Consider the following 68,075-nt stretch of genomic DNA (forward strand, 5'->3'; position numbering starts at 1 on the left):
TACTGTGCCCTTAAAACTAAGTTTAATGTAAATTTACTACACCTTTACCAGTTTTGAAACATTTTAAAACAACCTAAGTCTATAAAAAATTATTACAATTGCACATTTTAATTATAAGTCTTAATTTCATTAATAGGGTTGATAAGGGTTTTTAAAAAAAATTCAGATTTTCTAAAATTTTTCTGTGTTTATCAAAGTACAAGTTGTTTAGCCCATTATTACTGTAAATTTAAATTTAAGGTTAAGGAATACTCTTATATGGTATATAAATATTGATGAGATACTATTATCAGGGTTGCCACTCTTTGAGTCAAAAAATCTTCCCTAAGTGACCAGAAACTTCCATGAGTTTCCCTAAGTTTTTATTCAAATCCTTGAAAACTCTATTATCTATCAAAAAATTACAATGTTAATTCTAAGAATATTGAAGAACTAGCCGCAAGGCTAAAAAACTTATAAATAAGCACATAAAAATTAATTGTATTAACTTTTTTGACCAAATTTTGAAGATTGTTAAACTAAATCTCATTCTAGATCTGAAAAATCATCCCTGAGATTTTCTAAAAAATCTTAAAATTTCTCTGAATTTTTTTTAACTAAATCTGTCCTGAGTTTCCCTGAGTTAAAAAAATAAATCAAAACTCCTTGAGTCTCCCTAAGATTTTCTATAACTTGAAAATTCCCTGAGTTTCCCTGAATTCCCTGAGTGTGTGGCAATCCTGTATTATGCTACTTTAAAAGTGTTTGATAATAATAAAAATGTTACAACTACTTTTTCTTTTTAAATGACAAATTTTCAGATATGATCTAAATTTCACTATTTAATTATTTAATTTTCAAATTAACAGGTTTTTAACAGATTTTTGCTCAAAACCAGGTTTTTTTTCAAAATTTCTCTAATTCTAGGTTTTTCCAGGTTTTTCTCTCTATTTGTCAAATTCCAGGTATTTTCAGGTCTCAAGGCTTTTAGGCATTTCAGTTAATTTCTAATTTTTCCACTACTATCAAACAATTAATGGTAAATTTTTATCATTTTAGTTTGATGTGTGAATACTATAAAACAGTACTTGAGTTATAACAATCTAAGTTTAAGAGTCTCATAACAGTTATTTATGAAAAACTTGATGGTGTAGGAAACCTGAAGTGTCTGAGACATAAACCAAGAAAAAGTTTATACAAAAAAGGCAGTAAAAACTATTCAACAGAATACTATTTACTATATTTTGTAAGAAATTGTATTCAAAAATTTTCAGAGTTTTAAGAAGATATAGAAAAATTTTGTGAAGGAACTGGCAAGTTTTTTTTTCAAAAATAAGCAAAAGTAGACAATTTTATTTATTGGTCACAAAAATTTTATTCCTTTGTATTTATCTAAAGCTAACAATTTATTTTAAATATTACATGGAATATTCCTAAAAATTTTGGTTCTCAAACTCAAAAGTAAAACAATTTTTTAATTTAACATAATCAAATTAATTGAGAAACTTGACAACTAAGACTTTGTGACCTTTATTTTAGGTTTATTTTGAAAAATCTTCAATACCTTGATTTTTTTAATTAAATTAGTAATTAAATGGTTAAAAGTAATTGTTATTTATTAAACTTGAAATCTGAAATACACTTAATTAATACTTTGATTTTTCATTTTAGAACCTATGGTATTTTTGAAAAAAAATATTAGACCTTTTCTATACCAGTAGATTAAAAAGCTACCACTAGATTTAAAATAATTTTCATTTGTAACCAAATATTGTCAATCTTAAATTTAGTAGGCTCACCATAACATTAAGCAAAAAAGACAGCCTGAGTGACCAAAAACCAGCTTGATGGGGTGGCTCTATGATGTAAGAATTTTCTACCAGTACTTCTTTATTTATCTTATGTATTTTAAATCCAAACTTTGTCCTTTTCAGTGGAAAATTTACTTAAAAGTATAAAAATGTTTTTAAATTTCAATTCATTATCAATGGACCACTGTAATGCTACTTAAAACTTGATGATATTTTAAACAATATAACTATGAACAAATCAATTTCATATTGATTTTTTAAGAAATTGTGAAAACAGATACAAGAAATTGTAGGTGCTAGTATATATTTCAAATAAAACACAATGTTTGTGTAATTCAAAATTTGGCCAGATCCTTTTTTTATTATTAATTTTTTTTTAAGTATAAAGTAAAGTCATTACAATAGAAAGTTTACAGTTTGAATTGAAATAATATTCAACAAATAGCTTGAAAAATTAGTTAACACCAGCTGTGCCAGAGTAAAAACACGCCATTTTTACTAAAATTTCAAACCATCAGTAAATCTATAAAATAAAATTTTAACTCAAGGGCCTTGAGTCAAGGCTGTACTAGCAAAAGTAACAAAGATATGTAAGCTTTTAGAAGATATGAATTAAATATTTAACTTCAGTTTTGAAAATTTAAGATGAATTGTTAGATAATACAACAAAATAAAATTAAAAGCAACAAATTGTTTAATAAAACTTTTTTTTTTGAACTAATGTCGTTTCTCCATGTTAAACTATTAGCATAGTTTTACCGTTTTTTCTTAGTATTCAGTAGAGGTTTCATACCAAATTTATATCTACAACTAGGCACACAATCACTTTAACATTAAACTATTAGTTAAAAGAAGCAAAAGTTTATTAACTGTTCAGAACTTTTTATTATTAAAACTCTGACATTTCTACTGTTCAGTAAAAAAACATTGATAAAAAATTCTTATAAAAATCAAACATTACAATTTAAAAAAAACTTATTATGAAAACATTTTTTTAAGTACCTGAATAATTTTTTTTTATCGTAAAAGTTTCTCGCATTTTGATTGCGAACTAAAAGATTTTATTTAAAACTAAAGTTTACTTGCTAACTCAGTAGTTAGAATAAATTTTTCACTTAAAATTGTTTATTTATAACTATAATTAAAAATAAAATTCGCTTTGAATTAAAGTACAGCTGGTCCATAGACCAAGTTTTTTGGCGCATATCTTGTCATTTAATTAATGTATATGTATCATATAAAGAGGACAGTAATAAAAGAAAGTAATAAGTTAAATAACAATACTAAATTGTAATACATTTAAAATAATGATAACTAGTTTTTAATTAAACTTCAATGGAATTTTATTTAAATGTGAACTTATTTTGCAATAAACATTTGTTTTAACAGTTTTTGTCAAAAAATCTTTAAATCCTCTTAAAACGCGTAAAATGTGTTTTTGTTATGATTGCTACATGTACAAAAATTTGCAGCTAAAAACCTGATTTTTTAAGGTCTCATACAATTTACATAAGGGTTGTTTTCAGTGTTGTTTATTTATGTGGTTCTCCACGCTGTAAAATATATCATTCGGGTTCTCAAGGGTCGGGGCAACAGATGCACCCTTATGCCCATCTATAAGAAATTACAACCAAATAGACAGTTTTCCAGAAGCATCGTTTATAAGACATAACACATTTGTACAAAATTAATAGAAGTAAATTAGTATTCTGTTAGGGGGGAGGCGTAGGGAAAATAATTATTATTAGAAATAGAAAAATAAGAGAATCAGTAGTTAATACTGTTTATTGAATGAAAAAAAAGCGCTCAAACATTTGGTCCAACGACCTGGTGTACGAAAAAAACCTTTCGGTTATCAAGTCATACACCAGGATACAGTTTGAAGTCATGTCCAGGACAAAATTAAGTAGTTAATTTAGATAAGATTTTTACTATAAAAAAATATTTATTTTCTACCTTTTATTTTGTTTAATGGAAAGTTATTGAGTTTACTGATATTTATAGCATTAAATTAAATCTAAGTTTTAAGCAAAAATGTTCAACCCTCCGACACAATACCACATGCTGTGGTAATTTGTTCCACATTGTCTTTGCTCTGTGAAAAAATTAACCATGACACTGACTGTTGTTAAAATAATGTATACATTTTCTTTTTCTTTTAATTCCTTTTAACTGATAATTATAATGGGAAAAAATAAAAAATGAATATAAAAAACCTTGTCCTGGGCATGATGTTAAACTGTTCTGGTGTATGACTTGATAACCGAAAGGTTTTTCGTACACCAGGTCCTTGGACTAAACCTTTTGAGCGTATTTTTTTGTCGTTCAATAAACAATATATTTGCCATTAATAATTTAAAAAGAGTTAAAAAATTAAACTCCCATCTTCAATATTATAGAGATTTCAATTCAATTTTAATTAATCTATCATTATATGATGTATTGGATATTGTAAAACGATTACATATAAAACGGGTAAAATTACTTCGCACAGACTCAATTTTATTAATGTCTTTTTTAATTGGGTGACCAAATTTGAGTATTGTATTCAAAGTAATGACAAACTTATATTTTAAATATTTTTGACAGAATAATAGCTTAATTAGTTTTAATAATTTTTGATATTTGACAAGATGAAATTTGTGCATTTTTATATAAATAATTTCTGTGTATATTCCATGTTAAGTTTTCAGAGATGTATATTCCTAAATCTTTAAAAACTTTAAATCGTGGTATCAAAATGTTATTGACTAATAGGTCAATCGGGTAAGGTTTATTTTTCTTTATAATTAGAATTTTACATTTGTTAGGATTTAAACTAGTTTTCTTGTTTTTAACCATTTGTAGATATTATTTAACTGTAAAAAAATATTTGACTCACTAAAGATTTTTGCATCACCTGCAAATAAACTCATATCACTTTGAATATCAGTGTTTTGATAATTATCGGTTATGTAAATTAAAAAAAGGGGACCAAATACTCCACCTTGTAGTACTCCACTGTATAATGTAAAAGGGTCTGATAGCGTATCATTAATGATTGATCTTTGTGGTATCTTAATTAAAAAATATTGAATCAATTTACTATGGATTTATCTAGTCAATACTGATTCAAAATTTTTAATAATCGTTTGTGTGATACTGAATCGAAGGCTTTTTTAATACCAGTTTATACCACTTTAATATATTCGTTTTTGAGACAATGAACTATCCATGAATGTAAGCATTGAAACAGTTGAATATTTGACGGGCGGTTAGGGAAAAAACCAAATTGCTTATTAGATAGTAAGTTATAGTCTAAAAGGTGATTAAGAATCTTTATAGATATAATGTGTTCAAAAGTTCGAGAGTTGCCACTAAATAAATATCTTTCTTGGTTGACTTTATTCACAAACTAATTAGAAGAATGCTAAAGTCTGTAAACAAAACATAATAAAAACTAGTTAAATACTTATACATCTCGCCCAAGATTTCATCTACAAAAGGGATAAAACGATAGATAAATTTACCTAGCAAAATAAGATTATTTAAAGTTGTAAAATTAAACACAGTTTTCAAGTCTAAAAATCAACGAAATTTAACTCAAAAGACAAAAACATTGAAATGTTACAATTAATTTAGTTTTTTATTAAATATAAACATTAATACAAACTGCAGTTTAAACAAGTTTATAGGTACCACTTTCGGCATCGTAGATCCTTCTCCGGCTTCTTACACGACCGGAATGATGCAGTTCATTCTTTGGCGACACTCCAGCGTCAACAGAATCTCTTTCAGATAAAGGATCCAAACGATACAATACACCATTTCTCTGCTTTATAGAGGATTGGCTTGCACCCATGCAATTTGAAGGTACCCTCAAGTGAAAGGAAGGTATCTGGATTTGCGTTGCAAATTTTGCTATACTTATCTCCAGCTTCGTCACTTATTACCTTCTGGGAGCGAAGAACATCAAAATTTTCCTTGAAATCTCTTTTCTCATCATTACCAGAAAAGACAAACTTATGTAGTGGTATGTTTGTTTTTTTCAGATAAGGGATACTGCTTAGAGATTTGCAACCAGGAGGGTTAAATTTTCTTAGAAACTTGCGATTTCGAACACCTAAGCGACCTGATCCATCAACCTTGACAACATATTGGTGATATTCTTTTAGTTCCACTACTACTCCGCTTTTACTCTACTTGTTAGGAAAGTTACCTGTTTGGTTTTGTATCATGACATGATCACCGCAATTCAGTGGTGGAAATGATTTTGTTTTCTCACTTAATCTATCGAGTTACTTAACATAACAAGACCTATGAGCTTCTTCCTTTTTACTCCATGCGTACCGCCACATATTTGAGATCTGCGGGTTATTGTAAGCCATAACACACTTTCTGATTTAAGGTAATAAGTCCAAATTTCTTCACAAAGGGATCTGTGCAGGGGATAGTTTGCATACCGGTTCAGGTGTAGTTCTCTGCGTAAGTAAAGCTTGTACCATTCTGCTATTTTATAGTTCACCTATTTGGACCAACGTTCTTCATTTATAATAGCTTAGTTGATTTAACTTCTAGTTTCGCTCTACCGTTTGAATAGGATGATATGCAGATGACATAAAATGGTGTAAACCCCATCGTTTTAGAAAATTCTTGGTAACTTTTGCAGAAAACTCTGGAACACCATCTGAAGATATTTCAACTTGAACACCAAAAGTAACAAAAATACGACGCAAAGCTTTACATAACCAGACTCATTTGCACCTAATTTTATTCTTTTTTGTTCTATCTTTAAAAGGAACTTTTGGAATCAACGGTTCGATAGGAGGTAGGTAAGGATTGCTTTGGGATTTGCACGGTTTCGTCGCCATCCAGTGTGTAGAAGTTCGTTTTTCTGTCCCTGTACCTCCTTTTTTTCTTCGCTATTTTTTGCTCAAACAGATTTCTTCTGCGACCTCGGCCACGAAGGTTATCAAAACTTTGTGTAAATAATCCACCGACTAGAAGTGCATTTAACTCATCAGCACATTTGTTATCACTTTGATACACTTTTTTACGGGACTTTATTAAGCATTGTTTACAGACAGAACATTTAATATACTTATTAATTTTATTGCTCCAAACAAACTTATCAGTTGTTTAATTAAACATGTTACAAGTCATTTTACAAATTGATTTTTGTGTGGTTTTTTTTAAGGATTTGTATGAGAAAACTGAGGCCGTAATATTATTATTGTTTATTGAACGATAAAAAAGCGCACAAAACTTTGGTCTAAGGACCTGGTGTTCAAAGAAACCATTCGGTTTACGAGTCGTACACCTAACTAGCGGATTGTGACATTGCATACCTTGCATGTCATCTCCTTTGTTTCAATAAAGCCAATAATGTCATTGACATTTTTCTCATCTAGACTTCCCAATTCTAGAACCTCTTTGCGGATATCCTTATCTGCTAGACCAGTCACCATAGCATCTTTTAAAATTATGTTTGTGAAGTCTATTACTTGATTACACCCATCTTTTGGGCAAGTGCAGGTGTAAGAGTATATACTGGCTTTTCCTTTTAAACGGGCAGCAAATAATCTTGTGTTTTAAGTTAAATGCTGTCTTGTACTAAGAAAGTCTGACCGTAGGACAAAAACTGAAACAGTAATGACTGCTAGCTGCTTGATCTTGCCTAAAAGCTCTTGCTCACTTAAATTTACTACGTCTGTATGTCTTTAAAATGACATCGCCTAGATCTTTATCATAGCACTGGTAGAGTTAACGACGTTTTTCTGACTCAGTCATCTCTGTACTGTCTTTAAAAATTGTCTATTTTTGCAGATACTAGCTCCATATCTCTTCATTACAATATCTCCCTATTTGAGGACTGTTATTATCGTTCGTAAATTTTTAGTGCAAAATTCTATAATTAAAAGTTTAAGAGTGGCTACATCCCTATTCTATTTAATAAAATAAATCACAAACTGTACATCTAAATTTATTTCCTCCACGTAGGGATAGCAAGGTCAGCCTGTAAGTAGAATTTTGCTTTCCAAACAGAAACGTCAGGCTCGAATCGTAGTTTCTAGCTTTAAAAAGTTAAAATTAAGCTTTCTTGTAAAGATAAATGTGTCCTTAATTCGACTTATAGTATACAGCATTTAATTTGCTATTAAGCATAAAAAAAGCTACAAACTTCCAAAAAAGAACTTTATTTTTGATATGTCCGGCCGGCAAAAGAGTTTTATGATTAATGTTGCCCTTAAATTAGAAAAGTTTCATCCTGCCAATCTTGGCTGTTAACAAAATATTAAGAAACTAGTTTATCAAAAATGTAGTTTCCTTCAGCTAAAATGTTAGTTACACAAAACTTAAAGATATTGTATAAGGGTATGTTTTTAAAAAGCTGTGATAGGTAGCAATAAAAAAACAATACCAAAACACTGTATGTTTTCAACTTTTTTACTTAACGAAGAACATTTGTATGGTGTAAAAAAAGAATTAGACTTTCTATGTTAGCATGCAGTGTAGACATAAGTTCTAACTAGAATGCTGCAATAAGTTATAATTAGAATTATGCAGTATTTATTCCTTTACAGTGAAATATGTTTAAATATTAATTGTTTGCATAAATAAGTACAGCTAACATTGTGATTTACATTTCAAAAGCAAGCTGTTGCTTTTTAGCATTCAAATATCAAAATGTTTTATAAATAAATAATATACAGTTTTTGCAAGAATTTTACATTATATGTTCAATTGAGTCTGACTACAATAATTACGATCAATTTAGAATAAATTACGAACCAACAAAAGTTTATTTTCACAGTGAATTATTCACAAAAAAGTTGCATATATGACAAAGCAATACGTATATGATTTACAATATGAAGTAGTTGAAGTAATCTCAATATGATGCGCTGTGTTGTTGGCCGGAGGACTTCCTGGGGAGTGGCTTCTTGTATGCGTTCCAAATTCGCACCGTTTGGTCGTACGAGCCCGACATGTACTGTTAAAGCAAGACTATCAATCACTTTAGTTTTATATTAATTTTAAACTTGTAACTTTAAAATGACGGGTAAAAATTGAAAAAAAAATGCAATTTGTAAAAGAATATTTATAGCTTAAAGTTTGTATCTGATGTACATGATTCAGTATACATGAATAAGTGTCTGTTAGTTGAGTTATAGTAGGGCTTTACACTGTATAAAACAAAAACTCAAAACTAATTTTCAAAACCTGATTTCTTTCTACAACATGCTCTATACATCTGATATTTTCAGTATGTCCGTTGTTTACTTGCACTAAATTTGTTGTATCCATGTCGTATACTCTGTCATAAAGTTGATGTATAACAGTTAAGTATTCAAAAGGAGTATGTATATATACATATTTAGGAATATATAAAATATCATCAATGAATAACTGTAACATAATCCAAAAAAGTTAATAATAAAAAATTAATTTTAAGATAAATCATAGAAAGGTAAAACTGTTGATAAAAGTTCTTAAACATTACTAAAATACTAATAAAAAATAGAACAATAAAGTTTTTTAGATAAATCAGTATAAATAAACTAGATAAACAAATTAAAAAAAAACACTTTTATGTTTAACATATATTTCTGGAAGAAATTTACAAAATAAATTGTAGCTAAATCAAATAAAAAATCACAACAAACTTGATTTTATGTCCTACGGCAGCCACGATGAACCCGTTGCTTTTATCGATGCAAATTGCCTGAACAATTCCCTGGGTGCCAAAGCATTCTTCACAAACTGAACCATCTTCAGACTTGAAAAGAAAAAGAAAACAAATTACAAAATATTAGAATTCTGAAAACAAATGTTTTAAAACAGCAACTTTTTTTTCGCTAAATAAAAGTTTCTTAATTTTTCCATTCAAAATAGCAAGGACGTAGCGTGAAAAAAAATAAACAAAGTAAAAAGTATTAAAGTTGATTAAATTAAAAGATACAAAAAATAATTAACCATAGAAGTTAAGCAAAAAAAAATTTTTGACTTTTATTTTGGAATAAAGTATATTAAAAAATTAACGGGTATAAAATAGATATTAGTTGAGGTCGGCAGCCTTTTATAAGTAATAAGCCAGATTTGCTAGTATAAGTCTTATATAAAACTAAAGATATCATTTACAGAAATTTGTAGCATAATGATAAATTAATAAGCAGTACTATATTCTGAAAAGAAAAGTTAAGAGCACATTTTTAATACATAAGTTCAGTTTAGTTTGATTTAAACATGGTGTTTTAAATCTAAAAAATACGTTAGGGCCAGATATTTTTTCTTGGCTGGCCGTAGTTTTTTGACCACTGGTTTATAACTCTATTTATACAGAATATGTACTATTTAAAAATACGTAGCCTCAAAAAAGTAAGGTAAAAATAAGTTGATATTAGAGTAAGTCAAAATATTTGGTGGTTTCATAAAATTTTCTTAAACGATAATGTTTTTTTAACCTTATCAATCTAACTAATTTTCATTAAAAGTTTTCAATTTCAATGTCAGTAAAATATTTTTTATATATAAACTGTAGGACCATATCTTGTTTTCATAAGCTAGTTATTTTATAAAAAACAAATATTACTAGTAAAAAATAACCCGAACTTATTAAGAACTACTTACTCAAGCACCTAAATGGTTATTCAAAAAACTAATTTCAATCAAACCCAAATTCTTATGGTTTGGTCTTCACTTCCTGAAATCCATTTCCCATACAAATCGTTCCACTTGAGTGCGTTCACGTCACGTTGATGACCTTCCATCGTTCCACATAAGTGCATTTCGCTTCCGTCCAATGAAAACTTGCGAATGTAAACTACGTGGTCCGATGACACGTACGCTATTTCGTTTCTGATTAAAAAAATTACAAAATAACAAAGTAGTTATAATTAACTTGTTATTAGTAATCATTCACAAACTCTGAATACAATTGTGATTGTTATGCAACCTTACAAACTTTATATAAAAACACAGTCTTATAGCTAAACATGAATATGGAAAAAAAAAGGTACATAATTGTAAAACTTTGTGACTGTTAGCAAAAAAAAAGGTTTTAAATAAAGCGAAAGTTAAAAGAAAAATAGTAAAAATAAAGTTAAACTGAAATAAACAATTTCTAACAACGTTCGACCTCTTAGCGCAATATTCAAGGCACATCACCACTCCATTGCAAGCTGCCATCGCATCTGTTTCGTTGTCATGGGAGCTTGTTGGAGTCTTTGCGACGTCATTGGAAGGGTTGTCGCTGGTGTCGTCACCAGGAGTTTTGGTACCGCTAGGTGGCTTCCTGAGCTGGTCGTGGTAATGACTGCTTCCGTCGCTAGATAAACTCCATACCATTAATTTTCTGTCCCAACCACCAGATACCTTTGTAAATTATTATTATTTCTAATGTTTTTTTTTGGAAAATAAGTGAGATATAACACATTTAACTTCTTTTAAAATAAATTTTTACTCTAATGTAAAATTATGAAAGCATGTTTTAGAACTCATTCAGCTTAGGTGAATATCTTTAATTCTAAAGATTACAAGTGTTTACCAAAAATGTTGAGTTGTATAGCGACGAGTTGTTAATGACACACATTGCGGAAACACAGCTGTTGTGACCAATCAAAACGTTCTTACATATCAATCCGGCAACCCTATTGGTCACGCTGTTGCCAACCTGTTCTGCTGTCAGGTTGAACTCAACTGACTGTTATAATGAGTAGAAGATATAGTAGTAAACAAAAGAAAATATATTACTAAAACTAATGCAAGGATTAATTGTTGCACATAACAAAATCACATTGAAAACTATTGAAAATAATCTAAAAACTGTTTTTGTTTTTTATTCTACTAATTTCGGATCATCGTTTTTTTTCCGTTCAATAAAGCTTACACAAAAAAATTATAAACAAACTCTAGCGTAAGTCAGAGGCACTTCGTTTTCCTTGGTAGAAGCAATGTTTAACTTGTTTAAAATTGTAGCATTATTTTTTACTGGTATTTTTCTTATTCCATGGTTTGGTGTTCTCAGAAATTCGTATCTTTCTCTGTATTCATGCAAAACGTATTTATAAAACTTAGGAAATAAACATTTCTTAACGATTTTCAAATCGCAGTTGATTTGAAAAAAGAATATTGATTGTATTTTTTTGCAACTTAATTTAACAGCACAACAAGAAACACGATTTGTTGGATACTAAACTTTACAAACCAATAATGAAATAAAACATTGTTTTATTTCTTTGTGAGAAAAATTAGTTAGAATCATTCTAAACATTTTTGATAGGCTTCAATTACAGCAACTAAAAACAAAAAAGTTATTATATTACTTACAAAAAATCTTTACTAAAATAATTATCCAGTGTGAAAATATTTGTTTTAGTTTTTTGGACACAGCGATACAAAAACAGATACTTTTTTTTGCCTGAACAAGTACTAATAAAAATAAAGCGTAGAGAAATAGAGTAACTGATTAAAGTCACGAGGAAAATAATTTTTATTTTCATAGTTACAATAGTGTTTCAATATTTGAACATTAACCCTAGCTACCAGTAATTTTAATTGCTTAGTAAAAACTCGAAGCAACTTGATAACTAATGAAACGGGAAAATAAAATAATAAAACTGTGGATAAACAGTTTTTTTATTACAAAATAAAAACGTTTAAAATAATTTTTTGATATGCAGTATAGATAAAATATTCTAGTAACAAGCTAAGAAAAAACAAGTTAGTCTTTTACAGCGTACTTTGTGCTTTATAATTAAAAAAGGTAAACTTTTTCGAGTTTTTTAAATCCATCAAACATTAAACATTAAAAAAATACACCAAAGTTTTTACAAAAAACTTGCTATACGTAAATAAAAGGTTGAAAAGTAAAAAAAAACTAATGGCGCTCATCTCAACCGTGTATAAAGATTTAAAACATCAAAATCAACACGTTACTTTAAATTCTAAACTCTTCAAAACACCATGATATAACTAACGCGTCAATCGATTCTCTCTTGTGCCTGTTTACTTCCAGGGCATGCAGAGCTCTCCTTGCTTCACCGTCAAACCCCCACACGTAAATGTTTCCATCCTCGGATGCCAGAAACAGCAAGTCCAAATGCTCCACATACTTCACTTCCATGATCGCTCGTTTCTTACTGTTTTCATTTATTATAAAGTTATAAGTGCGCAGTTTTGTTTTGAAGCTCGGGTTTTTTACAAAGGCTTGATTAGATTAGTTTTATGGAAATATTAAACATGCAGTTAGGAAAAGATAAACATTTACTCCTAACTAAAAACTATTCTTATACGCATAATTAATTTAAAAAAATACAATTTTTTAAACAGCTTTTTTCTTAAAAGAAGCTTAACTAATACATCTTAAATTTCCATCCAATGGTTTTAATATATGAGTTAATTCTTTTTCGTAAGAATTAATATAAACATTATTTTGATTTGAATTTCAAAATTTAGAAACAAATATATTAAAAAACTAACTTTTTATAGTGACCAGTAGGTAATGAAGGTCTTTTTCTATTTTTGCAATGACTAGAAAAATTAGTTAAACTTTTAGCGTTTGAAAGCTCCCCTCTCGATGTCAATATGCTTTCCTGCTTGGCAATTCCTTCTCTTCTCGACAAAATTTCTGTGCTGTTTGTATTTATAAATGAAAAACTCCATATAAGTATTTCAAATAACGTAAGTACCTGTACATGAAAGGGCTAGATTGCATTCTTTCCAGCTTGTAAGAATCCCCGTTTATTGCTCCACAGAAAAACAGCAAAGGCGCTTTTGTTGCTGTAAAATGTGTAAATTAATGTTCCCTTTATTTTCAACCTCATAAACAAAATTTCAAAAGATATAAACCGACATACTGTACGCAAGACTTTCGACAGTGCTGTTGGTTTTTATTGCAGTGATGCTGCCGCTCGTTTGAAACTTCCAGGCTATGACGTGCCTTTTGGTTGTCGACGCTGTCATTTCAATTTTCAATCAGTTAAGTATTGAAAAATAAGGTTTTGAGCGTTTATTGAAATGTGTGGTAATATTAAACTACCAAGAAATTTAATAACTAAAAGTCTTGTAGAAAAAAACTGTTCTAAAACTAAAACTATTGTTCTTTAACTTTATAAGTATTTTAGGTAAGATAATTTTTGGTTATGAAAAATTTTTGACTGTTACTAAATAAACAACTCAATTATTTTTATAAATTTGAAATATCGCTTTGTCATTTAAATACTGCGGTTTTTTTTCTAAAAATCATTTTGACACAAAAGGTAAAACAAACCGATAACCATGCCGTTTTCGTTGTTAATTCTTAATCTAATAATTTTATGTATAAAATCATCGCCGATATTTTCAATTTCAAGTTGAAAAGTTGGCAGAAATTCGGATACCTGTAAAAGTATTAAAAGTAAGCACTTATGAATAAAATATCTATGCCACATACTTTGACAAAATTTTATAATTAGAATTTTTGTACATATAATTAAGTTTACTAGTTAGGGTAAGTTTTTATGTACGTACTTAAAGATAAAAAATTATAGTTTGTATTTTTCATACTTACTTGATAAGTAATTTCTTAAAATTTTTCTTATTTCAGTTATAAAATAAAGCTTACTAAAAACGAAACTTAAACAACTTAAAAAATATACTTAAAAAAAATAATATAATTATTGATGTATGTGTATAAAAACTTTTAGGAATTGAAGTACCAAGAATACAAGTGAAATATCAGTTTAAACTGTGTAGCTGTTGTTTTTATTAATTGTTAAGTAAACACTATAAATTGAAAACATCAAAACTAAAAAACAAATTGAAAAGTTTTACACAATGCAAATAGAAACTTGTTTGTCATTCATTCCGATTAAATTAAGTAAATAATAAGAAGGTGTGAAATTAAGTTATTATAATAAATTGCTATTATTACATGTTTGAATTACAAAAAAAAAACATTGTTAAAAATTTCCGACTTGGATGATGCTATGATAAAATCTAGACTTCTATGCTTTATTTGAAATATTCTATAACTAACAAATGTTGTAAGTTTTAAAGTTTTTGAAATTAAACAAACTTTGTCTAAAAGTCATATACAATAAAAAATGCATTTCAGCGAATACATTAAAACACATAAACAAGCAATTTAGATATAATTTATCTTTTATTTAATGTAGATTTTTTTCATAAGCAACAAAGTTTCTAGCTAACTTAGCAAATATTTCATACCTATTTACGTATTACTGTAAGTTTGGTTCACTGGCTAAAACTTTCCAACCATTTTAACTTTCAGTTTCAATCGACGAATTAAACTTAAGACTTTAAAAAAACAAACCTGCTTTTTTAGATTAGTTTTAATCAATACATCAGATTTATAAGCAAGCAGGTTTATTAAATTACACAGCTCTTATTTACCAGAAATAAGACTTAGAATTTATCAACCTGATACATGTAGAAGAATAGCTTTTATTTTAAAAACATAGTTTAAAGTTAAAAAAAAACGTTAAATACTATTTTGTTATGGATTACCAACACTTTCACCAGATTTGGGGTCGTAAATCACGGGGGCTTGTCCGACGGCGGCAATCCACACGACCTTGAGTTTGGGGAGGTAAATCATGGACGTGATGGTGTCGCTGAAGCACTTTGAAATTTGACTTCTCAACTTGCCGTCTTGCGACCACACGTTCACCGTGCAGTCGAATGAACCAGTCAGTATCCTGGTTATCAGTGCTCATGTTACTTTCAATTTTGAAACATAGAAAATAATAATTAAAATTAATATAGCAATTATCATAAAAAAAATGTATAGTTTAAATTTACTTTGTAGTCAAATAGGTTAATTATAAACAACAACATTTGAAGTATAACATACAAATGTATGCTTGAAGAATAACTTCTTACTTGACTTGTTTTAGTTTATTTATTAACAAGCAACGATTTGTAAAGATAATATTAAATAATGAATAACAATACAACGAGCTACATAAATCTACCTGATTTACAATTTCATACATAAACTGTTGTAAAACTTTGAAAAGTATCTACTAAAAGAACTATTTCAAACTACAACGACTTACCACTTATTGTCGCTGTCTTGTAGGATTGTCATGCATGTAATACCTGCTTCGTGAGCCTGGTCATTTTTATGAATGAGGGTCAAGCCCACTTTTCCAGGTACCATAGTTGTGTCGTATATGCACATTTTGCAATCAAACCTAAAAACAAATTTGTCTTACAATACTCTTTTAAATGTACCAATGAATACTTTCCTTGGTGCAAGAACTTGGGTTTACATTTACACCAAATTAAAATAAGATATACTTTATACAAATACATACAATATACAATTACATATACAAAATTAAAATTTCATACGTACCTGTATTAAACCGTAATTATTTAAATAAGATAATAAACTAGTGGTGGGCAACGTAAATAATTGACGGGCCGGATCCAAAAAAAGTTAGTCCTCAGCGGGCCGGAGCATTTTGAGTAAGTGATCTACTAGATTCAGCTGGATCTTTTTTAGATCCGGCTCCTTATTTGAAAATATTATCTGGATCCGGCTAAATACTAATTTTAGACAAGGTTCCGTATCCGAATTGAAACTAATTTCAAAATATTTTGATCCGGCTGGATGCTAATTAATCGGGTAGTTTAAAATTTTGAATCAATTTATTAATTACCAAGGTTCTTTAGTATGAAATTTTAAGCTAATTTTTATTAAGTACTCATAATTCTATATTTATTATAACTCTGGACAGAGTTAATACTAATTAGTCTTATACAAACAATAATTTACTTACTAAAAGTTACTTGAGCCTAAGATTTCAAGTTAAAACATTAAAAAAGTTTAACTATTCGAAATTATCTAGTTTTGGTAGTCCTTGGATGGAGTTTACATTAATAATATTATTCAGAAGTTGAATAACATTACAATATTAAGCTACTATCTTTTAATTAAAAATAAAACTTATAAAGATTCATTACATATTTTTGCACGTATAAAAGAAACAAAACAACAAATAATTCTGATACAATATACAGCTTTACCATAAAAAGCGAAAAAAACTAAAAGTTTCCGATAAAACATTTAAAGTTGATAATATATTAGGGTTGTTTAAATCTAGTTGCATGACGGTTTGCAAAAAATCTGCAAGTGCACTGGAATACCGATTAGGTTTGAAATTACCTTATCCTTGTTGATGTTTACGGTCGGAAATGTTTGCTTATAAATGTATGAAGTCTCAAACAAAACAACTAGTTTCATGGTAATCTTTTGAATATGACAAACTTTGGCTTGTTTAATAATACATAAAATCTATTTATAAATCTACTGAAACCAACGCAAATTATACTTTTGATTTAAATTTTTATACCAACTTATTTACAAAAAGTTAAACCTAAATAACAAATTACTTTGGCTTAAAATTTTAATAGTTTTACTTTCAAAATATCAAACCGTTATAAACAACTTATGAAACTTAACTAAATTCTGTACTTTAAAAATAATGTTATCAAAAATTGCATCTAAAATACTTTTACAAAAGTACTGACATAAAATAACGAAATATTAAAAAAAAAAAAAAGGTTAATTAATATTTTAAACATGATAAACATATTAATTTAATAGACTTTTAGATTAAGATCAATTTCACTAATGAAAATATTTCTAAACGAAAAACTAACACATAAAACTGTCACATAATATTTCAAATTTAAAGAGTTTAGCAAGAATAATTACATGAAAAAGAGTCAATGAGACATTTGTGGATCATCAAAGTTTTTAACAAGTTGTTTATAATCTGGAAGTATGTTTGAAGTAGATATTCTCAGAAATGACTGCAGAATTGTATCAGTAAGATTTGAAGGCAGCTTACTTTTGTTCAAATTCATGGTTGAGAATGTTTGTTCACAAATATATGTAGACTCAAACAAAACAAGTAACTTCATTGCCATGTTTTTTTAAATAGAAAATTTTGACTTGTTAAGTAAGGCATAAAATCTGTCAATTCGTTCAGTTTTGAACTTTTCCTTTAGTGTACTGTAACATTGTAGTTCAATTAGTTTTAACTATATATTACCAGGTGCATTTTCGGTTTTAAACGTCAACAGTGATAAAACAATGTCAAGTTCTTCATTTAGTTGCTGAAAGTCTGCAAAACGACGGCCAAACTCATTATCAATAAAGACTATGATATTGTTATACTTTTTCATTGTCATCACTGATGGTTCTGTAGTCTCAAGTTTTGCGAAATGCGTAAAGTTATTCTCATTAAGATGGCGAGAAATTTTTTTATAACTTTAGTCTAAATGCTTTTACTAGCAAAAGTTATTTAGTAGTCTCAGTGTGAGTCAACCTTTATAAATATCAAAAATTATAACAAAAGTAAAGTTAATAAATAAAAAAATTCCTGTATTTTGCATTTAAAATTTAATAACTATTATTCAAAATTTTGTTAGATTGTAAACTGTTATTACAAACATACACAAATAAATTTCCTAAACAAAGCATACTTAAAGTTAATAAGATATTATTTTGAAATATTGTCATCAATTGGTCATCATTAAACTTAACCATTTAACTAATCAAAAACTCCTAAAAAATCAATAGCTGAAAAGAGTGCAAACTGTAGTCTCAACTTGGAATATTCTACTAAAATGTAAAGTTAAGCAGTTTTACTTTAAGTAGCTGTCAATGTTATTAGAAACTACTTTTCTTAACATTTATAAGAACAACTCACTACACATCTGGGAAAGACAGCAATTTTTTACACGTCATTTTTTATGAAAATCATTATGGTAAATAAGATCATCAAAGTTAGTTCAGCAAACAACTGTTTTCGGATAATTTGAGAAAAAAATATTTCAACTGACTTGAAACAGAACAAGATACTATAGTAAAAGAGTGTTTTTATTACCACAAAAATAAAAAGCCATTTTTAGAAACGTTTTCAGGGTCAAAGTCTTACAGTTTAGTTTTGTGAAAATAATTCAAAAAAGGTTTTGTTTGAATTTTGTAATATTTACATTGGCTGGTAGGGTTTCATATAAATTTTGAAAATGCCTAGCGGGCCGGATAAATTTTGTTCGCGGGCCGGATTCCATTTAAATTTAAAAAAGGTTTGGAGGCCGGTCATTTTCACTCCGTGGGCCGGATCCGGCCCGCGGGCCAAACGTTGCCCAACCCTATAATAGACCAATACTTTATGGCTGTTGTTTTAAATTGTATAACCATAATATTACTATTTTTTTTTATATTAACAAGTAAAATGTTATAAAAGTAACACTAAAAAATGAAAAAAAAAGTTTACAAATACAGAAAATATGTCTAAAGTTTTCATATAATCTGTATTTTATTATTATTAAAACACTGATAGTAACCTATAAGAAAAAACTGAAGTTTATAAGTTAAATTGTCAGAAAAATAGAAGGATCTTTTTTAAAATTCTTATTCTAAATAACTTTAGTCCGAAAATGATACCCTAAACTTAAATTTATAAAAGTTAATCATGATACAAAACGTCTGTTAAATAGTAGCTCAATTTTAGGTCTATTTGTTCAAATTAACGTTTAATAAACTTACCAAAAACAAAAGTAAGAATGAATTTTTTGTATATTCTTTGTAGAACAAGTAAAAAAGTTAAGTCCTTAACTCAAATCACGAGTGAATTATTATTTAGGAAGGTTATTTAAATAAATTATAATGAAGTATGCATCATAGTTATGTATGTACTTAATTAATTCAGAAATCAACTAAATACAAAAAGTTTCTAAAACGTATAAAATAAATTCTTAAATTATTTGCTTACAGGGTGGACACTGGTTTTTGAGAATTTTCTTCCAGGTTTTTAAAAGTACACGATTTCGGATCTAATTTTAGTTTAAAGTTAAGTTTAAGGTAAATTTTTTTCAAATAGTATCACAACATTGAAATAATATTGTAAAGCTACTTTAAACGTATTTAAAAAAAATTGATGATGACAAAAAAAAATTATCTATATGATAGATTTTTTTTTCAAATCAAAATTTCACCACTTAACAAGTAAAAATTGTATAAAATTCCAGGTTTTTCCAGTTTTTTTAGCCTAAATTGTCAAATTCCAGGTTTTTCAAGAATTCAAGGTACAGTGGCCACCCTTTTACTTAGTTAAATTAGCTCACATTTAAAAATAAAAATAGGAGGCACCTATTTGTAAGTAGTTATATTCTTGTTAAAACTCTTAAAAAAACTCTTTTAATAAAGATAAGTATTTTAAGTGAAAATTATAAAAACATACCCTGCAGAGTACACTCTGGAGTCGGAACAATTAACACAAGTTACAATATCTGAATGTTCGTAAGAAAAACTGGGCTTTTCTTTTGAAAAAATGCTTTTTGCTTTGTATTCAAAATCAAGCCAATATACTGCAACTTTATTTCTGATACCAAGAATAAGTTGTTCACGCAGGGCATTATACTCAAAAACATATATTGGCTCCCCTACCTGACAAATTTATTAAACTTGTTGAAAATTGTGTGCATAAGGGCTTAAGGGTATTTTTTTACAATAATCAAGTTGTTGATATGAAAGCTTAAAATATGAACTATGAATTTGTTTTAATAGAATATAAAACTTTAGTTAACTTTTGAGTTGTAGTAGTTTTTGTAGAAAGTTTTGTATAAAACGTATGAAAGCAATTTGTTTCTGTCAATATATTATTAATTTTAAAACTCTATTTTTTTTTTCTAAGAATTTAAATTTATTAAAAATTTAAAATAAATAACAGGCTGGATTTTTTAAAATTTAATATAAAATTTTTAGGTTAATGAAATCAATAAAATGGTCGTTTTTTATTATGCTACTTAAACTAGTTTTTTTTTTGTTAAATTATTCACATAGAGCAGTGATTCTTAACCTAGGGTAAATTTACCCCTGAGGGTAAAAGATAATATAATTTTACTTGATTTAACAACTTGCTTTTATTTTTAATTTGGATGTTCTTTAATTAAACAAAAAAATAAACTTATACTTAACTAAGATATGCTCATAAGGTTGTTATGTTGATAAGTATTTTGTTTTTCATATCATCAACTTTTTATTTTAGTTTTTAAATACTTATCTATCTTCAAAGATAGTGATAGATACTAGTTTTGTATTAACTAGGAAAAATGTATCTATAGGATAAATAAAAAACTATACTATCAATATTTTTACGATTTTATTATCAGTGAATTATCTTATACAGTTTAAGCTCAACGAACAAAAAAAATATGTCATAACTTTTGGTAAATTTATTTTCATAGACTTTTAAATATATGTTTCAATTGGTTGAAAAATTTAATTTTGCTTTATTACCTTAAAAAGTACTCGCATGACATAACAGTTATCAAACTAAACCTTGGACTTCAGATTCAAATATAAGAAAGTTTTAAGTATAATTAAATTTTGCAGTTTTTTAGTCTTAAAATATCATCAATGATAAATTTTTAAATTTTATTACAATACAATGTTTCACTCGTTTAAAAAACGAGATCTTCAGTTGTTTAAAATCTGTAAAAATTTATGTTATAACAAGTAGGAAGACATTAGGCTAAATTTGAAATAAAAGAAGTTAAAAAGAAAAAATATAACAAAAAACTGAGTGAAATCTAATTAAAACTTATAGCTTAAGGTTAGTAGCATATGATAAATAAAAAGATTTAAAATATCATCAACATTTTAACTTTTATTAAAAAATACTTTCAAATTGTTCAGTTCAGCATACTATTTAACGTATTTTTTTACACAGATTAGAATAAACAACACAAAACACATAAATAAACATTTTGTTTTTTAAATTCATGTGTACATTAGTTTATATTGGTAAAAACTGCTTAAACTATTAATAACTACCTTGCATTATAATTACCATACATAATTTTTTTTGTAACTAGCAGTTGTAAATACTATAGTTTTTAAAACGTGAATTATTATGTCTTTAGCCTTTATAAGAGCACAAGTTAAAAGATATAGAACCATCTGATTATAAATGGTTCTATATAATTTATTATATTAAAACCATTTGTAATAACTCTGAACTATAACAATTTGCTAAATAACAATGATATAGTTATAGAGTTGTGCAGAATTAATAAACAAATCAGTATGGTAGTTATAACACTTTTAATTTTAAGTATAAAAGTTAAACTACAACAAACATTATTCATAACATTAATTTTACATTTAAGCTTTTGAAATATTATTTATAGGTAGGTGAAAGATTTAAACAGAACTTAACTTTTGCAGGGTGATATTTTAAAACCCTTTGTCATTTTGAAAATTTTAAATTTTGTCATATATGTCATTTTTGCAAGTATAAATTTACAATACACTTGAAATAACAAAACCAAAGCAAACTTACGTCCAGCTTTTCAAGTATATTTCCACCTGATCCCCAAACAATAATACTACCATCCTGAGAACAAGAAAACAAAATTTTCTTGCGTTGAACAAATAGTAAGTCAGTAACCCATCCTTTATGTGGTCGCATACTTGCTACAAATTTCCCTTTGTCAGCCTCCCAAAACTTGATTGTTCCATCTAGTATTAAATAGTAATATTTAGTGCAATTAAACACAAACATATATTTATTTATCAATCAAAACCCTTAAAGGTACGATCTATATTGATCTTTTAATTATTTTATCGATAAAATTAATTTATCAAGCTATATAAGTTTTGCTTAGTCAAATTAATTTTTGGTATTTGAGCCCACATGGTAAAGGTTTAAAGTAGAGTCTATATACAAAATTAAGAAAAAAACTACTATTTTTACTTCACTTTGTAAATACAATTTTTATAAAAACTATAAGTTTTTTTGTTAAATTGGTTTAAATTGCTTACTTTATAGAGCACCATATATATTATATAAAACCGAAACTGTTTTACACATGTTTCAGGCTGGATGCTTTATGCATCAACCTTTCCTGAAAATAATAGTTTTTGGCGCAGAAGTAGTATAAATACAACATATTAAGTAATATGAAAAAATAATATAAACATTGATTCTGAGAATGCACTGCATTTAAAAAGTTTATGTTGCTTTTTTGATATAATATTTATTAACATTTAGTTTAACTTCTAGCTATTTAGTAAAGGCCAGTGAAAATTTGTGAAAACTTAATGGAACTTAAAAAAATTCACTACAAACTGAAGAAACTTAATGAAAAATTTATAACAATTGTTCCTATATGTGTCTTGGTTTTGTATTTTGCTCTAAGGCTGGCTGTGTTATAAAATTAAAACATTGTATCATTACATTTAAATACTAAAACTTACAATAAAATAACGATTTTAGTATAGTGCTTATTCACTTATCCGGACATGTTGGGCAAGATTTTTCTGTAAACTTGTCCAGATAAGCATTTTTTAAAATAAGTACAGAAATATTTTTTTTCTAAATAATATAACTGCTGTATATTATGGAATGCACAATAATTATAAAAACTCAGCTTCTCCTTTTCGGCTTTAAAATCTTAAAACGTTTCTTAACTTTTCAAAATGGCGTATAAAGTTGACCTGCCTATGCTAAATTCTTCCATTTTAAAATACTTTGGCTCATTGTTTTTTACTATTTTACAAACTTCTAGCTTATTTTAAATAGTTCGTCCGACTTTTTTTTTCAATATCCTGTCTATTTCCAAAACCTGGTATTTTGAGTATGTCAAACTTATTAACTTTAAAATGAAAAGATTGTCAGGTACCTCATATTTAACAAAAAGTGTTTGAGTTAACAACTTTTAGAAAATAATTTGAAATAAAAATCTGACATAAAAGACACGCTATACATTCATTTTCTCAAAAACTTAGAATTCAACTAACTACCAAAGAAACTTTAAAATTTGAAACTGACTTACTTTACATACAAAGGTTTTTGATAACTAAACTAGTTTTGTTCAAATTGAATGTAAGCTTTAGTAGTACTATTATGTCATAATGATGAACTAAATTGTAGAATATATGAAAGCTTAAATATTTGTATCAAATGTTTGTGTTTAATATTTAAATTTTTTTGAATTTTTTTCTTTACTAAAACTGTCCAGATAATTGAACATCTAGATAAGTGAAGTCCGGATAAGTGAATAAGCACTGTATTATAATATGTTATTAGCTTTAAATAATATAAAATAGCATAACAAGTATAAAACACTCTCTAAAGTTTTTTATGACAGCTTAATACGTATTAACAAAGTAATTAGCACAATAAATTATCAGTGTAAAGTAATCATTAATATTATTAATGGAAACAAAATGGATAACTTAAGTAAATAAAGACACTTTGTAATCAAACTCTTTTTGTTTGCACAACTCTGGTTTCATTAAAAATATAGGGATAGTCTTTAACTTAACGAGATCAAAACCAGGATAAAGGAACATTTACCTGCTTGGATGTTGAAACTTATTGAAGGTGAACCTAAAATTAAGACAACAGAAACCAAAAACGCAGCTAAAAGATCTTCTGTTGCAGAACATTTGATAAAGAACAGAGATTATGCTAGGATATATGAGATATCTAGACTTTAATTAATTTATCATTGTAATAGTTTTTTTGATCTTGTTAAGTTAGAGGCTATTTCTATATTTTTAAAGAAACCAGAGTTGTGCAAACAAAAAGAATTTGATTACAAAGTGTCTTTATTATCCATTTTGTTTCCGTTAATAGTATTTTGGTTTAATTAATGATTACTTTACACTGATTTATTATTGTGCTAATTACTTTGTTAAAACATATCAAACTGTCATAAAAAACTTTAGAGAGTACTTTATACTTGTAATGTATTATAATATGATTAAGAAGGTCTTTTTATTAACCAGATCCTTTGACTACAATTCTTGAGAGTTATTTTTTTTCAATATGACTTTTTGGTCCTACATATATTAAACAGATATTTGTGACATGATTCATTTAAAAACATTTTCATTTAAACAAATAAGTAAAATTGATTTCAGCTAACAACTAGCTAAGTTAGTTGCTAACAAAAGTAGTTGATAAGTGTTAGCTGAAATTGATCTTAATTGTTCGTTTAAATAAAAATGTTTTTGAACCAATCATGTCTCAAATTTCTGGTTAATTTTCTTATGGTGTTCAATATAAATTACAAAATAAATAGGATGTAATAAACAAAATTAGAGTAAAATCCAATTCCAAAAACAGATATAAATAATGCACACTTAAAAAAATAGAAATATAAAAAGTCAACAATTCCAAAATCCTTAGATAAAAGATCAGAAAGACTAAACATATGCTATGCATCCATTAAAAATCACAGCCGGCTCAAGATCTAAGCACAAAACTAAACAATGGTTTAAAAGACCAAGGTTTTAGAACAGAAGATTTAAATGAAGGCAATTTTAATAAAAAGTTTTAGCAATATCGAAAATAAAACCTTCTATATAAATATATATGCTTTTATATTAGGCTTCTTTTTTTTCAATCTATTGATAAAATTAAGATAACTGTTAAAACTTATTCTGATGTAATTAAGTAAAAATAACAATTTAGGTTTGAAATAATGTAAAAAACATTTATTTAAGTTAATTTGTTTGTTTAGACAAGACTATAAATTCTTAACTGTTTATTTTGTACCCTTTTTATGAACCTGTATTTACAAAATAGAAAAAAAAAAGTCAAGTTTTACCTGCTAGCTGAACTTGAAGAATTTTAGTAATTCAAAGTGCAAATTTAGATAGCTAGTTATTGTATAATGTATATACAAGATTAAACTACGTTTTTAAACAGATAAATATTATAAAAATTCATTAGATTATCAAAATTTAGGTCAGATTTTAATATAACACCAAAATAACTTAATATTTAACAATATTATATGAAAAAAATTACCTTCAAATCCAGCAACTACTTCTCTTCTTACAGGATTAAAACCAATAGCAGTGATGTTATTTTTCTTGTGAGTTTGGTCATCAGACAAACAAAAACTTCTTTCCATTGCCATAGTGTTGATGTTAAAAATTTGTCACATAAATAAAAACAGAAATCTTCAAGGCTTATTAGATAAAAACGAACATATAATACTAATTGTACAAACAATCTGTCAAATATACTAAAGCTTTAGTAAACTGATAACAACAATCAATTACAGTTGTATTTGATTAGTTGTACTGCAACAAACTTTATAAAAATTATAAATTTACTAAAATAATATATAAAATTTTAGTTAAGTAAATCAATAAATCTGTAGAGTTTAAGGGTGTTTAAATAGTTTCTCAAATTTGATATTTCTAAAGACATAAATTTATATTGTTTATGTATTTTATCATGAATTTATAGAAAAGGGTGAAATTATGCAAAGCTTTGTTTTGACAATTTTTTACTATAACTTGAACATTTGCAAAAAAATAAAATTTTAATTAGATGTTTAAGATTCTTATTTCAAATATTTAACTTGTAAACAAAATAGATTTTATTAATAGAAGATAAAATAAAACTTTGTTAAGTATCTTACTTAATGTTTTATTATAAAATACAACTATCTGAAATAATTTATTGATATTTTTCATTTTGAAATAGCAAACACTACATTTAGCTTTAGTCAATATAAAACTTTACAGTGGGCTGGCATTTGACATTTTTGGTGACTAAAAATTTAAAACAAGGTTATATGTCCTGGAAAAGGCGTTATAAGGTATCCAAGAGGTGTGCGACTTGATAACTGAAAGGTTCTTTGTGCACCAGGTCCTTAGACCAAATAGTTTGAGTGCCTTTATTTTGTTTATCAATAAACTATAACAATTATATACATTTTGAAGAGCTGAGTTTAATCTTTTCAAACTATTTGCTTGTATATTTTCTTTAAGGTTAAAAAAAAGTTATTTTAGTTTTAATTATTTTGCATAGTAAAATGGGTCGTTAGTCAGCTAAAATATGCAAATATAAATATAGTTATTTGGTTTTTTATAAAAAAATACAATTTTAAGTAGAACTTTTATAATTATATGATGTCACCTTTCTTTAGCATACCAGTATAAAAGATTTTGGATAGCTTTAGTAACAGCCTTTAGTTATATATAATTATTTGTTGGACAGACTAAAAGTTGTCTTTGAAATTCTACTCTGCCAACCAATCAACATCAAACTGTGAGATTAATCAAATTATATAATTTTCTAAATTTTGTTAGATAAACTACTTACTCTAAAGCAGTTATTGCTAAGTTTTTTATAGATAATTTTATACAACTTCTGTAATAAATTAATTTTAGTGCACATTTTTAATATTTTTTGTAAACAGTTTTTACTCTATTTAATTTTATTTTGATTTAAAACTTGTAATTTTTCTAAAAATTGAAATTTTATTGGTTTATTATATAGATGAACTATATTAATTAAGAAAATTTTTGTTACTTGTTAATTATTTGAAGGTGCATAGTATTTAAAAGAGTATTATGAGAAATTCACCTAAACACTCTTAACATTTTAATCTAAGGCCGCTTTTTATAATAAAATAGCTATTTAGATCAAACTAGCTTGGAAGGTAGTGGGGCAACCAACTTCTGCAGGCTGCAACATTATGGTTTTAACATGTAGAGTTAAAAGGTTCACCAAATTCTGGAACAAAATACTCTTTATAAAGATAAATTTTCTAGCTTTTTTGATTCAAAACAATTTTCAAAAACTAATATCTTAATAGTGTTAAAAACAACCTTCAGAATTAATTTTTTTATGTGCTATTTTACTGATTATATGAGAAGACCTACATATACGAGTGTGAAGCTAGCTTGGTAACGTTTTTCAAGAATTCAAAAAAAAATGTATGGCATTTTAAAAACGACCATAGAATTTCAGAATACCTCGAATTTCCTCTTTTTCCATTTTAGTCTCACTTTCTCATAGCATATCTTTCTTATTATTTATTTTAAAACCAAACTTTTTTTTATGTTTATTTGAACGTTTCTTTGACTTTCAAACAAAGTAAAAGAAAAATTTTATTGGGGCTTACTTTTGAAGCAGCGGCCCTTTGAAAAAATGGTCTTTTTAGCATTATTTTTCCGTTTGCAGTAGAAATACCAAAAAAAAAAAAAATTATAACAATTTTTTTTTTTTTAATTAAAGGTCTTTATATTATCTCAAAGTTATATATAATTTTTTTTTTAATTTCAAATTAAAATAATAGATCTGGGCAAAAATATGTTTTCGTGTTTTAGCAGCACTTAGGACAACACTATTGTTTTGCCATATTGTGACAAAAATATCGAAGATATTCTCTTTTTTTTTATTTATTCTTGCTAATTAAGGTTTAATTAATAGGTTATTGTTTTATTTTTTTTCTTAACCTGTTGTACTTTGTTTAGTACGACCCCTAAAAATTTACCTTTTTATAAAATATCACTGTTTTTCATCTGATGATTATTCCACAAATAAGTCACTGATTCGACAAAAGTTTGTGACGCTAAAGAGCAAAAAAGGTTTTCTAATTTTTTAAATTATAACGAAAGCAGGGACGAAAATATGCTATAACACTAAAAAATCAAAGAAATGTTAACTAAAAATCTTAAATAACTTTATTTAAAAATACACTTGCGAATTTCGAATGTTAGAAGGATTTTAAAAATATTTGTGCGCTTTTATGCTGATTAATGAACTGATTTAAGTTATAATTTTGTTAGTTCTTTTTTTTTGTTTTTTGAATAAAAACCGATAAGTGTTATTGATTTTTTTCATAAATACTAATAAAAAACAAATTTTTAAACAAGTAATTAAAAAGGAACGTACTCTTAGTTAAAAAATTATATAAAAATCAATAGTGAATGATCTTAAATAGTTAAACTCAGAAAAAAAATAAGAAAAAAAAAAATTAAAGATATAGAATAAGACATTATAACTTAATTATTTTCACCTAAAATAATTACATTAAATATAGTTTGTATTTAAAATGAACATAAAAACATCGTTAATACGTCAAACAAATATCAACTTTTTAAATGTAAATATCAAAATTTTTTTATCAGATATTATTCTCTAACAATTTTTTTTCATTTATAAGTTAAGCTGTTTTCATGGAAAAAACTTAGCGATAACAAAAAATTTTAGTATAAATTAGGACAACAACGTTTAAAAAAAAAATTGAATTGAGGTCTTTTTACATAAAAAACAAAAAAATAAAAATCAATCAGGTTTTTCATATAAACGTACATATAATATAATTTTTTGACGAAAAAAACGCATAAGTAAATTTGTATAACAAAATAGGTGAATAAAATAGCGTGAATTATACTTGAATAAACGTAATAACTAAATAAATTCATTTGTCGATTTAGACTTTTTATTATGTTTACAAAATAGGTTCATAATTGATTATACTAACATATTTTTATTGATTTAACAATTAAGAATATATTTCAATTTATGTTCTTCATTTTAGTTTTGTTATCCTTTGTTATTATATCCTAATAAATGTTAGTCATATAATAACAAGTATATATACGTTTTTAGTTTAACTTTGAATAAATTAAAATACATAAATTTAAAAAAGCTTTATAATATTAAAACTATAAAAATTGGTAAATTTTAGTTTATGTTCTTTATTTTATTTTTATTATCCTTAGTTACTATATCCTAATTAATGTTAGTCGTATATTAACAAATGAAATTAATATTTTAATACAAATTAATGCTTTGAAATAGTTATTGAAGCTAATAAAAATATAATAGAGGTCTTTATACTAAAACATTTATAGTATATTACATTTAGTGAGAAGAACAACAAAATTATTTAATAAACCAGCCTCTTCAAATTTTGTATCATAATTAATGTTTGTCCTATGATAACAAGTATATATACTTTTTTAGTTTAGTTATAAATAAAATTCAATACATAAATTTTAAAACATAAAAAACATAAAAAAATAAAAAATTGGTAAATTTCTAGTTTATGTTCTTGGTTTTATTTTTATTATCCATATTTATTATTTCCTAATTAATGTTAGTCCTATATTAACAAGTATATACACTTTTTTAATATCAATTAATGCTTTGAAATAGTTATTGAAGCTAATAAAACTGTTATATAGGTCTTTCTTCGAGAAGTACAACAAAATTATTTAACAAACCAGCCGCTTCAAGATTTGCAAAACACAAATTATTGATTAGGGAATTTCCCATCCAGTTTCTAATGACACTTTTTTCAAATTTAAAATGTCATAGTGGCTGTATTTAACTTATCAAAAGGCATTAAAATTATTATCATTTTTCATATTATTATTACAATTAATTCAATCACAGCTGCTTTAAAATTTATTCTTATTAGTTAATTTACTTTTACTTACATTAAATTATTTAAAACATGCCATTTCAAAAAATAAAGAGAGGAAGAAAAGGAGAAAGTCCAATTGAGTTAGAGAAAATATGCAAATCCCTTATTGAAACTAAATATTTTAATAATTTAAAAACCCTTCCTGTGGGTGAATGTTATAAGCTAGTAGCCTTTAATTATTATAATTTGGATTTAAATGTACAACCCTCAAAATTAAAAATACTAATTAATAGAGTAAAATCTTTTTTATACAATAAAAATAAAGAAGTCTTTGCTGAACTCAGCAAAGACTTTGATGGTCCGAACTTAGTTATTCCTAAAAGTTTTAATATTCAATTCAAATTTCACGAAATTTTTTTGGTTAATAATATTTTTGATAAAAACTTGTGTGTAAATGTAAATAGAACTTTTTCCAAAATTAATAATTTATGTAATCTTGTAGTTTATAGTAAATATACTAAAGAATCTTATCCCTTAGCTATTATTAATTTTCATTGTTGTTATAAAGGTTGCCCAGCAACCTATAAATTTAGTTTGATTAATTCTAACTTATTATCAGATACAGATTTAGTTTTTAAAGTAGATCAAACCGGTAACATATTACATAATAAAGTATTTCAAAAACAATTTAAGAAAAAGTTAGTTCTTAAAAATTTAACAATAGAAGCTAAAAACAATTTAAGACAACAGCTGTCAGAAGCTAAAAACCCTAGCCAGGTTTATTATAGTTTGCTTGAAAAGCGTCGACTAGAGGAACTTTCAGGCAAGCATACAGAGAAAGCTAAACAAAGCGATTTCATTTCTAAACAGCAACTTTGTAGCCTTAAGAGTGACCACCTTAAAAAATCTAAGTTAGATAAGGACCCTTTTTTAGAAATAATTAAATTCAAAAAGCTACAAGAATTAAATACAATTAAATTTATAAGAGAAATATGTCACACACCTCTAAGGTTGTGTCTGGTACATCAAGATGCATTTAAATGTATCAAACAAGAAATAAAGCATAAAAAGTTTTTATCTTTGCATCTTGATTGTACTGGAAGTCTATTAAATAAATTTCAAGAAAAACAACCATTTTATTACTCTGTATGCTTGCCTAGTGTTAATGTTTCTTCCCAGGTTTGTCCTCAAGTGAGTGTGGCAGATGCCATACTCACTGACCATTCAACGCATTCTATAAAAACTTGGCTAGGGAAATTCTTACAATTACTTGATTTAAATTTACGAAGTTCCCACCTCGTTCAAAAAATCGAGGTGGACTTCTCATGGGCCTTTGTACATGCCTCAACTGAGATTTTCAATAAATGTGACCTTAAGTCATATTTACAAAGATCATTTGAGGTATGTACAAAGGTCAAAGAAGTTTCTGATTTTTCGTTTTTTACTATAATACACTTATGTAGTAGCCATTTAATAAAATCCATATCAACTAATCTAAGTAAGGTAACCAAAAAAAAAATTATTAAAAATAAATTTTTATTTTGTTTTGCAAGGCTACAAAATTGCACTGATTTAGTAAATGCCAAAAAATTTTATTACCATGTAGCAGTTGTTTTTCTTTCAGAATTTGAATCTAAACATTTTTTAGAAAGTTTAAATGAAATAAATAAGCAAATTAATAATCCAACATTAAATTTAAATGACTTAAAAATTGATATTGATAGTACAACTGTTGAAAATAACAATTTTTATTCAAATTTTGAGGTAGGGTTGTGCAAAGGGTCACCTTTTTATTATTATTTCCAGTCAGTGCATTTTGTGGCTGAGCAGACAGCTAAAATACATAGCAATGGTAAACGTAATATTTTATACTGCCCATCAATTTTTAATTTTATGTTATACAAGTATATGCCAATTTTTTCACTATGGTCGGGTGTACACATGGTTAATATAAATAAAACCAGAGACACCAACGGCCATGTGGAAAATTGGTTTAGAGTAATTAAACATTCCATTTTTGAAAACAAACGGTACAACCTAAAAAATTTTATTGAAATTCTATATAATGCCTTAACTACACGTTTATATGAAAGGCTAGCCTTTTATAATGATTACATGCAGGAGTCAACGTCTGTAAGAAAAAGAAAAATAACAAAAGTTATTCGATCAAGACCGTTGGATGAACAAACTTGTTTATCCATTGTTCAGGAAAACTGGAGCAAAAAGCGATGTGTGACTCCTGCATTAAAGCCTATTAAAACTAAGTATTATATAGCTCCAAAAACTAAACCGGTTTATCAAAAACTAGAGTTGGACAAAAATTTCTTTGATTGCATTCACAATGACCATAATTATTGTGCTAACAGGAATTACAGCAAACAGTTTTACAATGTAATTAAAATTTATAATAATAGCCTGAAAAAATTAGATAGTGAAATAATTAGGACAATAGGTTCCTATTGTCCTAAAGGTAAAGATATAAAAACACTACAAGGGGAACAGTGGTTAAATGACGAAATTATAAACTCATATTTTCAATTAATTGTTAAGAATAATGTTAAATATACTGCTGTTATATTTATTATTATAATTATATGTTTATAAAATTGTTAACAAACTTTGTTGTATGCACATGACTAAGTTGTCTAAATGGTGATATAACACCATTAGAGTCTTATTCAGGAGTATGCTAACAAATAAATCAAGCTTGACAAGTATGATAACCAAATAATAAATACTTATGTCTATAATTTTATAAAGGCCATAGGCTGGAGGGGGGAATAAACATATTTTTTGATAAAAATTAATTTGGGCATATATCATAGCTTTGAGTATAAACGGCAAGTAAATTTCATGTAATTTTAGGTTTTGTAATAAAATTTATTTAAATTGTGGTTGTGATGTGACAAAACAAAATGTTTGTACTCTAACAATGTTTTACATAAAAAAACAAAGTTATGAACACAATGAATCCTGAATTATCTAGTAATCTAACCAAAAAAAAATATATCTCATTTTAAATCTTAAGGTCAAAGGGGGAGAGGTATTATTTAGTCTCGATATTGGTCATAAATCATTAGTCTTTTAGAAAGTATTACCAGTGTAACAAACTAATGTAAACTAATAGAATAATTTTTCATGGATTTAATTATTTTAACTTTTAACAATTACAACCAAAGTCCATTTTTAATTTAATAGGATGATGTCCACAATATCAAGCCTAAATTAAATTGTATTTGATTTATTTTTTTAATCTTGCACCAATATAGACCTGAAATTTTATTATATTTGATAATTTGTTTTATAACTTACAACTAGAATCTGTCATTAGCAAATAATTGGGAAATTACCTAATTAGCGACTTATTTGTGGAATAATCAGCAGAAAAACACTGAAATTTTATAAAAAGGTTAACTTTTAGGGGTCGTACTAAACAAAGTACAACAGGTTAAGAAAAAAAATAAAACAATAACCTATTAATTAAACCTTAATTAGCAAGAATAAATAAAAAAAAAGAGAATATCTTTGATATTTTTCTCTCAATAAGGCAAAACAATATTGTTGTCCTAAGTGCTGCTAAAACACAAAAACATATTTTTGCCCAGATCTTTCATTTTAAGTTGAAATTTAAAAAAAAATTATATATAACTTTGAGATAATATAAAGACCTTTAATTAAAAAAAAAAAAATTGTTATAATTTTTTTTTTTTTTGGTATTTCTACTGCAAACGGAAAAATAATGCTAAAAAGACCATTTTTTCAAAGGGCCGCTGCTTCAAAAGTAAGCCCCAATAAAATTTTTCTTTTACTTTGTTTGAAAGTCAAAGAAACGTTCAACTAAACATAAAAAAAAGTTTGGTTTTAAAATAAATAATAAGAAAGATATGCTATGAGAAAGTGAGACTAAAATGGAAAAAGAGAAAAATTGAGGTATTCTGAAAATCTATGGTCGTATTTTAAAAATAGTATATTATAGCATTTGTTAGCAACATGAGCACATGTTACTTTCTGTACGTTTTATAAATTTAACATTTGGTAATTTCAAAATGTATGCATATTCAGTAACAAACGTTTTTGTTCTAAAACAGGAGACTGCAAACTACCGTCAGCGGGCCACATACAACTGAACTGACTAAGCTTAAATATCGGATCCATGGAAATTTGTTTAGCTTAAATTTATTGAACAAAACTTTAAGTGACACATAAAAATTCGCTTATTTTAAAAGTTTTTAAAACAAACTTGAATAAACAATAGAGTTGAGCTTTTTAATGATCATTTTTCAAAAATTTACTATAATAAAGCGTTTAAATTTTCAGCAAAATTTTCCAAAAGCGACCTGTGAATATTTTTTTCTTACCCATCTGGCTCGCGTAAATTATTTTCTAACAAAACTGGTACATTAAAAATATAAACCTTCCGACCGATTTTATAAAACAAACTTAGTTTTAATTCTATTTTAATGTTTAATTCATATTATAAACTAAAATTACAAATGCGGTACACTACTTTAAATAAAAACAAATTAAGACATAAATGTAGACATGCACAATGATGATTTTTAGTATAAAAAGAATTACCGTAAGTAATTGTCATCTAAATACTTTAATAGAAATAATTTTAATATTAAAAAAAAAAGAAAACAACTTAAAGATAAAAATAACAGTTTTAGTTTTTACAATTAATGCATAACTTTAATCGTTAAAAAAAGAATAGTATAATGTACAACCTGATGTTTTTTTACTTTAAAAAATCAGTATGCCTTAAAGGCTGACTTTTGTCTTTGCATAATGCTTAAAGCAAAAACTGCAAAACCATTCTAAACCTCAAATTTACTTTAAAATCAGTAGTTTTCTTAAGCTTTTTAACAATTAAAACTAGTATCATTATACGTTTTTGGTTTTTGTAGAATATGTTGATAAAAATTCTATAAAATTGTTAGTGCAAGAGCAAATTTTTGTAAATGACATTTATTAAAAATGTTTTGATAAACAATCAAAATACTATTATTTTGTTAATTATTACTATTATATTTCTTTGGACGAAAAAAATGAAGCTCAAAATATTGGTCCCAGGTCCTGGTGTACAATAAATCTTTTCGGTTATCGAGTTGCACACCACGGATACCTTTTATACCTTTTCCAGACTCCAGGACAGTAAATTAAGACTTTTTCTTAACTTTTTCAGCATGTGTTTCAAAAAAAATAAAACTTATAAAATATTTTACCCCTTCTTAATAACTTCTGAATTTTGTACCGAATTTTAACTTTTAAGCTCGAAAAGTATATAATTAAAGTTTACTTAAACCAAAATTCCAAAAGCTGTGTCATAAAACTAAAACATTCTACGATAATAATATTTAAAAGTGTATATCTCCAGCAGTAGAATATTAGTACATAGGTGTTTATGTTTTATGCTTATCGCAATCTAAATTTAAAAAAGAAACAATAAATAGGTTTTATTTTATTCTGTTTACAGAGTTTACGGTCATTAATTATTAAATGCTGAAATATTTTAGATTCAAGTTTGATTTCATTCTAACAGCCTTATTTTTGGTATATAACTTTAGAATCTATAAAAGTGTAAGACTTAAATCTTGAATTTTTTAATTTTTAGACTAGTAATATCTACTTGAAAATACTTTTTATCAATAACTTATAATTTCAATACTTTTTTCTATATAAAAATAAAAAAAACTAAGGTATTCGTTTACTTTATTTTTAATTTAACCAATATGTATTTCGACCATCATCAACAAAACTGAGATGTTTTGCGCCATCAATAATAAATGATAAACTTCACCACACGACCAACGACAACAGCATTCGAGACAACCTCAAAAAAAACTTTGTTTTTGTACTCAGGAATCCCTTGAATTGATCATTTTAGTATATTTTTTTTCATTAAGAGATCTTAATAGTGTAATTTACTAAAACTAAGTCGCAGCCACTAGCCAGCAATGGTATTTTGTATAGAGTTCGGCTCGCCAACGAAAAACTTTGCCCGACCATATATTGTATATAAAGACAAAAAAGTACATAACATATTTGTGTTGTACGCTAGGTATAATCTAAATATTTATCGTGAAAAAATTTAAACGGGCAGAAGAATTTTACTACTTAATGATAAAACATATTTTATATTATTTGAATAATAAGTCTTAAAATTAAAACAGTTTTTTAAACACGAAAAAAGAAATGCTCAAAAATGTGATCTAAGGAAATGGTGTAAAAAAGACTTTTCAGTCATAAAGTCATACACCACAAACTAATATCAACTTTTTAGAGTTAAAAATAATAACTTTAAAACTTCAAGGAAAGAAAATCATACAATAAAAAAATTTAATTAGTTACAACTTTACATAAAAAGGCATTTAAATAGTGAACAAAAAATTTCCAAAAAATATGAACGCAGCTATTTTAACTTACTAGAATTTTCAAACAACATATAAGAAAAATAAGTAAGTAATCATCAAAGTGACTTTATATCAGAGATTTTTATTTTTAATGCATATTATCTTCAAAAAAATTTTATTCAACTGATAAAATTCTTTTTTATAACGAGTTCTTAAGGTTTTAATAATAGAACTGTTTGTTTTAATTTTATTTGAGGTTTTACAAATATTATGACTAAATTAAAATTATGCATATAAAATTAAAAGGTTTTAGATCTAAATTAATTTGGGACTTTACTTTGAACTTCGACAGACAAAAACTATGATAGTAAATATTAAAATTTTTTAGTTTCAATCTTGTTATATACCAATAAAGTAATTCGAATATCCGACAAAATTCATTATAATTGCTTAATTCATCAATAATAAGTGCATTAAACTAAATAAAATTACTATAAATATATTGCAGGTCTTTCACAAAAAGAAAAAAAAAATTGTAAATATAATTTAATTGTTCCAAAACATTTTCAAAATCTAGCTAATAAATATTTAAAGCTTGAAAATCGAAAGTTAATGTTATATAAAAACTTTAAGCAATAGTTCTAACTAAAAAAATCAAAAATAAGTTATTGGTCATGAGAAGTTTTAAAAAACTTTTAACACATACTTTCTAAATTAAACGCTGTAAAAGTTTTACTCGTTTTATTAACATTTTTTAAGCCTTTTACAAATTGAAATTATCTATCTGTTTATTTATTGCCTTATAATCTTGACAAGTATAGTTTTAAGTTTATTTTATTCTTAAAGTGAGCAAACTAATATTAGTTGATTTTTCTAATCTAAAAGTTATATAAAAGTTGTTTTTTATATACATTCGTCCTAAGTTAGAATACAATAACACAATCTGGTCTATATACTTTTAAAAATATATTTACCATACAAAATTTCTTCAGAGAAAAGTTACTAGAGTAGTTTTAACCGCTGCAATATCTCTTATACATCTTACCTTGATAGACTAACAAAACTTAATATTAAATCATTTAAATTTAGAAGACTTTTTTTTAAATTAATTAACGGCTAAACTACAACTAATTTACAATCCATACTTGAAGCTTAGACAAAAACAAGTATTTTCTGAGAGGAAGTAACAAAAGACTTACATGCAGACATCATTTTAATAATGATATTTGGCATATTTTTTTTTGTCTTTTAGTTGAAATTTTAAACAAGCATCTAAATAAATTAGTTTCTTGCAATTTCAATAATTTTGATTAAAGTTATTAGAAAAATTTAAATATTTATCAGTAAAACTTATAAATAAGTTGTTTTATTTTTCATCATTTAATTTTTAAATTTGGTTTAGTCTATAGCTTGATATAATTTGTCCGCAGCGCCTTTCCCTTATAAATAATTCATTTTTCAATTTTACCCACAAATGGTCGCTTTAGTACTTTGTGCTTAAGCACGCTTGTTTGATATCACAATGGCGGTTTTTCGCAACTATCCCTGCCTGATAAGACTCAATTAGGACGAAACCGGTCGTAGAATTGTCTCGGATGCTGTTGTAATTGATCTTGCGGTAAAGTTCATTGTTCATTATCGATGGCATAAAAAATCTCAACTTTGTTGATGATGGCCGAAATAAATACTGGCTAAAACCGATCAAACGAGCGCAGACTATAATCTCACAATAAGCTGACAATGTCTGACACGTTGGGCTGTGAATGATTTAGCTGTGTGATTTTTTGAACTTTACCCACAAACGGTCGCTTCAGAACTTTGTACTTAAGCCCGCTTGTTTGAGATCACAATGGCGGTTTTTCGCAACTATTCCTGCCTGATGAGTCTCAATTAGGACGAAACCGGTCGTAGGATTGTCTCGGATGCTGTTGTTGTTGATCTTACGGTAAAGTTCATCGTTTATTACTTTATAATATAACAAGTCCTTTTTCAATATAATCGGTAAATATTTTTTGGTATGTTTATTGTTAATGTGCTTCGGGTTTTGACAAAGTTTGTGGTTAGTCAATACATTCAAATTTTTGACATTTGATGCTTTGTAAAATTTTTATGTGTTAATTTTTTTTAAATGTTAATCTATATATTTCTAATTTATTTAAGCTTCCTTTCTTCTGACAATAAAATTTTTATATGTTATATTTTCTTTTTGTGTTTACCTTATCTGTCTTTCAGTTGAAGTGTTTGATGCCTGGGTCCATCGTAGGATAGAAAACTTACAACAACAAAAAATCTTACCTTCATAAAACAAGCATGATCAAAAAATATATTAGTAGATATGATTGATATGTTTAAAAAGTTAAGTTTTAGCATTATTAGATATAATAATAAATTAAAACTGTTGTATTAAGTACAATTTAAGGAAAAAATAAAAGTTAAATAAAATATTTTTTTATCTAGATATTATGCATAGTTTTGTGTGGTCAATTTAAACTAGTAAATGCAGTAATTTTTTAGTATTGCTAACATGTATAAAGTATTGTACTGTTTTCTCAACTTTGTATATTTATTTAGTTAATTATTGATGAAAGATTTGAGGAACAATCTTAAGGTGCACATTATTTAATTTTATTAGTAGCCTTTTTAAATATTTTGAGTGAATAACAAAATCTTTAATGGGTAACTCATGATAAAAACTATTGGCTAAAAATAAAACTTCAGCTTTTTAGTAATAAAACTTCAAAATATATATACAGCTAAAAACTCATTACACTAGTCTAATCAGTACATACAATTTAGTTGTACTGTACTTGGCTTACAATCTGCTCTTTTATCGTAAACCTTTTATCCGGATTTCAATTAGTTTTTACTTTACCTTGTTTACAACGTATTTCAAAGCAGAAACATTTATATCAATGAATCATAAACAAAAGTGAAACATTTTTGATAATTTTTTTTTTAATTATAAGTATATTAAAAAGATGTTTACAATTACTTGATTTACTTTAATAACTATAAAAAACGACTATTTTATATCAGACTTTAATTTTATTACGATAAAATAAAAATTATTCTATAAAAAGTGTACTATAGGTAAAAAGATGTAAGTTTAATAATAAAAAAAGTAATGTTACAAAAAGCAATAATAATAACAGGTTGCAAAGAAAATTTCAGCTACAAAAATGAACAACTACAATTGTACGTCTGTGCAAATTAGTAGGAATGCAATTTTAGCTCAATGTAGTATAAAAACGCAAATTAATAAAGCTTCATATGTATAGTAGATAATGATAAACAAATTTCATATGGCTTCTATAGAATTTAAGTTAATAAAACATTATGTAAACTGCAGTTAAATGGCTGTAAAAAACCTTTTTTGAGTCCAAGTGTAAAACTTTCGCATAAAATGCAACATTTAAGGTTTTTTAGTTATTAAATAATTAAGCAGCAAAAAAAAAAACATAATTGGCTGTATAACGGTTATTTAAGCTTTTTGTTCGTTTTAAATGGGTTACAGAAAATAATACATAGAAACATATACAATGTTTTAAAGATAAAATAAGTGAAGTACCAAAAAAGCTCAATAAAATAAAAATATTTATAATTGCTAAAAAAAGTTAACTTCTATAGATTTAGCATTTCATTACAAACTTACTTTTAAGGATAACAAATAAAATATAGTATAAGGACATTGATAATAATATTGCTAAATAAGTTATTGAACTAAATATTAGTAATAAAAGAAACGCATAAAACATATGTATACATTAAAGATTTTATTTATGCTAAGTAAAAAGACTACAAACATAATCAAATAACAATAAGAATGACCACTGATTTAAAATCCAAACTAAAGTAACTTTAAAGTTATTTATAAGTATTTGAAAATCATTAAAATTTTTACTGCTATGTTTTTTATAACAAAAAATTTCAATTATTAAAACAATGCTTATAGATAGTCTATAGATTTATAACAACATAAACTTAGGTTTACAGAGTTGCTAAGTGTTTTTGGAAAATTTTATCCAAATTCCAAAATTTCCTCTAGGTTTTCAAAAGTACACGTTTTCAGGTCTATTTTTAGTTTAAATTAAAGTTTAAGGTAAAAAACTGAGTTAAATAGTATAAAAACATTGAAAAGATACTGTAAAACTACTTTAAATGTGTTTTTTAATTAAAAAAAATGATGACGACAATTTTTTTTATCAATACGATACATTTTTTGTGTCAAATCGAAATTTTATTAATTAACAATGTAAACATTGTTTAAAATTCCAGGTTTTTTTTTTAATTTTCTAATTCCAGGTTTTTTAGCCTAAATTGTCAAATTCCAGGTTCTAAGGCTTTTTGACAAGCCTGGGTTTAATTAAATATAAGTATAAACTACAACTTGTATAGTTATTGTTAATAATGTTATGAATAAATAAGATTACACCTACACTTAAAATATGAGTTGTCTTTTTAGTTAGAAAACTTATCAAATATTGCATAGAAAAATATTTTGTTTATATGCTTCAAAACTGTAAATAAATTTGTACCACTAGATCATTCACAAAAAAGTTTGGGTTCAAAAACAATCAAGTTATTTAGGCAGCATTTGTTTAGTTTGCAGTTTGTATTTTCCGTAGGCATATGCACAGCTTCCCAGAAAATTCAGCGTTTGTCCGAAAACAAAGGGGGCAGTGAAAACGACTCCACCGAATGTGAACATTCCTATGTACAAATGAACTATTAGTACTTGTTAATTAATTTTTAAGATTTTAAACACAGGTGTATTATAACCTATAAAAAGCTTATGATATTTTAAGAAAATAAAATTTTAATAAAATAAACAATATTTAAGTTAATAACTGTTAAAATTTTATATATTAAAATTTTTACAATTTCTAGACGAAAATTATTTATAAAAAAAATATATTTAAAAACTCTCAATTTTTATTTTATTCATAGTCTTGTTTAAAACTAATTTATGAGCAAAAAAAAAACTCATTTAATAAGAAGCGCTTAACTATAAACCTAAAATTTATAAAGATTTCAGTCATACATGTTCGTAGAATATTTTTATAAATATTTACTTAAGCACTTAAAATTACCTAGAAAATGTAGTTTCTCCTCATAAATTTACAAGATAGTTTAAAAAGCATAAAAGTACCGAAAAAATATAAACGGAACGACAATATATATGAACTTTACTAGTAAAAAATAATTTTTCAATAGATGAAAAAAAAGCAGGAATTTAGTGGACATAAAAAAAAAAAAATAAACTAGATTTACCACACCATATCGAACTATATAGAAGTTGTTAAATAAATATATAAGATAAAATATGTAACCATGAGTGATAGTAAATTGTAGAGATAAGAAAACGAAAATTTTTAATTGTTTATACCTTCTAACGACTAACTCTAACTTTTTTTACTACAATGAAAACGTTACATTTCACACTGCTACAATAAACAAACACAAGTAAGTAGATAACACATATTTATTGTTTACTTTTGAAAACATTATCAAAAACTTTTATATTTTTTTTTTATGTAAAACTATTTAGAACAAGTTAAAACTTGTATTAAAGTTAAATTGAACAAATTAATCAAAAATCAAAATTTAATTAGAAGTTATAACAAAAAAAACTTATTTGTTTGCTTTTTAAACAAAATAAAACACTGGATAAAAAATTATATCAGATAAAATTATCAAATAATGCATACTTAAGTAATTCAAATATATTTAATAAAGTAAACTAACTAAAGAGTACAATCAAATTGCTCTTTTACTTCGTTCAACTATAATCAAATATATTTTAACTGTATTTAATTTTTTTGATATTATGAGTATAATTATTAACGATAGAAACAATTTATAGTAGCAAATACTTGAAACACCATCAAAATAAATTTTCAAATGAAATACAAACCAATGAAAAACTTTTTCAAAGCGTTTCTGATTGGTTTGAAAGTATGTATAAGTAAACCAATATAAACCAGATAACATTTATTTCAAAGCTTTCGTTTTATTCTAACAAATGATTCATTTTTGAAGCCAAATTTAATCGAAAAATTTGTAATAAAACGAAAGCTTTAAAATAAATATCATTTGGTTTATATTTCATTTGACAGTCTGTCCTCAAGCTTTTATAAGTATTTGCTACAATAAATTAATAAAGTAAAATATGTCTGAACCTGGTTTTGCGAAACTTGATCTTATAGAAATCTTTATAGCGTAAGTATTTGTGATTATTTTTGTGTAATCAAAGATAAATAAATATCATACAAATTTAAAACTCGTTGATAAAATATAAGTCAATATAATTACATTTACTATAATATAACTATATAAAATATAAATTTACTTGAGATTGTTTAAAATTTATAAATCAATAATAAAAAAAGTATAGTTAAAGAACTCATAATTTTGGTCTAACTCTTTTATAGTGCAAATACGCAAATCAAAACAGACTAATAAGTTTTGACAGCAAAAACTTAGTCAGCTTAACCCATTTGATTTGATTTTAATTAAACATAGTTTCGAATAAAATTTTACCTTTATAATAACTTTTTAGTAAACTAAGTCATACCAATAATGGTTGTGGCAACGCTTTTTATGACGCCAACGCATGTAGTAGTCAATGCAGAGTTGACAGTTGTGCAGAGGAACATTGAGTAGTTGAGGAAGCAGCCCGACACTACGACAAGTATGAGCGCTGGTATCAGCCGGCTGTCACTCAAGTAATTCACTTGCAGTATCTCATCAGATTGCACTTTAAAAGTTTTCTTATTATTTATCACAAATCTAGCAAGCTTAGTGTCAAATCACTGAAATTAATATTTAGGCAACTGAACGTTAGAAAATATCTCATGCGTTACAATAAATAATTTTTTTTATGTTGTTTGTGAAGTAGATAATATTTATTAAACATACTATTAAAACGTTTTTCTTAAAATTAAATTAGTAAATACGTAACAGATACTAGTTTCAATTTAGTTTTGAAGCTACAAGTTAAAAAAAGGTTTTATATAAGAAATTCTAAAAAAATATATAATCAAAAAAATTTTTAAAAATTAAAAAACAATTTGAGGCAATAAAAATAATGACACTTTATTTTCAAGTCAACATTTTATTAACTTTATAAGTTTAATTTTTCATAGTGATGCCCACAATAGAATTAAAAATTAAAGAATTTAAAGAATGTATATAGTTTTAGTAAAGTTGTCTTTTTTATTTAACACAGTTTTGTACAACTTACCAATGAATAAGTAAAATTCAGAATAAATTTTAAGTGTTGTATTTTTAGCTATCCATGATAAAAATATTCAGTTTACTAATCTTATAAAAATTTATGAAAACTAAATTAAATCATTGTTTAAACATTTAAAGCAAAAACTATAAAAAAACAGCACTTTTAATTATAAAAACTTTAGCTTAATTTGATTACATTTCAAATAAAAACTAATTATAACTATTAATTATTTTTTAATGGATTTGGTTTAAGCTCATCAGTAAGCAAATTAATTGAAACAAACACTAACTCCAGCAAACGAGCGCCATGATAGGGATACAGTTTATGGAGTTTATGTACAGTAAATCATTTGTAGAGAACAAACGCTCAGTGCCATTGTACTGCACCATTGTGAGATTGCACGCCATTAGAAACACACTAATGCTACCAAACACATAAGCTGTCATGTCAAAAGCGAGGTCACCATAAGCTGTTGTAACATTATTGAGATTTTTGATCATCTAATTAAAGGATTTTTAGCTTAGTTAAGTATTTAAAATTATTTTTCAAATAAAGCTAAACTTTGTTCAGTTCAAAGGCTAATAATGAAGCTTTGAAACAAGTTGAATTTTTATAAGCGTTCTCTGCATTTTGCTTGCCAAGAGAAACAGACAACTTTTTATGCAATTTGTTAATACTTAAATTTTAAATAACTGTTCAGATAGTACAAACTTATGATCTATAACTTACTAAAATATAAATAAATCTATTTGTAACAAGGTATATTATGATAATAAATATTCTAATATTTGATAATTTTAGGCAGATTTTTGTTCTAATTTTTAATGTGACCTCAAAATGAAATTATTCCTTAATTAAAAATCACTTTTATAAGTTTAATAAAAAAAGAAATAACAATTTCAAAGTTTAGCAAACAAGTTTTCAAGCTCCTTTCAAGTTGTCAATACACTTGTACAATAAGTTTTAAAATTTCAAGCAAATTACAGTTATTGGATCAAATAAAACAAAAAGGTGTTTGGTTTGGTAGGTTAAAAATGGCTTATCTGTTTAAACAATTTTTAGATGTTAATCATATATTTACATCAATAAAAATAAACAGCTTTAATTAAAAAAATGCTCTTACATTTAAGAAAATATACTCTAAATTTTATTTTAACTACCAATCTACCTGCAATAAAAGCACCACAAGTAACAACTAATATAGATGTGAGAACTAGCGTAGTTGGTTTTTTTCCAAAAACAAAGTAACCAAGTATCATAGTTGCAAATGGACTACATCTTCTTAATGCATTGTACATTGGTACATTCATTCCATTTAAAGCAAATAAAGCTAGAAAATAAAGTAATCAATCTAATTACCTGTTTTTTAAACTACAATTTGAAAACAAAATTACTTCATGTTTAATGATATGTACTTATTTATACTCATATTTATTTATACTTTAGTCATCAAAAAAAATATCAGAATTTTAACAATATTTACTTAAAATACTTCTTTTTAGTTTTTTATTTAGAACAATGAAAAGTAGTATTTTTTAAAGTTAAACAAAAAAGACATAAAAATAAAAAAATCTTTAAACTTAATAAAAAAAATTTGTGTTCAATAATATTTTTTTGTCAATAACACTTTTTAATATATGATTCTTTTTGATTGTTATCTTAAAAAACAAAATACCCTCAAAATATCTGGCTTCTATTTTTTTCTTAATTGATCTATAAGAACTATATGAAAAGTAATTCTTAATTTTTTTTACTGTTTTGCTTAGTCTAGGGGTGGGCAAAATTTTGAAAAGATTGAAAAGTAAAGTGAAATCTGATTATTTTTTCAAAAAATCACTTGAAAAGTATTTTGTTGGACATATTGGTATAACATGGTTTCACTGAAGAATTAAAAACTAATACTTTAAATCACAAATTTCTTAAACATGTTTTTGTATTTGGCCAACAGAAATATATATATTTTTTAACACTTACATTTTTAAACATTTATTTCAACGATTACTATAAAACACTAAAAAAATACACTAATAGTTCAAATTATAAACTTGAACATCAGAGCAAAAGTTATTTTTTTGTAAATACCTTGACCCTCTTTTATTTTAAACTTAATTTTCCTTTAAAATTAAACAAAGTAACTATAGTATATAAAAAATACGTCAATTAAAAAAAACTACACTAAACCAATAGTTTTTGAAGACTCACCTATAGCTGTGTTTGCTGAATACAAAACACTTTGTAATGCAACGGTTTTTGCATTTTTGTAATCATAACTATTGAGATTGATATAACCCATCATCTTGAGAAGTCGCAGTCCACAAGCCAACATAACTAGTTGCAGGAGCATCATGACTGATGGAAAAGGGTAATCTAGAGAAGTCATGACATATTTATTGATAAAATTCATTGAGCCTGAACAAAATCCATAAAAAACAGCAGAGAAAATCATAAGTCGAAGTGAAGAGGCATTTTTTTCATACATTTTCAATTGGTTTAAACAAAAATCTGAAATATTAGTTAATACAAACAAAAATAAATTTTATCTATATTAAAAAATATAAGACATTACCACGGATTAATTTTATAGCTTGTATAAAACATATTTTTATCATATACTCTCATTTCCTTTTTAAAATAGTTTTAAAAAAAATAACATCATAGGTATAAAATTATAAGAAGTAAAAGTGTGAAAAACTTTAAATTTGGTAAAAATTAATTGTATTAGAAAAACTTTTTTGGTCATAAAGCTAGGCTCAACTTATTTTACATAACTTTTATTTAAATTTAAATACTTTAAACAAAAAAAAAATATATAAGGGCTGCTTTATATATATATATATATATAAAGTTTATTTCAAGATGTAAAACTCAAAGGACTTGAGTTTCGTGCCTATGCACATCTTGAAATAAACTTTTTTTATTAATAAAGCCCTTAAGGTGGGCTCAGTGTGAAAAATTTAATTTATCAAGTTAAATAACTTAATTATATATATATATATAATTTTGAAAAAGCTCCTCTTAAAATACAAAAAAAATTCAAGTATTTTATAGTCATTTAACTGTGGTTTTTGTGAACTTAATTTGTTTGTTTAGTTAGATGGAAGATCAATTTTTGCACTGAATATTTGTAATGTACAATATTCAATTCATACAATATATATACTTTTTTCTATAACTTTTGCATCTCTGTTTACTAAAGTGTTTTGTATTTTAAATTGAACCAGCTGAAGATTAAATAAAATATTTTTTTGTCTTTATGAAACATATGTTCTGGAATTTCAAAAATCACATTTTCCTAATAAATTATTTAAAAGCCCTTCAAGTGGGCTCTGTAGAAAGTGATTTAGTTTAAATAATCACCTTATTTTCTATATATGAAGCTTAAGCTTTTTTTCTAGCAATTTCAAGTTTTACATTACACTTTAGCAAATTATAGTTGAATACTTTTTATATCGTTTTCTAGTACTAGTTTAAACTTGATTAAAATTTGTAATTGTGCCCTAATTTATAATTCATGCACTCCAAAGTTAACAAATTGCTTTCTTTCAGTTAAATATGATTTTATTAACTTGTGCATTTTTCCATTTGTTCCAATATATTCTAATTTGTCTAACAAAATCTTTCTATCCATACAGTCAAAAGCCTTGTTCAGATCTAATAAAACAGCACAAACTGCATCAAAGTAGGACAATGTACTTTCAACAAACTCTGACAGAGCTAAGGTAGAAGAGTGTCTCTGCCTAAATCCAAACTGAAAAGAATTCAAGATATTGAACTTGGTAAAAAACTTGTATATACGACTATATATGGCTTTTTCTATAATTTTGTTAATATTTGATAAAAGATAGGGTTATGCTTACGAATCGGGGCACACGCTTTTCAACATTATTTGAAGGAACTTTTTCCTAATTTTAAAGATATTCAAAAAAAGTCCAAATTTCAAAAAGTAAAGACGTCGTAAGGTAAGAACTTTGAGAGGTACGCACCCGCGTAAGGTACGCACCCGCGTAAGGTACGCACCCGCGTAAGGTACGCAAATTAGAAATTATCTTTTTATAGTTGGTTTGAGATACTTATTTAAAACTAAACATTTAAAAATTTTTACTATATCAAAACTTTATCGTCAAATAAATGAAAATTTTAATTTTGTGAAACATTTATTTTATTAAAACCAAATAAGTTCAAAAAAAAATTAATAATTAGTTCATATTAGTTTAAGATAAGATATTTATTATATTTATCAGTAGATAAAAATTAAATTAGAAATAATTAAAAATTAAATTATTATTAAGTTTATTGTCCAACGAAGGACCTAGGCATTAAAACTTAAGCCACTTAAAATTCTTCAGAACCTGTCTTCATCTTGCAGAACATTGATCTCAGCTACTATTTGCCACTCGTTATGTTTTAAAGTTTCACCACGTCAAATTCAGTCAAAAATCACTTCAAAAATGTGGCAGCAACAGTTCACAAATTTAGCTTAGGAATCAACTGAGTATCCAATAATTTTAAAATCTAAAGCCTAAAGCACACTAACAATAGCACCACAATAACAATAGTTTGAAGAAGATTGCTTAAAAATGTAGAAGAAGATAGATTTTAAATAAAATAGTATTTTTTCGCTGTTTTAATACTCTATAAATTAAGATTAACCTGTAAAAAACACGACCACCCCCCTATAACCTTAATGTTTTATGAATCATGGCTTTAAGAAGTTTAAAAATAAAGTATAGTTTAAGTAATTTTTAACACTATCTTGCAATAGAAATTTATTTCAATATTTTTTTATAATAATGTTGTTAATTAGACGTACAAGCGTTTTTCATTAAATTTTTTAGTTATATATTACTTATGGAGTGGCCCTTTAATTTTTGTTTAGAATTTTGTTTAGTTCAAATTTGAACTTTCAAGTAATAATGAAAAATATAGTTTGTACTTTTTTTTTTGCTCAAGGTTATCAACCAACATTTTACTTGATCAATTTTTGAACATGTTTATGTTTTCTAGAAAATAATTAAACATAGTTAAGAAACATAGATGTTTTTATCACATTTAATTAACTATACATACAAACCTGCAAGGGTTGTTGCATTTTTTGCATCTTCTGCCTTTTGGAAGGATGTTGTGCCTAATTAACAAGTCGCGATAGTAGCTTTCTCGTCCAATTTGAGCGCTCTGTATTAAATTTTTATAAAAATTATTGAAATGATTAAATACTTTTACTTTATTATATACAAAACGTTTATTAACTTTAAACATGATAAATATTAACTAAAATTAACTAAAAGTGATAAATTAATAAAGGACATATTAAGTTTTTATAAAAGTCAGTACCTCTAGAATTAGCGAAATTTTTATCAAGTCCTTTTCCAAGGGACAGACTCCACATTCTTTAAATTCTACATCAGCTCCGTAGATGATAGACATTTTGGTAATTTTATGACAATATGATTTGCAATGTTTGTTTATTACTAGTTTTTATGTTACCATTGTCACAACTTTAACGTGTTTCAAACAAGTTATTAAAAATAGATTTAAAACAGCTTGTTGAGGCGAGTTTTATAAAGTACTAATTGTAATTATTTTTTAATAAGTAGTAGTTTTATGATTTTTAACAAAATTAATAAGTATTGGCATGACTTTAAAACATTATTTTGGTCATGTTTATCAAATTTAAGACTGAATTCTAAAATCTAAAAATTAAAATTTAACGAAAATAAGAAAAAAATTCAATTAAATAAAGTATATTTTAACTAAATAACTTCAAACTTTGTTTTCTTTTAAAATGCTTACCTGATTAGTAAGTTAATGATATCTTAAACGCTTTCATTAAATATTTTTTACAACTTTGCATTGTTATAGTTATGCGTGCAACAGTCTATAGTTTAAATAATACTATTATAACAAATTTTTATTGTTGAATAAAGAAAAATTTACATATTGTGCAGATACTTATTAAAAAAATAAAAAAGTATTGAAAGTTTTATCGTTTTATCAAGCACATACATAGTGTGTGCAATAGTTTTTTAATATAATTAAGCTATTTAACGAAGTTTTAGTTTAAATAAACAAGAAAATTTACGCGTGCATACACTTTTAGCGAAAATAAAACAAGTTAATCTAATTTTATTCTTATATTTAGCAAAAAATAGCAATGTCTTTAGTGGTTTTTTTAACATACGTTTTTAATATTGTTAACATCAATGTTTTACTTTTGTTTCTTATATTAAAAAAAAATAAAAAGAGCGTAGCAGTCGCCTCTTAATTGCCATGAAACTTATTTTTATAGAATTATTTTAGTTAAATAATCATATATAAGAAAATAATTTCGAAATTTCCAGGTTCAGCTTTTGACAATTGTTCAAATATTTTAGAACTAATTTGACTTGAAACTATTTTAATACTTCTGCTGTGCTGTCAACTTAGATGATGTTCAGATCATGCTGTATAAAAACGATCTAATATTTTTTTAATTTAATTTTCAGCAAACAAAGCAAACGAAAAAAGAAACGAAGTTAAACAAAATCTTTGAGTAGTATATTTACTTTAAAAATACAGTATATTTGTTATACTTAATTAGTTTTGAAAACAATGTTTAAGTTGTTTTTATATTTATTTAAAAAATGGTCTGTGGTTTAAACTTAAAAAGTTATTTAAACTTAGTTAGTTAAAACTTAAAAATATTGATAAATTTTAGAGTTTAATTTCTTTTGAAGAGTTGCATTCTTATTTCTATCTACTGATAATAATAATTAATTTTCTTTTTAAAACAGTTCTAGTACAAGTTTGACTAAACTTTGGTTTAACTAAATATATTACTAAACTTTTTTTTTAATTTTATTTCGTTTTAGTCAAATACAAGTTTCACAAAAATAAAATTTTCATTTATTTGACGATAAAGTTTTGAAATAGTAAAAATGTCAAACGTAGTTGAAATGTCACTGGTAGTTACTGTTACAGTTTTCTAACTTTGCTTTAAAGAGCTTGTCTTCGTCTCTGATAATACCTGTAAAAAATTTTTAAATGTTTAGTTTTAAAAACCAACTATAAAAAGATAATTTCTAATTTGCGTACCTTACGCGGGTGCGTACCTTACGCGGGTGCGTACCTTACGCGGGTGCGTACCTCTCAAAGTTCTTACCTTACGACGTCTTTACTTTTTGAAATTTGGACCTGTTAGCAAAAGTATGTTGAATATCTTTAAAATTAGGAAAAAGTTCCTTCAAATAATGTTGAAAAGCGTGTGCCCCGATTCGTAAGCATAACCAAAGATAGTTTCCTGGAAGTGTTTTTGAACCTGATTTATATATAGGTATAACTTTAGCTAATTTTAAACAACTTGGGTAATTACCTTCCTGAAATGCTTGATTAGTTAGTTCACTAACAACTGGAGCTATATGATAGTTTTTCTTAAAGATTTTTAGTTTGCACCTCTAATAAGAAACCTATTGTTGCCTCTGACTTTGACCGGCTATATCTCAAAAACTATTTTAAATTTTTTTAACTTTTAAAAAGCATCTTGTAGCTTAGTAAAAACTATATAAAATAAGATCAAATTGTGAAAAAAGTGTTTAACCCCCACCCCCCTATGCCTTTAAGCACATAATATTTTATAGTAGAAAAACATCAGTTTTACTCTTCCATCCATTATATTGTTAGATGCACACAATTTTGTAAAAAACTGTTATTCTCAGATATCTGCTTTTTCTTGGCAAATGAGCTATGCTTTCTATTTTGTATAAGCTTAGTTTTGGTAGATGTAAGAATAAAATGCTGTTAGTCTGGTTTTGAAACTACTTAGCTACTATTTTGGTAAATCACAGCACAACATGTTTTTTAAGGTATTATTTGCAAACATAAGTCAAATACAATTAAAGTGATATAGAATAATACTGATTAAATAATATTCAAAGATAAAATAAAAAAGTGTATTTGAAATTCTGATATTTTTAAAACCTTATTCTTTCAATATTTTAAAAGAAAGCTTTTTTACTGTAGTTTTTAAACTATTAGTTACATTCTTAAAAAAGAAAATAGATTTATAAATCCTGTTCGAGAAAAATAAAGCATTTTGCATTAGTTTTAATATTATAAAAACTTTTGTTTTAGGTACTGTTTAACCTTTTCATTAATTTTTTATTTGTTTTTTTTATTAAACGTAATAACAATTATATTTTGTAAATAAATTTTAAAGTTCAATTTATTTTCTGAAAACATGTTTCAAGTACTTACGAATAAGATAAATATTGTTAAATAGTTGTAACTAAAAACATAAAATAAAAAAGTATATATTTTTAAAACATTATAAAACTTTGTAGTTTAACGTAATTTATAAGCAACTTATTTCAAAAAGACATTATGATTATGTTATAAATAGGACTGGTTTTAATTAAATCTTTCTTATTTATTATGCAAGGAAAAATAAAAATAAAACAGACGGTTCAGCTTGACAGTTTCTTCAGAACCAAAAAAAAAGTAAATTTATAAATTATGTTATAAAAACAAATTATACAGTAATCTTCCTTTATTAAAGGAAGATTATAATAAATAATAAATAATAAAGGAAGATTACTGTATAATTTGTTTTTATTTATCTTCCAGTGAAGTTACTTTACTAGGATCTTTTGTTAGCAAACGATTAAAACTATATTTTGAACAGTTAAATTATGTTATAAAAATACTTAAACTTTTAATACTGCTTTAGTCATTTTTTAGCTTAAAGTACGACAAAGCAAAAAAAAAAAAGGCAAATACTTCGCAGGTGTTGTGCTACAATTAGCTGGCTTCTGACTTAAAAATCTTAAGTAAAAACTTACTTTGAAAAAAGTACAGCTTACTTTAAGTCTGGTTTTTAACATAAAGTAGTTTAGGTGTTTTTAAAATTGTTACGGTGCTAAAACTTATTTCAATTTGACTCTAAATGTAATAAACACAACTTTTTTTGATATCTTTAAAAAAGGTTTTATATTTAATTATTTCTTATACTCAGTATTTAAAAACAACTTTTTCTCAACATTAGCAAATATTATTGTAAATTGTTTAAAATAAAACTTTTCAAATTTACTAGAAAAAAAAAACAATAATGGTAAATTTCTTCAATTAAAAAATACTACTGTTGTTAATTTTATTGTTATTACTTTGGACTTTAGAACAATTCTAGTTAGTAGTACTTTGCTTACAAACAAATAAAAAATAATTTTTTTTGTACTTTGAGCTATATATAACTAATACTATGTATTATTTAACTTGATGTATACAGTAATCTTTTAATAAAAAAAAACTAATATATAGTTTGTTGAACGACAAAAAACGTTCAAAATACTTGGTCCTGGGACTTGGTGTACAAAAAAACCTTTTGGTTATCGAGTCGCACACCACATATACCCTTTAACAACTACCTTTTAACGTAGATAATAATGTTAACGTCATCTTTTAACGTCGTTATACTATATTGGTTAACATTGTTTTTACTATAACCATTGGTTTTATTTCATAACTTTTATTGAAACATTTGATCTATGCTTCTAAAACTTAACTGATTTCCTTTTAATAGCAAGCTAAACACTTGAAAACTAATTAATCAAAACATTAAAAATAAAAGTAAACTTTAAAACAAAAACTAGTATTGAAAAAAAAATACAAAAATAAAATTTATTATAAATGATTGTTAAGTTTTTAAAGTATTGCTAAAACATATTATCAAAAAAACCTACAATTGATTGAGAAAAAAAAACTTCCATTAACTTATAAATTCAAATGTTATAAAGTAGTTTTTTAAACATTTAAGATAACGCAGTCTTTGTTTTTTAGCATATATTATAAGGTAAAACGTTGTTTTTAAATTCTTAGTTTTTGTTAACCATCTTAAGTCGATAACTTGTTAATGAAAACATGATTAATATTTTAAATTTTTGTCTTGTCTAAAAGTATAGATAAAATTAAAAACGCTCAAAATCAAATTAGTAGAACTATGTAAGTCTTTAGTAAATCTTTAATTGATAAAAACAACTGTTGAATGCTGAAGTTAGGTACCATCAATAACTTTATAGCTAGTTTTAAACAAATAAGTGTTTACTAGGCCTATTTTTTTTAACTAATCTTAATATCTTAATAATCAAACTTAATATCTTAATAATCAAACCTCAAAAATCAAAACTGTTTATATAATGCAGATGCTGAGTGTTTAAATATTTTATCATTTGAAGTAAAAGTTACAATAAATTTTTATAACTAAGTAAATAACTCCAAGTTATAGTTTAAACAAAGTTCTCTACAGTAAACGACCCGTAAACAAACTTATGGAGGAGAAAAAAAAAAGTAAAAGAAAATAAAATAATATCATATCTTTATTGTATGTTTAAGCTAAATAGAGCTATCAAATCTTAAAAAAACGTTATGAATTTAAACTTTAAAATTTTAAATAGAACTTGTATGAAAGGATAAAAAGTTAAATTTGGACAATAGGCAGTTAACTTACCTAAAGTTAAAAGGTTTTGTATAAATAGTATAAGGAGTAAATTACCTCTCTAATTTTTTTTGTGTCTGAAGTACTGAATGAGATTTTTTAATAAAGTGCATATATACAATAATTTATTTTAATTTTATAATTCGTTATACACAAATGATAGTTTTTTATATGCTGAATGTACAAAAATACTCATTATTTGTTTTATCTTGCTGTAATGTTTTTTTTAATGCTCCGATAAAAAAACTTTATAAATTTCTATTAATTATTTATACCCAAGTTTTATATGTTTGATTTCTAAAGAACTTTTATTTAAAGCAGTTAGTAATGAAAACTGTTTTCATTTATACTAAAATAAGTAATGCAACAGCTCAGCTCTATTTAAAAAAATCGGTGAAGTATCATATGAAACTAAACTTTATAACATAAATTAAATGGTTTTTTATTGTTTTTATACTTCTGATCAGTAAAATTTATCAAATCAAACAAATCTAGTTGCTATGGTTTTTCCACTGACCTTGCTTGCTTGGATGTTTAGTAGATAACAAATGTAATGTAGTACGAGTAAACAGACTTACAAACACTATTTTTTCTTAATCTTTATAAAAGATATATGTAAAGTAGTAAATTCTAGCACACAGTATTTTGTAAAAAAACATGTGTCTCAAATAAACTTTACAATGAAACTTACACATTAATTCTATTAACTATATTTAATAAATTTTTAACTTGATGAGAATTGAACTTAAACTTTTCTCGGCTTAGTTTAAGTAATGTTATATAAAAAGTTTATTTTATCAAGTATCTGAAAATTTTTCTATTTATTTCATTTAACAGTTTTGCAAATATTTTATATGCTTTATATGTCTACCTTTTAAAGTTTAGTTTTAATTATCTTTATATAACAAATTGTTTATTGAACGACAAAAAAAAGCGCTCAAAAGTCTAGGGACCTAGTGTAAAAACCTTTCGATTATCAGCTTTTTTGTTATTTAATTTGAAAAAAAAATTATAGATACATATAAAATTTTCTTAATTTTTATATTATTTATGTATTACTACTAGTACTTAACATACTCATATTATCAGTTTAATAGTTTCAATTAGTTTAAGTTAGAATACTAAATTTTACATAAGGGCAAGTTGTTGCTTTATTTTCGTTTATTTAGACAATATATAGAGTAAGTAGATGAACCAGTTCATAACTTTCAGTATGATTTTAAGTATTTTTTGCTATAAGAGTTTCATCCGTTACTATAAAAAAGACATTCTAAGGGAGAAGCTATAACAGTTATAGATAAAAAGTTTTTTTAATCAGTAAACTTTTTTTTATACAGGGTTATAAAACTTTATTTAAAATAAATTATTATCGTTAGTTATTGTATTAGGTAATTTTCATTAGTGATATAGCATATTGAATTATTATTAGTGATTATTATTATTATTGAAGCATATATGAAAGTGACGTAAGACAAAAAAACATTAAAAAAACTAGCTTTTGATTGTTTTTTATTTATTAATATCAGAATATCATTTATTTAATTATGGTTTTTATACTTTTCATCTTCTTTTCTTATGTTTTAGCTTCTGTTAGAAGATTTTCTTGAAAGCTTGTGACAATGTGTTCTGTAAAGTTGAACTAAATGTTTTTAAATTTGTCTAAATATACACTTTCTAAAATAGTTTATAACTTAGTTAAAAACAAAATTCAGTACCTATATGTCACGCAAAAATTATGCCACTAAAAATGTAACCACTGCCTTTAAGAATTTTTAGATCAAAGATAAGTAAACATGTTAAGACAATTTTAACATTAAAACGAAACGAAAATATACACTAAACTTAATTCGAAGATAATTTTAAAAGTTTTTATCTGAAAATTTTTATTATAATTTCTGCCTCATAAATCAATGGTTTAAGATATTACTTAATGAGCTAAACTATTGGTTTAAAAACATATAAAATTGTAAAACGTTATCATTGAATTATATTACGTACTTTATGCTTATTGTACAGGTTGTGAATTTCAGAGTATAGTCAAATAAAATAAGAAAAAAAAACATTCTTTTAAAAAAGTACATAATAATTAAGTTTGTGTCAATTTTTTAGTTAAAAAAACACCTAAACAAAAAGTGATTAAGTAAATTTTTCATAGCGATTAGAATTTAAAGAAAAATATATAGGTTAATTAAAAGTAACCTTTCAAGTATTAATAGCAAACACAACGTTGTTTCTCTTCTTCAAATTAATTTTTGCACTTTGGTAAAATTTCTTAACTTTTCCAAATGCCTGAAATGTAGATCAAATAATGAATTCTTAATCACTTAATAGTTGAATACATGTAAAACTTAAGTACTTTATTCGAGTTTAACTAGATAATTTTAAGTAATAAAATTATAAGAGTTTTAAATTAGTCTATTGAATAGGATAAAGAAATTGGCGACACTTAATATTTGTACAGATATACCTTTGGTCATCGAGCTGCACAAATTTTATTTACTTTAAATATTTTTCGCTATAAAAAATCAACTTTTTTATTTAAATAAATAACATTAAAATTCAATTATACCACCAAATACATAAAAACGCTAAAGGAAAAACTATTTATAACAACAAAACTTCTCAACTATTCAAATTATGTATTAGGAAGTTTTTGAAACTCACGTTTATGAAACTTCCAAATACGACTATTTTTGCGGTTTTTGCTGCCTCGTTGCAAGTTTCAGCTTCAATTGATAATCCAGAATTTGCTTTAGATTGCTCTGAAAGTTCAGAAGTTTTTGCTGATACGTTTAAATTTTCCACTGAGTTAGAACAGTTGCTTAATGAAGAAGTAGTTTTGACCAGAGGAAAGCTTTTTCTGTTGTCAAAAGATGCTATTTTTTTCTTTGTTCGAAATATTTTTTTGAACGTTTTCTGCTTTTCATAACTTTCAGTGTCAGATTTATTTGACCAGGTTTTTGGGTCAAGAGTCGCTGTGATAGAAATCTGTTCGAAATCTTTTACGGTTTTCGTTTTAGAAACTCCAATTTTAGGCTCGTTTGGTGGTTCTTCGTTATTTTCTATAACCACTACTTCTTTCTTTAATTTCTTCAAATTTAGTTTGGCACTTTGGTAAAAACTCTTAATTTTTCCCAATTTCTGAAATATAGAATGAAGTATAAAGTATAAATAAATAGAAAGCTGAATAAACGTAAAATTTAAGTAGATTGTACTAATTGTATAAACTTTAAGAAAATTAGTTAAAAAATATTTTGATTAAGCACAAAACAAGATTAAATGAGAAAAACTTTTGTATTTAGGTGAATAGTTGTTTAAATAAATTGAACCAGTTCTCAGTCATTTCCAAGTTAAAAGATGTTGATAAATTTAGAAACTTACAGTTATAAAAGTTCCTGATACGGTTATTTTTGCAGGTTTTGCTGCTTCTTTGTAAGTTTTAGCCGCAGAAGTGGACGTTTCAGAACTAGCCTTAGATTGGTCTGCAAATTCAGAGATTTTTGTAAAAGCAATTAAATCTTCAACTATACTAGAACAGCTGCTTGATGTAGAAAATGTCTTGATTGGAGGAAAGGTTTTGCTATTGTCAGGAGGTGCCATTCTATTCCTTGTTAGAAAGATTTTTTTGAACTTTTTCTTTTTTTCAAAACTCTCAGTATCAAATTCATCTAAACAGTTTTTAGAGTCAACAGTCGCTGTTATAGAGGTTTGTTTCAAATCTTTTATCTTTTTGGTTGTTGAAGCTACAAATTTATGCTCGTTTGGTGATTTTTCTTCATCGGCTCTGTTAACTACTTCTTTTTCTAAAGTCTTCAATTTTATTTTTGCATTTCGGTTATTAATCTTTCTAAATGTCTGAAACAAGTTATAAAACCTAAATAAATAGAAAATTGAATATGCGTAAATTAAACTTTATGTATAATTGTGTTTAAATTGTACGAATAAATTAAACATTGAATACAAAACCAGGCAAAATAAAAAAAATTTGATAGTTAGTTAGACAGCATAAATTCTAAATGACTGAAAATAAAAATAAATGTTTTTGATAAGTTTTAGAAACTCACGTTTATGCAACTTTCAGAAACGATTGTTTTCGTGGGCATTGCTGCCTCTTTGAGAATTTCAGTTTTAGCAAACGTTTCAGAACTTGCTTTAGATTGCTTGGAAAGTTCAGAAGTTTTTGTAAAAGCATTTAAGTCTTCAACTATACTAGAACAGCTGCTTGATGAAGGAAACGTTTTGATTGGAGGAAAGTTTTTTCTGTTGTCAGGAACTGTCATTTCTTTCTTGAGTGGAATGGTTTTTTTAAACTTTTTTGCTTTTTTAAAGCTCTCAATTTCAGATCCAACCAACAAGTTTTTAGGGTCAAGAGTCGCTGTTATGGAGATTTGTTCGAAGTCTTTTTCCTTTTTAGTTTCAAAAACTCCATTTTCAGGCACGTTGGATCCTTTTTCTCTTTTTTGTTTATCAACTTCTTCTTTCAAAGGCTTTAAATTTATTTCCGCGCTTTTGTAGAAATTCTCAATTTTTCCAAATTTCTGAAATATAGAACGAATTATAAAAAAAAAGCTGAATACCTGAACTTGAAGTAGATGATTTAAATAAAACTATGTAAATTAAACTAAATGTATTTTAAAAGAATTCCAGGTTAGATACACAACAAGGCGTAACGAGAAAAACCTCTGTATTTAGATTTAGTTGAACAACTAATTAGATTAGTTAAACCAGTTCTCAATTACTTCTAAGAATGAAGATGTTGGTAATTTTAGAAACTTACGTTTATGAAACTTCCTGATACGGTTATTTTTGCCGGTTTTTCTGCTTCTTTGAAAATTTCAGTTTCAGCAGACATTTCAGAGCTTACTTCAGATTTATCTGTAAATTCAGAGTTTCTTGTAAAAGCAGTTAAATCTTCAACTATACTAGAACAGCTGCTTGATGAAGAAAATGTCTTTATTGGAGGAAAGGTTTTGCTGTTGTCAGGGGGTGCCATTTTGTTCTTTGTTGGAATGATTTTGTTGAACTTTTTTATTTTTACAAAACTCTCAATCTCTAACTCATCTGACCAGTTTTTAGAGTCAAGAGGTACTATGATAGGAAGTTGTTTGATATCTGTTAACTTGTTGGTTTTAAGAACTCCAATATTGTGCTTTTTTGGTGGCTCTTCTTTATTCGCTCTATCAACTACCTCTTTTTTTAAAGGCTTAACAATTTCTCCAAATGTCTAAAGTATAAAATAAATTATAAAATTTAATCAAATAGTAAGTCGAACATCTGTAAGTTTTAAATATTTTGTCAAAATAAATTGTTTGTATAATTTATTTTAATAATTAAAGATAAATAAAAAACCAGGCTAAATGATAAAATCTTGATAATTAGTTTAATAGTTTTACTTCTCATTGATTAAAAAATATAAAAAATTGTTTTTATAAGTTTTGAAAACTCACGTTTATGCAACTTTCAGAAACGATTGATTTCGCGGGTTTTGCTGCCTCTTTGAAAATTTCAATTTCAGCAGACGTTTCAGAACTCGCTTCGGATTTCTCTGTAAACTCAGAGTTTTTTGTAAAAGCAATTAAATCTTCAACTATACTAGAACAGCTGCTTGATGAAGAAAATGTCTTGATTGGAGGAAAGTTTTTGCTATTGTCAGGGGGTGCCATTTTGTTCTTTGTTGGAATGATTTTGTTGAACGTTTTTATTTTTACGAAACTCTCAATCTCTAACTCATCTGACCAGTTTTTAGAGTCAAGAGGTACTATGATAGGAAGTTGTTTGATATCTGTTAACTTATTGGTTTTAAGAACTCCATTATTGTGTTTCTTTAATGGCTCTTCTTTATTTGCTCTATCAACTACCTCTTTTTTTAAAGGCTTAACAATTTCTCCAAATGTCTGAAATATAAAATAAGTTTAAAAAATTAATTAAATAGTAAGTTGAACACATGTAAATTTTAATTATTTTGTCAAAATAAGTTGTTTGTATAAAAAAAAAACTAAAGATTAAATAAAAAACCAGGATTAATGATAAAATCTTGATAATTAGTTTAATAGTTCAAGTTCTCATTGATTAAATTAAAAAAAAAGTAACAAACGTTTCTAATCATTAAAAAGTATAAACATTTGTTTTAGTAACTTTTAAAAACTCACGTTTATGCAACTTTCAGAAACGATTGATTTTGCGGGTTTTGCTGCCTGTTTGAAAATTTCAATTTCAGCAGACGTTTCAGAACTTGCTGTAAATTCTTTTGAAAATTCAGAATTTTCTGAAATGACTTTTATAATTTCAACCGAACTAGAACAGCTGCTTGATGAAGGAAACATTTTGATTGGAGAAAAGCTTTTGCTGTTGTTAGAAAATGCAATTCTGTTCTTTGTTGGAATAATTTTATTGAACTTTTTTACTTTTTCTAAACTCTCAGTGTCAGATTCACCCGACCAGTTTTTAGCATCGAGAGGTGCTATGACAGAAAGTAGTTCAAAATCTGTTATCTTTTTGGGAGCTTTAAATTTATGCTTCTTTGGAGGTTCTAAATAGACAGATTCATTTTCTATATCAACTACCTCTTTTTTCATTGGGTCATCCGAACGAGACTCGACAATTGATTGGCTTTTAGCTGGTTCAACAGATACTTCTTTTTGTAAAGGCTCAAGTGATAAACGTTTGTTAATAGATACCTTTAAGTGCTTTTCAGATGGTTTAGCTACCAGTTTGTTTGCTTTTTTTAACTTTTCCAATAACCTTGGTGAATTGAAATCTAAAAATGATTTCAAGAAAAAGTCTGCATGTTTATCAAATATAGCCATTTTACTACTTATCATCTTCTTTTTTACTAGACTATTTTCATTTTCGCCTTCTGAACAGTCAATAAATTGAGAATTATTTAGCCAGTTAATTACTTTTGATTGCCTATCTGTTTGCTTTAAGCAACTTTTAATTTTGTCGAAACAATCTTCTTCAGATTCATCCGACCAGTTTTTAGAATCAAGGGGAGCAACTGTAGGATGTTGTTTAAAACATGGAAGCAATTTGGTTTTTGAAACTCCAACTTCTTCCGGTGATTCTAAAACTAGAGTTTCATTATCTGTTTTATAAACCTCTTTTTTCTTTGGATTATCAGATAGAGATTTGAAAGTTAATTCGTTTTTAGCTGGTTTAACAGATAGTTCTTTTTTTAAAGGCTCAAGTAACAAACGTTTGTTAATAGATACGTTTAAGTGCTTTTCAGATGGTTTATTTTTCAGCTTGTTTGCTTTTTTTAATTTTTCTAACAGCCTCGGTGACTTGAATTCTAATAATGATTTCAAGAAAAAGTCTGCACTTTTATCAAATACAGCCATTTTACTATCTATCATGTTCTTTTTTGTTTGATTATTCTTATTGTCACCTTCTGAGCAGTCAACAAATTCAGAGTTTTTTGGTGAATGCTTGTCTGCTTGTTTTAAGAAATTTTCTGTTTTTTCACAACTCTCAATGTCAGATTCATCCGACCAGTTTTTAGAATCAAGAGGAGCAACTGTAGGAAAATGTTTGGAAACTGATAGCACTTTGGTTTTATAAACTTCAGTTTTATGTTCTTTCGGTGGTTTTAAAACGACAGATTCATTATCTGTTTTAACTTCCTCTTTTTTCGTTGTGTTAGTAGATAAAAGCTTGATATTTAACTGCTTTTTAGCCGGTACTATAGAAACAGGCTTGAGAGATGCTGTACTGAGTTTAGATTCGAAAGATACTGGCTTGTTACTAGAAATACTTAACTGTTTTTTAGCTGGTTCTACTGAAATAGACATTTGAGATACCGTACTGAGTTTAGATTCGAAAGATACTGGCTTGTTACTAGAAATACTTAACTGTTTTTTAGCTGGTTCTACTGAAATAGACATTTGAGATACCGTACTGAGTTTGGATTCAAAAGAAACTGGCTCGTTTATACAAACACTAAACTGCTTTTTAGCTGGTGCTATACAAACAGGTTTATGGGATACTGTACTCAGTTTTGATTCAAAAGAAACTGGCTCGTTTATACAAACACTAAACTGCTTTTTAGCTGGTGCTATACAAACAGGTTTATGGGATACTGTACTCAGTTTTGATTCAAAAGAAACTGGCTTGTTTATACAAACACTTAACTGTTTTTTAGCTGGTACTACACAAACGGGTTTATGGGATACTGTACTCAGTTTTGATTTAAAAGAAACTGGCGTGTTTATGCAAACACTTAACTTCTTTTTAGCTGGTTGTACAGAAACAGGCTTATTTGATACTGTACTCAGTTTTGATTCAAAAGAAACTGGCTCATTAATTTTGATGCTTAATGTTTTCTTTACACCCATGATTGAAACACCTGGAATAATAACCTTTGACAGCTTTAATTTTTTGGGCTCAAATGAAACTGGTTTGTTTATAACAATAGAAAGCTTTTTTTTACTTTGCATAAGTGAAACTGGCTCCTTTTTTTTACTAACCAGATGTTGACTAGCAGCTTTTGGCATATCTTCGGTTTTAGTCAACAAAACCGGTGACACCAAAGCTTCGAGTGCATCGTTAGATGGACAGAATTTATTAATATCGCACTGAGCTCTGCTGTCAGAAGATCTTCGCACTTCAACAGTTACTACCCTGCCATCACAACGGTAGTTTCTAGTTACGCGTCTGTCACTAGGCGGCACCGTACATGCGTTGCGGCGACCACCAACGTTGAAATTAACCGTGGAGGAGGCAGTCTGAGGACGAATAAGGGAATAATTTTGTTCTGTGACGTCATAAACATCAACAAAAGACGTTTGCGCTGATGCGTGACATTTTACATCACTTGACCTGCTCGAAGCAGGAGAAGTTGGAGTAGGGGATCTAAGAGAAGGTGAAGAGGACTCTGAGCAGAAAGAGCTAGTATAGCTCGTATATTCTGAGTAGTCGTAACATGTCGAGGAGAAGGAAGACTCGTTGATTGATGAAGACGACGGTGATTGGCTCGTTTCGTCTTCACTCTTGCTTATCCTCACCTGATTTGTTAAAAACTTTATAAACTTTTCTAAAGCGTAATTTTTGTTACAGTTAGAATATAAATTAGTCTGCTTTTATATATTAAGCGTAATCATGTATAAACAAAGTATTTAAAGTTTATACATTTTTTTTTAAACAGTTTTGTAAATAGCTATGGATTTATTTGACTGAAGTGCATCTGTAAAAACTAAAAGTTAAAATTTTGCTACAGAAAGTCTAGAACAGTTCGTTTGTGTATAGTTTTAAAAATAGAATATTAAGATTTTCTTGTATTAAAAAAGTTTAACATAAAGCATAATCTAAAAAATACACCTTAAAACTATTTAAGTATCTAAAATAACATCTTACCTTTTTATAAGGACGTTCAGCACTCAACATAGATATTCTAGAAAACAAAAAAAATGTTAGGCAACTTCAACTTAACTATAAAGGATTTTCAGTTTAACATAACTTTAACCCAATTTAAGCTATTCAGTAATTGTAGGTTTATAAAAATAAGCTTAGAATAAAAAATAATTTTTTGTTTGTTTTTAAAGTTAAACTTGGAAGAACTATTATAAACACTTTTATTAGACTATTCCTTTTTTATAGTCATTTAAGGTGTTGCAAAATATATATAGTGTTTATATCAAGTAGTTTAACAAACGTTGAGAGTATTTCCGGGGAAGCACCGAAAAGGTCAAATATTCCTTGTTGAATTTGTTCAATAGATCTGTGAACATTGCACGGCAGATGACGTATAAGTTCCGGTTCGCTAATTTTCTGCTGCACAGTGGTTAACAAAGTCTTCATATCCATCTGGTATTTAATTTGAAAGGTTTAAACATTATTTAAGTTAAAAAACTAAAAGCTTATAATTTTTTTATGCAACTACTTAAAATTTAGATGCTAAACAAACTATAAGACTAATGCTTCATGACAATTTTTTTAACTTTGATAATTTGTTAAAGTATAATATATACTAATAATCTGTTCTGTATAATAACAAACACTAAATAGGAATGACCAATTTGTAGCAGTTTTATTATTTTTAAGAGATCTTTTATCGATTAGTTAATTTTAAACAGGCCATGTTATAAAAACTAGTATAAATTTTTTTAAAAGCTTTTTTATTGAAAATGAAATGATTGGAATAGAAACTATTTTTAAATATTTTTAATTATAACAAATTACCAAACGAGTGTTTACAAAAAAAAAATAATAATTGCTGCATAACAAACATAATTTAAATATGAAATAATTTCCCAATTAAATACAAACACACAGTCGCGAACAGAGTTAAGAACTTAAAATGTTATTTCTTTAAATCATTAAAATCTTAATTTTTAAAGTTTTAAGTATGAAATGATGTCTTGAATGGTAGACCTGTATGCTTTAGTATAAGAAATTTGTTTCTTTAACTTAAAATTATACTAACCTGCCACTTAGGTATACATTTTGAACACAGCACAAAAGTGCGTACCCAACCGGTAGTGCGTACCTATGAATTTTGGTCTTCAATTACCTATATTAAGAATAACACAGACATGTTAAAAGTCACTATAGTTTGCAAACGACCTTTTAAAACAAACCCCCCCAAAGAAAGACATATTTGTTGAAGGTATTTTAGAAGTTTTAAGTATTTATCAAATGCAATTATTTTTATGTTAGTATTATATATGTATGTTTAAATTCAACGCACAAAGTTTTTTAATCTTTCTTGTATCTCCTTGTTCCTTCAAAATTTATACACTACATATAATTAATTACTAAGTTTAAAAAATTGAAGATTTATTAAAACGTTGACCATACTTTTATTAAACATATTCATAAAAGCTAGTTTGGGTTTTTTAAATTTTACTTCTACTTACTTGTAACTTATCAATTTCTGCTTTTTAACTGGTTGTCTTGGAAGAAAACACAAAATTAATAATTAAATAGTGTGGTGTTCATAAGAAGAGATGGTGTGGTGATCGTAGTAGACTGTGGTTTCCATAGTCAATATCGGCAGTAATGGGTTTAAGAAAGAGTGCTTAACAACTTTACAAGTTTTATAGGTTTACTTATTTTTCTAATATGTATTTATCGTGGTTACCAAAATCTCAGGTCATTTTTATTTCAATTACACTTTTTATTATATAAAATTTACATGACTTCTTATATAATTTTATTCCTATGATTTAATTATAAGGTATACACATTTAAACTGCACTTTTTGTTAATTTTTTTATATAAATCAACTTTAGTATGTTTATTTTATAGATTAAATTTGATATACAATTTGTTATAGTTTATTAAACTACAAAAAAAAGATGCTAAAAATATTTGGTCCTAGGATCTGATGCACAAAGAACCTTTCGGTTATCGAGTCGAGTAGTTACAACTTTTAAGTTTATAACTTATTTTCTGGTTCCTTTAGTTTTCATTTTTACTAATTCAATACTCTTTTTTTTGTATCATTACATTTGGTTTGTTTTTTTAATTTCATAGTAAAAATAATACATCTTAAACACAGCCTTTTCCGGCCAAAGAGTGCGTACCTTACCGACAGTTCGTACCTAGAAAGTGCGTACATAGGTGGCAGGTTACTGTACTTAGGAGCGTTACTTGATCAAATTAGTTCATTATTAAATATAAAACGAAAATTTTGTAAAGTCATAATAAAAGTTTTAAGTGAAACTAAAATACTAAAGAAATTAAAGTTTTTCTTTTAATGACTGTAAATTTTATTTGATATTTTGTCTAGATTTTGTTTTTCAAATACAAGTTGTTTTTCAAAATGATTGAAATCTATAATAGTACTTAACTCAGAGTAATTTTCATTTGCTGTTGTAGTTCTGTTAAACTTTTTTAAGATATTATGAAAATATTTATCTACTTTTGTAAAAATACTTAAAAAAACACTATTCATACTTAAGGTTTGTTAGTATTCTTTTTGTGTGCTTTTGACTTAAATATATATTAGTAGTAATATTTTGTTAGCAGCAATTTTTATATTGATTATAAGGTTTAACGTCTCTGTAAAACCACTTTAGATTAACGAATATAGTAACTTACTGAGTTTGTAGAAATGGTGGGGTCTTTAAGAATAGACATCAAAATTGTACGATATGATAAAAATCAATTAGCTTTGATTGACTGTAAAATATTTTTGAAAAAATAAATCAAAAAAGTTTTGGAGTTTTAAATTTTACAATGCGTCATACAATACGTTGTCATGGATTTTATTTAAAAAATTGTACAAATTTCATTCAATATTTTTTGAGAATTTTGAAAATAATATCTACACTAAATTTTTCAAGCTTAGTAGGATTGCGTCGCATTGAACAACATTTCTTAATAATATCATGCATTTTGCAACTTTTCAAAGCAATAACAAAGAATTGATGTTGTTAAACTAATTATTATAATTATAAACGGTTATGTTCGAATAATTAAACATAACAAAATTTTATTTACTAACATAATTTGTGTCATTTCAATAACAAAGTAGCCAACCATTTTGATTTGTTTTTTTTTTAAACAAAATAAATATTTGTTTTTATGGACAAATAAACCAAATTATACTTAGATTTGTAGAGTTTTAAATTATATGCTTAAATACAAAGTGAGTTTTAAAAATTTTACAGCTGTTTTAAATGCATTTAATACTTTTAATGTGTTTAACAAAATATTTTTAATATTTTAGTTTTTTAGTTTTATATAATTTTTTTTGCTCAAGATAGATTGAAGTCTAATGAAACTTTTAGTTTTAATTTAAGTTAATTGTAAAGACTTTATCAATATTCTAATCAAAACTTTTGTAAAATAATTTTTCTTTAAGACAATAATTTTTCTTTATATGATTATTAAGTTTTACAAAATACTTTACATACTAGCACTAATCACTTAAAATACTTACCATATTTTCTGTTTTTTATCAGTTTACAGTCTACAGAAGACTGTTATGACTTAAAAGTCAAAAGGTTTTAACCATCTAATGTGTAACTTGTGCAAAGTTAACGGTAAATTATCTTTAAAACAACAAAGGTCCAACTTGTATGTCCTTGACAAGACATTAAACTGTATTCATGGAGTAGGAACCGATAACCGAAAGGTTTTTTCGTACGCCAGGACCTAAGACTAAACTATTTTTTTTTGTTTCTGAAAAATATTTGAAAATATATATCGCCACAGGTAATAGATAACTTTTATGGTATATGTATAGCATTTTTAATTTTATAGCTGTTAAAAACTAAGCTTTTTGAATGAATTTTTTTTTTTAATCAGAAGAATAAAATACCTTCTCATGAGTTTTTGATTTATTTATACTAGATAGTAAGACCACTGATAAGCACGTCTTTTTAGAAAACATTTTTTAAAGTACAAAATCAACAAAAACCTAAATTCATAGTCTTCAAAAAGCAGTAGCTCTTAAAACTAAAGTTAATTAAGACTTTTCAATAGAACCCATTAGTTCAAATTTTAAGCAGTCCTCAATTTATTCTTACATAAGTATTTTTTATATCAGAATATAAACATATCTTTTTTTAACTATGTTTGAAATAATTAAGAACTAATTGACCTAACAGCAAGGGTCGGCACGGCACTGCCGACTCGCGAGCTTTATATAAGTAACGGTCATATTTACTAGAAAAAGACTATAGCAGGCAAATTTGTAAGATTAAAATCTTTGGAAGATACTATAATATTAAAAAGTTATACTAAACAATTTAAAAATACGTTTCAAAGGCAAATAGTAATAAAAATATAGTTTAATGATTCAAAACAAAAATAAAAATTAATATTTTTTACAAAAAAAAATTGGTTGTTTTTATCAAACTGCTTAGACATAGAAAGCAGTTGGCTCACGGGCAATAGTTCTCTAACTCCTGCCTTACAGTTTATTCAACAGCTCAAAAAAAGTATAAAATAAATATAAGAAGCTTAAAAAATTTAATTTCATAATTATGGGTGCACGACTATTCAAATTCGGACAATTCAAATTCCGACAATTCAAATTCTTTAAAATAAATTGAAACAGCCACATATAAAAAAGTAATGAATATTTTTCAAATATA

At 26.0% G+C, this 68,075-nt stretch overlaps 2 protein-coding genes across 2 annotated transcripts; both read right to left on the bottom strand.

Moving 5' to 3' along the window:
* Positions 1-8,346: 8,346 nt before the first annotated feature.
* Positions 8,347-25,810, bottom strand: LOC145834122 (uncharacterized). The gene is made up of 17 exons (XM_082941477.1): positions 25,616-25,810; positions 22,136-22,314; positions 20,033-20,238; positions 15,830-15,967; positions 15,283-15,469; positions 14,041-14,149; positions 13,628-13,726; positions 13,460-13,550; positions 13,251-13,403; positions 12,749-12,910; positions 11,680-11,812; positions 11,317-11,472; positions 10,909-11,144; positions 10,445-10,628; positions 9,437-9,549; positions 8,994-9,087; positions 8,347-8,763 (listed from the first exon to the last, which is right to left on the bottom strand). Exons 1-17 carry the CDS (start codon positions 25,725-25,727, stop codon positions 8,662-8,664), a joined length of 2,454 nt encoding a protein of 817 aa, XP_082797603.1. The 5' UTR covers positions 25,728-25,810; the 3' UTR covers positions 8,347-8,661.
* A 14,701-nt stretch (positions 25,811-40,511) lies between these two features.
* On the bottom strand, positions 40,512-46,060 carry LOC145834457 (uncharacterized). The gene is made up of 5 exons (XM_082941892.1): positions 45,774-46,060; positions 44,740-44,901; positions 43,861-44,040; positions 42,909-43,091; positions 40,512-41,044 (listed from the first exon to the last, which is right to left on the bottom strand). Exons 1-5 carry the CDS (start codon positions 46,048-46,050, stop codon positions 40,914-40,916), a joined length of 933 nt encoding a protein of 310 aa, XP_082798018.1. The 5' UTR covers positions 46,051-46,060; the 3' UTR covers positions 40,512-40,913.
* Between the last annotated feature and the right edge of the window lie 22,015 nt (positions 46,061-68,075).

The sequence above is a fragment of the Thalia democratica genome, chromosome 4 (assembly GCF_965202585.1).
Source record: "Thalia democratica chromosome 4, ktThaDemo2.hap1.1, whole genome shotgun sequence".
NCBI classification, from domain to species: Eukaryota; Metazoa; Chordata; class Thaliacea; order Salpida; family Salpidae; genus Thalia; species Thalia democratica.

Coding starts and splice junctions, on each gene's coding strand:
- LOC145834122 (XM_082941477.1), bottom strand. CDS start 25,727: ATGGCAATGGAAAGAAGTTTTTGTTTGTCTGATGACCAAACTCACAAG. Junction 13,551..13,627: donor TGTCGAAAGTCTTGCGTACA/GTATGTCGGTTT, acceptor CACATTTTACAG/CAACAAAAGCGCCTTTGCTG. Junction 11,813..12,748: donor AAGAGAGAATCGATTGACGC/GTTAGTTATATC, acceptor GCATGAATACAG/AGAAAGATACGAATTTCTGA.
- LOC145834457 (XM_082941892.1), bottom strand. CDS start 46,050: ATGTATGAAAAAAATGCCTCTTCACTTCGACTTATGATTTTCTCTGCT. Junction 44,041..44,739: donor TTGTGGTGCTTTTATTGCAG/GTAGATTGGTAG, acceptor ATGTTACAACAG/CTTATGGTGACCTCGCTTTT. Junction 43,092..43,860: donor CATGGCGCTCGTTTGCTGGA/GTTAGTGTTTGT, acceptor AAACTTTTAAAG/TGCAATCTGATGAGATACTG.